This window comes from Leptodactylus fuscus, chromosome 7 (assembly GCF_031893055.1).
Source record: "Leptodactylus fuscus isolate aLepFus1 chromosome 7, aLepFus1.hap2, whole genome shotgun sequence".
NCBI classification, from domain to species: domain Eukaryota; kingdom Metazoa; phylum Chordata; class Amphibia; order Anura; family Leptodactylidae; genus Leptodactylus; species Leptodactylus fuscus.
Genome location: NC_134271.1, coordinates 144771947 through 144832894, shown reverse-complemented (window position 1 = coordinate 144832894; position 60948 = coordinate 144771947). Strand labels below are relative to the sequence as shown.

The 60948-nt window shown below is 43.7% G+C and overlaps 2 protein-coding genes and 1 non-coding gene across 3 annotated transcripts; 1 reads left to right on the top strand and 2 right to left on the bottom strand.

Moving 5' to 3' along the window:
* Positions 1 to 3274: 3274 nt before the first annotated feature.
* On the bottom strand, positions 3275 to 30399 carry NES (nestin). Its single transcript, XM_075283198.1, has 4 exons — positions 29480 to 30399; positions 19234 to 19358; positions 13124 to 13197; positions 3275 to 11151 (listed from the first exon to the last, which is right to left on the bottom strand). The coding sequence occupies exons 1-4, from the start codon at positions 30290 to 30292 to the stop codon at positions 4148 to 4150; spliced, it is 8016 nt and encodes a 2671-aa protein (XP_075139299.1). The 5' UTR covers positions 30293 to 30399; the 3' UTR covers positions 3275 to 4147.
* An 11205-nt stretch (positions 30400 to 41604) lies between these two features.
* TRNAG-UCC (transfer RNA glycine (anticodon UCC)) lies at positions 41605 to 41676 on the bottom strand. Its single transcript has one exon. It is a non-coding gene; the product is annotated as a tRNA-Gly (tRNA).
* Positions 41677 to 48320: 6644 nt separating this feature from the next.
* Positions 48321 to 54865, top strand: LOC142214616 (dnaJ homolog subfamily A member 1-like). Its single transcript, XM_075283554.1, has 8 exons — positions 48321 to 48343; positions 50781 to 50915; positions 52278 to 52458; positions 52581 to 52685; positions 52864 to 53079; positions 53174 to 53404; positions 54097 to 54197; positions 54644 to 54865. The coding sequence occupies exons 2-8, from the start codon at positions 50784 to 50786 to the stop codon at positions 54863 to 54865; spliced, it is 1188 nt and encodes a 395-aa protein (XP_075139655.1). The 5' UTR covers positions 48321 to 48343; positions 50781 to 50783.
* The last annotated feature ends 6083 nt before the right edge of the window (positions 54866 to 60948 follow it).

Genomic DNA, 60948 nt, shown 5'->3' with positions numbered 1-60948 from the left:
TATATAATTATATATGTACAGCTGGTATAACCTGGGTATCTCCTGTATATAATTATATATGTACAGCCGGTATAACCTGGGTATCTCCTGTATATAATTATATCTGTACAGCTGGTATAACCTGGGTATCTCCAATATATAATTATATCTGTACAGCTGGTATAACCTGGGTATATACTGTATATAATTATATATGTACAGCCGGTATAACCTGGGTATCTCCTGTATATAATTATATATGTACAGGTGGTATAACCTGGGTATCTCCTGTATATAATTATATATGTACAGCTGGTATAACCTGGGTATCTCCAATATATAATTATATCTGTACAGCTGGTATAACCTGGGTATCTCCTGTATATAATTATATATGTACAGCTGGTATAACCTGGGTATCTCCTGTATATAATTATATATGTACAGCCGGTATAACCTGGGTATCTCCTGTATATAATTATATATGTATAGCTGGTATAACCTGGGTATATACTGTATATAATTATATACGTACAGCTGGTATAGCCTGGGTATATACTGTACATAATTATATATGTACAGCTGGTATAACCTGGGTATCTCCTGTATATAAGTATATATGTACAGCTGGTATAACCTGGGTATCCCCTGTATATAATTATATATGTACAGCCGGTATAACCTGGGTATCTCCTGTTTATAATTATATATGTATAGCTGGTATAACCTGGGTATATACTGTATATAAGTATATACTTACAGCTGGTATAACCTGGGTATCTCCTGTATATAATTATATATGTACAGCTGGTATAACCTGGGTATCTCCTGTATATAATTATATATGTACAGCCGGTATAACCTGGGTATCTCCTGTATATAATTATATATGTACAGCTGGTATAACCTGGGTATATACTGTATATAATTATATATGTACAGCTGGTATAACCTGGGTATATACTGTATATAATTATATATGTACAGCTGGTATAACCTGGGTATATACTGTATATAATTATATATGTACAGCTGGTATAACCTGGGTATCTTCTGTATATAATTATATATGTAAAGCTGGTATAACCTGGGTATATACTGTATATAATTATATATGTACAGCTGGTATAACCTGGGTATCTCCTGTATATAATTATATATGTACAGCTGGTATAACCTGGGTATCTCCTGTATAAAATTACATATGTACAGTTGGTATAACCTGGCTATCTCCTGTATATAATTACATATGTACAGCCGGTATAACTTGGGTATCTCTGGTATATAATTATATATGTACAGCCGGTATAACCTGGGTATCTCCTGTATATATTTATATATGTAGGGCTGGTATAAGTTATACCTCTTGTATATAGTGATATGGGCCATGCTGGTATAACCTGGGTATATACTGTATATACAGCTGGTATATACAGTTACATAGTCCTCTCGGTGACACAGCTCCATGTATATTACGGTGGAGAACTTATTACATTTCAGTCCCTTTCACGTTTTAGATGTGTCCATGGAACATAACCTTGCACTTATGATTCCAGCTCCGCCGCCCCCTGTTTTTGTGCCAGTGTAATGCCTGCTGTTTATTACACCTCAATGATCTTTATAGAATCTGTGAAATAAAACAAAACTTGGAAACAAAGATAAAATATCTTGTGATTTATTAAATCATCATAATAAAGGCACATAGTCGGCATCTCACGTTCCCTCCAATGGTTGTCTGCAAGGTCCTCTGGTGTTCACTGCTTGGCCGTTACAACACATTCATTCACTTAGTGGGTGTGGTATCCGTGACTCTATTGCAGATACCACTAGGCACATTAGCGGTGTATACTCTTGATCTATAACTTGACGTCATATAAATACATGTGCCGGCTCATACCTTAAAAAAAAAGTTCATAAAAAGCCAATAAACAGTATATAGACCCAATGCTGCAACAAGGTGCACTGCCTTAGCTGGAAGCATCAATTTATAGATATGAATGATAACAAGCATTGGATATTTTCCAGTTTTGCGCTCACCTATATGTGCAAATATAACTCAATTTCCACCAGGGGGGCAAAAAATGACAGCCTCGTGTCACAGGTCATCGTTCCCCCAAGGAATATTGTTTATTGAGACATCAATATTGGTCTATGCATTCACAGTTGTCAACTTTTGGCTGGGGTGTAGCTTGACCCCATGGCGGTCCCTTCCAAGTATATGATGAATTCATGAGAAGAAAGCTGATTCCACAAACTAGAAATTGCCTAAGTAATAGAGTTCACATCCATGTGTGCATTTTATCATATAAGCTTCTGGGTTCTAGGTCCCTCATCGAACAACCTGTGATGTCACATGCATCATATATGCGACATACGTCACATAGAACAGGATTTATATATACTGTAAAAATGAAGCCAATGAGTATATAGTAACATAAAGCCACTGAGCATGGTTACATCATAGTACATATAGCATGATATGCCTTTCCTACCACCTTCTATAGCCATGGTTCTAAAGAGTTACAGTGGCTGAAAATCCCAATAGTTAGGGCCTACATGCAACTGTGACCTCCTCAGATACAAGGGTGGTGGCCTCCTCATTCTTCAAGAATGTCTACATAAATGCATTGCAACATTCAGGAACATAGAGTACTCAACTCAGTGCCCTGTATTTTTGGGACCTGGAGGAACTCGTTCTCATCCATATTGCATATCCAAGTTTGGATTTCTCTCTTAGACAGGGGTAAGGCTGAAGTTGCCTTCTGGCTGATGTTGAACCTCAAGATTGAACCTCTAAAATGTCCTCACTAAACCCTTACAGAGGGTTTCCCCACCACCAACAAATTCAATTCCTCTCATCCTTCAATAGGCCATGCTCCACTGATTCTGGCACAGTTGGAATTGTTTCTCTAGCCCCCACCGTTCCTGAGTTATGGTTTCTGTTCGGTTCACCATAATCATGCTCTCTATTGTCAGGTGGGCGGTGGTCCTGAGCTAGTGTACCAAAGACAAGGACCACCCACCTGAGAACACAGAGCATAATTGTGTTGAAACTAACAGCTGTGATTGCTCAACAATGGTCAAAGCTAGAGAAAAAATCCAACTTCATCAGAGTTAGAGGAGCAGAACCTTTTGAAGGATGCCAAAAATTGGAGTTGGTGGAGGTATTGAAAGACCTTCTTCAAATGGACCTTCACTTCACGAAGCATTAATGAGGGTAGAAGAATTGAGTAAAGGTTCTGAGTAAAGGTGTTCAACCATGTAGACACCTTGAGATTCACTTAATCTTTGTGGAACACTTCAAAAAAAATGGGATTGTCCAAAGCAGAGAACCCCATTAGGTCACCTTAGAACTCCTCTAGGTCAGATTTAGAAACACATCTATGTTATGAACATCGATCATACGTTATGACACAGAGGAGGCAGCTATTTTGAGGGTAAACCCAAAGATATTTGACAATGTTCCAAAAAAATCACTAGTAGCTAGTGGTTATAACCCACCTCCTCTTAATAGCTTGATATGGAATTCAAAATGGCTGACTTTACTTCACAAATGGATGCATAAAGTGTGGCTTTAGGAAATAAAGCATTCATCGTTCCTCTGCAAAGCACCAATAGTGTTGACCTACTTGAGAACGTTACTAATAATTGACCTTACCATGTGGACTATGTAACCATGACATGGTGCCCAATGAAGTGAACTTAAATATATCGAAGCATCAAAAGAAAATGCTAAGCAGATCGTGTGTCTGTATATAAAGGAGACAATGTACCATGCAGAACATAATTAAATAGTCAAAAAATTCATAAAATCATTGGCAGTATTGTCATCGAGAGGGATCTCAAGCAGAAACTTGAGAACCTACATCTGGATCTGTAAGTCATATGGACCTGGAAAAGCCAGGCCCAACCTTGAGTGTCATTTCTTCTTCATTGTATCTAACGAATGTCTCCGAGAATTTTTACCGTGTGGTGTCTCTTCAGTTTTGATCCAGTTTCTACAGTAAGGTGGACCCCTAAAACATTCCAGCTCATCTCTCACAAGGAACTTAGGACACATTCAGAAGTGTTGGACCTTCCATTCTTCATTCTCAAAAAAAGGAGGCAAACGCCCACAGTGATATAAATAAAGTCTCTGGTTTCTTATCATGGGGAATGATTAGTCCAGTTACTCATCTGATGACCATGAATCTTCTCGTTCTTGGGTCGTTTTTAATCCTTGGCTTGTCTTACCGATTTCCTTGTTGGTGTTCATAAAATCTTCATCCACCACTGAAGATGAGATTTCTGATGGGACATCTAAATCCTTCTCGCTAAGATATGGGTTTACTATTTCCTTGGTATAATGACTTTGCTCGGCGGCAGAGTCCACATATTTGACAGCAGCTTGCATGAAATTCTTAATTTCGGAGGCCTCATCTAAACGGCCTTCTTTATGTTCAGATGTTTCCAGTAGTGATTGGAAAAGGCCCTCACTCTTTCCTTCCGATATTGTAAATTCAATAACAGAATCTTCTACTTTATCTTCAGACTGTGAATATACTATATCCTCATCCAACCTTACAATAGTCTTTGCTTCAGAAATGACAATTTCCCTGTTCTCTCCAGTAGAATGTCCATTGAGCATATGGTCTTCAAAATCAAGTGTGGCCTGTACAATTGTGTGCCCAAATATTCCATTGACTGTTTTTCCTTCTTCATTATATTCCCTTATAACTTCAGACATATCTTCTTCATGTTCTTCGTGGGAATCAAATGAAGAATCATTTTTTTCACCTAATATGTCTTTCTCCTCCTCTGATGATGGTGTCTGAGGATCTAGCTTTTCCACAAGACTAGCTTCTGGGACTTGTTCTGGATCACTCTGTTCAAGTTCCTTTGGAGTCTTGGAATCAATGTCCCCGCTAATGTCATCTTTCTCAGAACATTGTGTTTTACCATCTTCCTGCTTAGGGGTGTAACTGATAGTTGACACATTTGGGGAGCTCTCGTCTGAAGTTACTGAGTCATCATTTTCTGAACTTTCTTCTGATGGTTTCACATCAAGGTTGACATCTTCTTGATTTTCAGCCTGTATTATTTTATCTTGTACTTCAGATTCTTCACTTAGGACATTAGGCACATTTGAGCTGATGACGTTATCTCCATTGAATTCATCCACAGATTCGGTTGAAGGCTCTTTTGTACCATCAAGTGGAATATCTAAAGCAATTTCCTTGTCTTCCTTCTTTAAAAAGTCTACGTCATGATCTTCGGCATCCACAGTTTCAGTCTGCTGGAGGTTGAATTCTTGTGTGAGTAAGTCAGAATGTTCCTTGGTTATACATTCTTCATTCTCTGTTGTATCTTCCTGACTAGGAGCAGGAACTAATTCCGTCTCACTATGGTCTGATGAAGGAACAACATCAAGCTCCTTGGTTAATATTTTTACATCTTCATCTAGAGAGATCCTCATTTCTTCATCTTCTTCATTCTGGTCTTTATCTACAGTTTCACTGACCAGCTGTTCCCCAGATAACTCTACTTGGTCATCTGATGGTGATGTTTCACATTGGGTTTCCTCCAACTGGGAATCTTTAGTTGGTTCAAATTCCTTAACTTTGGGTGAAATGGCTACTTCTTCCTGAGACGTTATGGACTCCTCAGACTCAGAGTTTTCATCATCAAACTTAATGTCTACTGGATCTTCAGATGGTTCAATAGCTGGTTCTTCAGTATCCGGTATTGCATAAGAATCTTCTACTGTATGGTCTACAAATTGTTTTGGCTGCTCACTCTCAAATAGGTCTTCAGGACTTTCAGCTTGTTGCTCAGTATGGTGTCTGTCATCTCCTTTGATAAAACTTGACTCTTCACTCACTTCTGGGAGTATTTGTGATGATTGTGACTCCAAACTACTGTCTAAGATCTCCTCAGGTTCATCACCATCTTCAGGACTTTGTAATTTGGTAACATCTGCTGCCAAATTCTCAAATTCACCACCAAGGTTAGGCAAGGAAGTTATATCCTCCTCACAAGTTTCTCTTTTGTGGTCTTCAGTATCCACTCTTTCTGTCTCCACCAGTCTGAAGTCACTATGCTCCTCTGTAATATTTTCTTCATTTATTGTTGTATCTTCATGACTTGAAGCAGGAGCCAACTCTGTCTCACTAAGTCCAGAAGAAGGAACAAATTCAGTAGATTCCATTAATACATTCTCTGTATTTGCAGTCCATCCTTCTTCAGGTTCGTCAGTGTAGCCTTTATCAACACTGTCACTACTAAGCTGTTCTGAAGATAACTGTTCATCTGTTAAGTTCTCTGGTTCAGGAGTAAGATCGGGAAGTGATGTCTCATATTGGATTTCCTCCAACTGGGAATCTTTAGTGTCTTCAAATTCATCGACTTTGGGTAAAAAAGTGACTACTTCTTCCTGAGAAATTGTGGAGTCTTTAAACTCAAATGTTTTATCAACAACCTTGTTGTCTATAAGATCTTCAATCTGCGTATTTGGTTCTTCAGCAAGTTCTTGAGGATCCAGTATTGGTGAGGAATCTTCAGCCTTAGAGTCTACAATATGTTCTGGACGCTCACTCTCAAGAACATCTCTATGGCTCTCAGTTTGTTGCTCTTTATAGTCTGAATCTTTGTCATCATCTGCCAGTACTTGTGAAGACTGTGACTCTAAGCTGCTGTCTAACACTTCCTCAAATTTTCCATCATCTGCAGGACTTTGTAACTCGGTAACTTCTGATGTTGATATTATTTCATCTTCTGCCAAGTTCTCAAATTCATCATCAAGGTTGGGCAATTGGGTTGGCAATTGTTCTGAGAATAACTGTTCTTGGTCTTTTGTGTTCTCCAACTGGGAATCTTTAGTAGTTTCTAATTCATCCACTTTGGTTGGCAAGATGACATCATCCTCAGAAATTGTGAATTCTTTGTACTCAGAACTTTCATCATCGATCTTGTTGTCTTCAGTCTGTGTATTTGGTTCTGCAGAAGGTTCTTCAGTGTCTAGTGTTTCAGAAGAATCTTCTGTCTTCTTAGAATCTACAAATTGTGTTGGAAGCTCCTTCTCAATGAGATCTTTAGAACCTTCAGCTTGTTGTTCAGTATAGTCTAAGTCCTTGCCATCATCTTTCCTTAGATTTGACTGCTCACTTACTTCTGCATGTATTTGGGATGATTGTGACTCCAAACTGCTGTCTAACACCTCCTCCACTTCACCACTATCTGGAGGACTTTGTGATTTAAGCTCAGCTGAATGTTCTGATGCTAATATTATTTCATCTTCTGCCAAATCCTCAAATTCATCGTCAAGGTTGGGCAATGGGGTTGTATCAGGAAGAGTTTGTTCACACTGATAATCCTTACTAATTTCAAATTCTTCACTTCTTGGGGAGTAGATTGAAATATCTTGAGAGTCCAAAGAGTCCTCAGATTTAGAATGTTCATTATCTGGAATACTAGCTGCTTGAGTTTCATCCAACTCTGTTGTGTGCTTTTCAGTGGGTGTCTCAAATTCATATTTTTCCGTTGTATTCTCGGCAAATACCACATGAGATTTGATATTCTCTGAGTGCAGGTTTTCATACTCATGGGCTAATGAAAATGTTGACTGTTGACAGATTATTTCCTTTTCAAAAATTTCTTGTTCCTTTTCTTTTTCTTCCAAAATAATATTTTTAGTTTGTTCAAAACTTTTAAACTCTCCTTCATGAGCTTGAATATTATCCTGGTGTGTTTCTGTTCCTTCTTCAGGAGTATTGCTCCTCTGCTCTTGATGGTCAAGTTGAGTCTTCTCATCATTTTCACTTGAGAATCGAAGGTTGTTTGGGATGATGTTCAATGAGAATCCCATGTATTGCTCCTCAGCAGAATCTTTTAGGATTGATTCATTCTCCTCAGATACAACATGATCTTCTACTTCTTGGTCATGACTCTCATGTCTTTCTACTTCTTGGTGAGAACCTTCTTGTTCTTTTCCTACTTCTTGTTGATAACTCTGTTGACCTTCTTCAGCTTCGTGATGATGACCCTCTTGTCCTACGTCTACCTCTTGTTGGTAACACTCTTGTGGTTTTTCTACTTCTTGTTGATCAGCCTCTTGTCTTTCTTCTTCTTCTTGGTGACCCTTTGTTTTTTCTTCTACTTCTTGGTGATCACCATCTTTTTCTTCTTTTGCTTCTTCATCATAACCCTTCTGTCCTTCTTCTGGTTCCTGTTGAAAACTACTTTTTTCTTCCACCTCATTCCCTCCCTCTTCATCCTGTTTCACATTTATCTCTTTCTCTTGACTTTCCAGTGTAGCATTTGTCTGAGCATCTTCCATAATGTCATCCTTTTGCACAAATTGTTTAGTTTCGTCCTCCTTCAATAAAGAATATTCTTCTGTTGTCTGAACAACCTCAGAGCTTTCTTCATGGTGATTTTCTACATCTGACTGCACTAAATCCTCACTTTCATGTTGCAAATGGGTCTCCCGATCTGTTGGTAGGTCTTCACCAACTTCTGAATCTTGGTGAACATCACCTAATTTAGCATTTTCCTGTTCCATATCTGTGGAAACCTCTGACTGTCCTTCAACAATTGGTTCAGTTTCTTGCTGTAACAAGGATACATCTTCTTTAGCGATAGTAAACTCAATGTCAGACTCCTTCTGGACAAGCTCCTTGTCCTCCACTTTTTCCTTGTATTCATCTTCTGCGGAAAAAACTTGTTCCTTAACTTGTTCTTGTTCTTCTTCTGTCTCATGTTCTAGTGTACAACTATTTTCTTCTTCACTTGCCAGCGTAGGTTCTTCTTTTTCGGTAACACTATCTTCTTCATATGAAACATATTCCTCATGAATAGTTTGAGCAATAACTTGAGCCTTCATGGATTTGGTATATTCTACTACGGTGCAAACCTCATAACTCTCCTCACTCGTGTTTTCTTTATCTTCTGGTACACAACTGTCCTCCTCGTCATCTGCTGGTGTAGATTCTTCTTTTTCCGTAATGTTATCTTCTTCATACGATACATATTCCTTCTGGACGTATTGAGCAATGACTTCAGTCTTAACTGCTTTGGTATATTCTGCTGCTAAGAAGGCCTCATAATTCTCTTCCTCCTTCAGGTCTTCTGTATCTTCTTCCTTATATTCCGATATACAACTGTCTTCTTCACCTGCTGACGTAGTTTCTTCTTTTCCAACAACATTGTCCTCCTCATATGATTTATATTCCTCTTCAATTACATCTTTCTTATCTTCCTCACCATCTTTTGCTTCTGCCATAATCGTTTTTATATCCCTCTCTTCTTCTTCTGTTACATCTTCTCTTGCCTGTTGTTCAAGTTTTGTCTGTAGGCTTTGTGTTTCTACATCACTTTGGACAACCTTTTGGATGTCTTCAACTTCTTCATTAGAAATCACTTCCACACTCTCATGTAATTCTTCCTGATTTAAGTCGGGATGGGAGTCTAGCAATTGGTTGCCTCTTTCTCTTTCCAGGGTTTGGGCAACTTGCTTGTTTTCAATATTGTCTCCACCAACTTCTTGACTTTCTTCTTCTGCGTTACTCAAATCTAAACGTTTGAGATCCTCCAGGCCTGCTTGTGGGCTGCCTAGCATATCTTCAGATAACTGACTGGCTTCTTTCTGCCCATTATCCATTTGATCAATATTGTCTTCGTTCTTCTGGTCTACTGATTCTTCTTGGTGAGAGCTGCTAAGCTGTTGAGCAATTTCTTCTGGAGCTTTTACAATGTCGGTGTTCTGCTGATCTTTAAATATCTGACTATCTTGTTGTGGATCACTTTCTTCAATATTGTTCTTTTCTTCTTGGCTTTGAAGCTCTATATCCTTATGTTCTTCCAAAACGTGGTGGCTGGACTGATAAACTTCTTCGACATTAAGTATTCTGGGCTGTTCAATATCAGTAGATTCATGGAGGACTTGTTCATGTGTGTAATCCTTCTCTTCCTCTTCTTTTTCGCTTTCTGTCTTAAACTCTTCTTTATTTATGCCAGCAAGCTCAATCCCTTCTTGTTGTTCATGATCACATTGTGTGACTTCCTGTTTTTCATCGCTATATTGGTCAGCTTCCAGAAAGTCATCATCTTGTATGGAGGATTGTTGGTCAAGTTTCTTGTCATTATACTCCAGGATATTTGTATCTTGAGGAATTTCTTGCCTTTCTTCATCAACCCCTTGATTTACATCTTGACTTGCCTTGTCGACATCAAAATCAAGCTCTTGGCTGAGGGAATGTTCAATTTCCTGGACAGATACATCACCTGAAGAAAGCACATTTGGTTCACCCAAGTCTTGCTTATTTGGTTTTGAAAAATCTAGAACTTTTCTAAATTCCTCATAATTCTCTCTAACCGGTGTCTCCGTATGTTCATAGTCTAGTGGTTCCATTAGAGCCTCTTTTTGAACGTACACTCTCTGGCAGCTCACAATTTGACTAATAACCTCCTGTTTCTCAATGATGTGTTCTTCGTCAACACTTCCAAAGTTCTCACCAGCATGGTCATCAATGGCCAGTGGAACTTCAATGTCAACCTTTTCTTGGTGGGGCTTCTCAAAGACAAATGTGTCGTTGTCTTTGTTTTGAGTTTCCACAAACTTTTGTTGCTCCTCCGACACCAAATCGGTTTTCGAAGAGGTTTCCAACTTGGCACTTACAACTTCCTTTTCGGTTGACAGTGGAAGTTCAGCCTTGGCATCACCCGTACGATTTGTTTTCTGTAATCCTGCATCAGTTGTGTCGTAAGCGCTTCCATTCACTACAGATTGGATTACAGATTCCTTTCTTACAGTCTCCTTAGCGATGGGTTTGAAAGACTCTCGAGAATAAGATTGGGAAATAGTCTCCACATTACTTTTCTTGAAAACTTCTCCTTTTTGAGGGTGCTTTCCTAAATTGCTTTCTACTGGAGGCAGTGTTGGAGTAGCCTTCGCAGGAGATGCTTTGGTATAGTTAAGGCTTTGAGATTGAAGCACAGAGCTTACTTTCTGGAACTCTTTGGTTACAGGACTTGCCCTGTTCGACAATGAGGTACTTTTCATATTCAGGTAGCGGCTTGTACTTGATGTCTCTACACTCTGATTTTTCTTGGCACTTAACCTGTTGTCTCTGGAAACCAGAGATTTAGTGTTTTCACGTCGACTTTTCTTTAAGGTGCTCTGATCCAGCATTGAATCTGTAAGATAAAAAAAAGATATGCCTTTCAATACAGTCTGTCAACCTTTTCCCACGGACTTTAGATAGTTGTTGGTCAGACAAGTGTTCTATCTTCCCCAATCCCCTCATTGTCATATATACGATCGACTTGTCGACTGGGAAGAGTGGAGAAAGTTACTATCAGTCAACTCTGTTGGTAACTTATCTTCTAAACACAAAAGGATTGGGCATGTTGAAATCCAACTGCTTGATCCTTCTCCACTGCCAACATCTACCATCAGAGAAGAGTGGGCAACCCTTTATACGCATTAAAAGGTAAGTTGGTCCCATAGAAATTGACTGAGACCCATCTAATGCTTATGGACAGTTAAGGACTTACCAGAACCCTATTTGATTTAATTTGAGCTGGTGGTGTAACATCTGTTACTTGCCCATTTCTAGCAAATTAAAGGGGTTTTCCAGCATTTCATACTGAAGACCTATCCATAGATGAGGACCCCACTTGAGGGATTGAAAAATACCTTTAATTCCTCCACAATAAGAGATCAAACACTTCTTATACATGCAAACAGGCTCATATTATAAATTAAAGGAACATGTCTAGAGTAGAAATGGGCAAACCAACTTGTACCGAGCCAGGTTCAAAATTGTTTGTTTTTTTTCAAAACCGAACAAATGGAGATTTGTCACGGAGTGTATACTCAGTGTGAAGGCTCCGCTGTGGTTCCATAGGAATGAATGGAAGCAGCCAGCCACACAACCTTAACCCCCTGTGCGCCGGCTGTGTCCATTCATTCTAATGGGAGACTAGCTAACATCTCTAGTAGCTACTTACCTGCAGAGATGGCTGGTCCGGTGCCCGGTGTTCTCATTCTTCTTTGACTCGCTGCCCCCGCCTCCCAGGTTAGTGTTAAAGAGCTAGGAAGAAGGCGGGGCTTGTTGCTTAGGAGAGTGTGGGCAGGTATAGGGCGGGGAGACATAACGTCTCCCCTCGCAATACCCGCCCACACTCTCCTAACCTGGGAGGCAGGGAACAGCGAGGCAAAGAAAAAAGAAAAATGAGAACACCGGGCACCGGACCAGCCATCTCTGCAGGTAAGTGGACACCAGGAAGGACTAAGTAGCCAGAGGATTAAAAAAAAATCACTACACAGCGTGGATTCTATCAATTAAAGTGTTCAATTGTTAGATTCCATGCTGTATAGTGAATAGGATTGTTTTTAAAATCCGATCTCCAATTAGTAAAAAAAATCCCATTGACTTGCATTGGGATCGGAATTGGGATTGAGATCGGGTTCGAATGAAAAATGATCGGAAATCGTATTTCAAAATCGATCCTGAAAAGTCAAGATCGGCTCAATCCTATGTCACTTCCTGAGAAGAAAAAATAGAAAAGAACACCGCGCGGCACCTTGCGCATTATCCTTGTGATGATTCTCACAAAACAGTGCACTAATTATAGTCACCTTGATTTGCTGTGATATTGATCACAGCACTCAAGCCAAATATTTCAGCAATTGATAGCAAGCAGATCTTAACCGTGTATCCACGTATAAAGCAATGCAATAGTGTAGACCAATCCAAAGAAACCCTTCTATAGAAGTTACCAATGGACAATTAGATCCGCGCTTACCAGCTGTATTCTTGTTGTAAAGGCTATTAATAAACGAATACAACAAGAATACAGCTGGTAAGCGCGGATCTAATTGTCCATTGGTAACTTCTATAGAAGGGTTTCTTTGGATTGGTCTACACTATTGCATTACTTCCTGAGAAGAGGAACTAGAGCTCAGTATCTTAGTTCTGGCCCCTTTAAATCTGCCACAGTCTCGTAACTGTGAAAGCTTTTCTTAAAGACCAGAGAGTTTATTTTGAGAATTTTTGTTATGACGGTGGAGTCAAGACTGTTTATTACAGAGGAGAAAATGAAGATCCAGACAGAATGGGGAGAATATTAACATTGACTGTAATCCTCTGCGTGAGAAACTTACCACTGAAGGATGAAGAGATTTTGTAGTCTGCACTTGGAGTATATAATCTTGTACTTTCAGCTTCTAGAAGGGATCTAGAAGAAAATAGAAGGGGTTGGTAAGAAAATGGAAGGGCTCAACCAATATAAAACATTGATATGTAACAGTATCTACCAAAATAATGTGATTCTATACAAAATTGTGTTACAGGATTCGAGGTAGCGACCATCTAAAATGGTGGCGCCAAAGTCCGCTAAGCATCAGGAGGGGGCACATTGAACATCAGGGAAGGGTAACAAAAAGCTAAAGGACATAGGGGGCTGAATTAGAAAAAATACTGAAAGACTTGGCCAAAAATATGGAACGTCAACAACTAGGGTCCTAGTTAGAAACCACTGGTTTGGAGTTACCAGTATTGGAAAGCAGAGACTAAGGGGCAAAACCGCTGGTAAAACTTTCATCGGTGGAGGGTCTGGAACCCCCAATGATCACAAGAACGAAGGGGCACCTATTACTCTTCTATGTTCATGGACTTAATTCATGGTCCGGATCGAGTCAGAGTCATTACATATTTTTTTAGTTTGCCACCCTCAAACCACTATTATACATTGGGGTCTCTTCAAAGTATAATAAATAGAGATGAGCGAACAGTAAAATGTTCGCGATTCGATATTCGTTTCGAATAGCCGCTCAATATTCGACTATTCAAACAAATATCAAACCCCATTATAGTCTATGGGGAAAAATGCTTCGTTTCAGAGGAAGCCACACTTCCACTCAGGAGGGTCACCAAGTCCACTATGACACCCCAGGAAATGATGCCAACACCTCTGCAATGCAACTGGGACAGCAGGGGAAGCATGTCTGGGGGCATCTAACATGCCCAAGTATCTGTATTACGCCACTATCTCATCAGTATCCCTGTCAGCTTGCGATATGCGGGAGCTGACTTTTTCCCATAGGAATGCATTGACCAGCGTTGATTGGCCGAATGCCATGCAGAGTACAGCATAGAGTAGCTGTAGCTGGTGTAGCAGAACTCAGCGCACACTCAGGTCTGCTACATCTTTGGTGTAGCAGAGATCAGCGCACACTCAGCTCTGCTACATCTCTGGTGTAGCAGAGCTCAGTGCACGGCCAGCTCTGCTACATCTCGGGTGTAGCAGAGCTGTGTGCTCAACTCTGCCACATCTGAGATCGGACTGTGGACCGATCTTAAACTCCGCCTGCTCCGGCATTCAGCTCTGCTACATCTCTGGTGTAGCAGAGCTCAGCGCACACTCAGCTCTGCTACATCTTGGGTGTAGCAGAACTCAGTGCACGGCCAGCTCTGCCAGCGCACGGCCAGCTCTGCTACATCTCAGGTGTAGCAGATCTGTGCGCTCAACACTGCTACATCTGACCACAATGGAGACTGCTGTGGACCGATCTTAGACTCCGCCTCCTCCGGAAGAACCAGCGTTGATTGGCCGAATGCTGTTCTCTGTATGGCAATCGGCCAATCAATGCTGGTCAATGCATTCCTAAGGGAAAAAGTCAGCTCGTGCATATCGCAAGCTGACAGGGATCCTGACAAGATAGAGTCCCAAAGAGCTGGGTGAGTAACATTCCCCCCTAAATAAAGGTTATCCCTAGCTAACCCTACCTGTACATCTATCCCTGTCTCATAGTCACATAGTTCACAGTCTCATATGACCTGGTTCTTAAATCCACTATTCGTATAAATTGGAGGTCACCTGATTTCGGCCGCCAATTACTTTTTCTGATTTTTTTTCGATGCCTCCATTGTCGTAGTTCCTGAATGGTGTCAAATGGTCCAATCACAGGCCTTAGTGGACATGTGGGTTATGATCAAGGTATGATATTTAGATGTCATTCAGGAGGCCGGAAAAGACCTAAAGAAGATGGAGATGGAGACAGACGCCACAGTGGAGCCTGGAAGAGGTGAGTGTGACTGTTTGTTATGTTTCCACTCCACTGTTGAGCCTCCGCTTACTATATTATGGGGTCTGAAGAGTCCTCAGAGTATAATAAAAATAGTCCCAATTCGGCCCAATCAAGTTAGTTCCGAAACGAAACTTGCAAATAGTCACGCAACGAATCTAGTGAGGTTCGCCCATTACTAATATCTCATGAGTTCATAGTGATGCTCTGGTCAGTGGTGATGGTACAATCATTTGGCCCCTCAGGTACCATGGTCCAGGTCCAACTCCTATATCTGCACCCCCTATAGTTATACCCGTTTCATGAAAACTTCTGACAAATTTCTACAAAACCTCAATATTTCAATTTACAAATTTGTCCCATTTTTATAAAACTTCCATGAAAATTTTCAAAAATTCTGACTCCAATTTTTTAAAAAAATTTATTAATAAAATTTTGGGTCAAAATAAGGCTTAATATTTCTGTTATAAGAGTAGAACAATGAAAATGACAGAAGAGCCGGATGTGCAAATTGACTATAACTGGGGTCTTTCAAGTTTTTGTCAGAGAGTTTGGCATTTTATCAGACCAAATTCTCAATTCTGTCCAATGTGTTATGGAAATCTGCGGTGGAGGCTCCAATGCACATTCATGAACTGGTACTTAAGTCTTTGTAAAATTCTCTTATGTAGGAACATCAAAGAAATTTGAGTAAAATCCACCATTTTAATAATTTACAAAAAGTGAGTGGGCCTGCCCGGGATCACACACGCTGGCTCTTGAGAGCCTCCTTATCCCTTTCAGCCTGGATTTATATTGTGTGACACAAGCGGCCCAATGACATAATGGAATGTGTCGGGAGTGAACATTTTTAGCTTCAGTCCCTGTGGTCAGCATTATGATGCTAATGAACGGCCCGCTTTTGTTTAATACCATCTGGAAGGCCGGGAACAAAAAAAAAAAAAAAACTTAAAGTGAGGAGAAAACTTTGAGTAGAAGTTCCTTGTTGAGACCGAATTCCCATGGATGCAATGGGATGTTAAACGAGAGGCAGAGACGTATTCATGGGGGACGGGGGGAGGGATCGTGTAGATATTGTACATAGACGAGCAAACTTTTTGAAAATTTTTGGATATGGCATTGGTTGAATTTGTGACTTTTTCCACAGACGATACTAGAGATTGTTTGTACAAAATCCTATTACGTGAGAAAAGACCGGGCCAACCATCCTATACAATGTCTAGGTTATTTGCCTCCCCCCGACCCCCACCCAAAAAAACCTCCTAAAGATCATTCATGAGGTCAAATTGAACTAAAAAAGGAATGGCTGACTACATTAGTCTGTAAGAGAAGAGTCTGGGGCTGTTAATAAGGTATGCAAAGTGTCTGATCAGTGGGGGTCCCCAATGTTCATGAGAACAGGGCTTTCCTGTAATTTTGTTTGTGGTCACAGGGTCTATGGGACTGCCGAAGAAGAGCTGAGAACAGAGCTCGGCAATTTCCACCGGTGCCATAGAGATGAATGGAACGGCAGCTGGACTGTGCTACAAGAGTCCCCCATTGTTGTGATTGTGGTTAGATCCCCACCAATCACACTCATCCTAAGTGGTACAGCTGACATAAACCCTTATAGGGATCCTATCATTGGATATCCATTTTTTCTGACTAACACTTAGGAATAGGCTTAAGAAAGGCTATTCTTCTCCTACCTTTAGATGTCTTCTCCGCACTGCCGTTCAGTAGAAATCGGGGTTTTCTTCAGTATGCAAATGAGTTTTCTCGCAGCACTGGGGGTGGTCCTCAGCACTCAAACAGCACTGGGGGCGTCCCCAATGCTGTGAGAGAAATCTCCAGCGTCGCCTCCATCTTCTTCTGGAACGCCCTCTCCCTGTCTCTCCTTCCGTCCTGGTTTTCAATCTTCTAGGCCTCGGGCCTTGGGCAGAGATGACTGTGCATGCCCGGGCCAGAAGAAAATGGCCGCTTACACCAGCTTACTGTGTAAGCGGTCATTTTCTTGTGGCCCAGACATGCGCAGTCAGCTTAGACGATTGAAACCCAGGATGGAAGAAGAGACAGGGAGAGGCCGTTCCAGAAGAAGATTGAAGCCGCGCTGGAGATTTCTCTCATAGCATTGGGGACGCCCCCAGTGCTGTTTCAGTGCTGAGGACCACCCCCAGTGCTGCGAGAAAACTCATTTGCATACCGAAGAAAACCCAGATTTCTACCAAATGGCTGCGCGGAGTAGACATCTAAATGTAGGAGAAGAATAGTCTTTCTTAAGGCTATTCCTACGTGTTAGGGAGAAAAAAGGGTATCCAATGATAGGACCCCTTTAAAGGGGTTGTTCCTTTAAGGATATTTATCCCCTGTCCTGTGGGGATCAGGAGAATGGGGGACTGAGTTTTTGTTAAGGAGTTTCCCACTATAATTACCATTTAGGAGCCTCTAGTGAATGACCATCGACAGCTCTGAGCTTCTGGGCGGTGCCTAAATGAATTTAGGATGTTACCTAGCAATAGGCACTGCCACCAGAGGTGACCACCCTGGACCACCATGCACTACTGAAGACCAATGTGGTCACCATGAATGATACTGTCAGGCAGTCTTAGTACATCATGATCATATTATAGATGGCGCCCTTTTAGTGGTAGAGTGGTATAAATGAAGCCTTCGTGACTCCTGAGACTCTTGTTTAAGAAATGTCAGACCCTATAAACAGTGAGGCCGTATCTCCAGACATGTTTGAAGTTCCTTCAGTCACACTGTAATCTATTATAAGCGCTGTGTCTATGACAACATAAACGCCGCTGAGTGTTTCGGTATCTCCGACAGTCATCGGACTTTGGGGGGGATTAAAGGGGTTGTCCAGGAATCTCAGTACTTGGGCAGGAGGCCAGGGAGGGTGAAGCATTGACATAAAAAAAATTAGTCCTTGGCACTCCAGTGTCCACCACTATTATCCAGTGGCCGTACGTGACCGATGAGGTCAATCAGGAAAGGACCCAGTGATGTCACTCACGTACATAACCGATTCCCTTCCTTAGGCCGCTGAGGCCAATCAATAGTCATGTACGGCGGAAACAAGCCTCGGCACACTGGAGCGAACATTTTATGTTTTGCCTTCCCCGGCCTTCTGCCCAAGGACTGAGACTCCTGGACAACCCCTTTAAGGGTAACTTCACACAGAGGAGTTAGGAGATCTCTTGTGTGACTCCATAAATAAACGTCCTGCTCAATTCAACCTGAAAAACCTGGTGGGCCAGAAAGTAGCGATAAAATTAAGGCGGAGGACCACCTCGAATGACTCTTAGCTTCCATGTCAACTTACTCAACTGCCTTGGCAAATTTTTTGCAGGTAGGATAATTGGGAAAAAACTTGCAACTTTTTTTTTTTTTTACGCCATTTTCCTAAAAGGGGGCGTGACAAGAGCCGTGACATGGGCGAGGCTACAAGAACCACAAGAATTAGGATCATTTGTAAACTGATATCTACGACACCTATGAGCTGGTATAGAGCTTACTGTGGGCACACAGACTGGCGAGAGGTGTTGATGGAGGAGGCGGCCATCTTGCCCTAAATGAGGTGCCCCCTCCATCGCTACGGGAAATATAAAGACTGGGGTTAATAAATTCAGTCATTATAAAGGTGCCAGAGGGAATTGTTAAAGGGGTCATCGGATGCCCTATTAGTGGGGTTGAGCCGATCTTGAGATTTCAGGATCGATTTTAAAACCCGATTTCCGATCATTTTCCAGCCGATCCTGATCGTGAAATTTGCTCGATCAATCGGGATCAGATCTTTCCCGATCCCGATCGCTCAACCCTATTCATGATATAGATATGAATAGGGTTGAGCCAATCTTGAGATAACCTCCGACCTCGATCCCGCCGGAAAAGATCGGAATCGGAATTCCGATCGCGATCGTGAAATTTACTCGATCGCCGATCGGCTCGTCTTCCTCGAATAGGTAGAGTCATGGGTTGCTCTTAGTAAAGGAAGAACCCTGGTATCAAACAGTATTGTAGACGCCCATCAATTTTAATGGGTACCATGGCATGGGTACTATGGGGTCTCCCAGTAGTGGGGCCGTCACTGCCCTTCGTCCTGCCTACAATCTTTTCGGTAACATGACCTGAATCATTTCCATTTCAATAGATAGTAGTGTGGTACCATTTTAATCCTGAAGGGGCAGCAAAGAGCTTCTTACCTGTAAGTTGCCACCTCCAAACTGAGAGACATTTTAAGGTGCATCAGCTGTTGCCTGTCTTCCAGCACTTGGGCGATCTGGACCCTCAGGTCTTCTTTCTCCTTTTCCAAAGTTTCAATTTCAAGCTGGAAAACAAAATAAAATTTAAAGAAAAAAATTTCATTCTTTACGTCTTTCGCAAAAAAAATTTCCTTAAAGGGATAAATGTCTAAGGTCAAAATACTCCTTCATAGTAGGGAATATCCATAGATGTGTTGTCTCTGAGTTCTGTGAGACCAAGTTAGGTGACAACCGTAATTGTACATGTCATTATCTCATCTTACCTGTACTTAAAGGGATTCTCCATTTTGTATACACCTGTCCTATATTACTAGTAGGCCTTTAAGAAGTCCATATTGGGACAGAAAGAGGACTAACAATGATCAGAAACCAATGAGCTGTTTGTTATAGGACTTGACAAGCACCCATTAAAATCAATAGATATCTATACTGTCCTATAGGGGGCCCTAGCAGTTGCTAGCTCTTGGAGCAAACCATTAGAGGGTGATTGGGGATGTTAGTTTTTTTTAGCTATACTGTACCTATTAATAGAAAATTCTTGGTGACAACCAACATGGCTGCCAATGGTGGATGCCACCAAGCTTCCTAACATGCAGAGCTCTAAAATTTTAGTTGACCAAGCCTCCACCGATGAGATACTCATGCAAACCAACATGCCTTTAATATGATACATCCCTTTAAGAGCACCCTGATCATCTGATCCTATATCTGAAAGTGTTGGAAGGATGTCCAGATGATAGGGCGGGGGTTGATTTTGGCTTGCAGATGGGCGCTCATTGCTCTTCATTAGGACATTTCTGGTGACAGATACCAGAAGGATCCATCAGATCACAGGAGGACCCTTTATATGGAAGGCTCAGGCTTTCCCCTCCGGCCCTCAGGGATCAGCCCGATCTACCAACATGACCATGTAATAAAGTTAAGTGGCCGAAATTAAGTTAAGAGCCCTAAAAGGACGAGCCATGTGCCAGAGCGATCCATAAGAAGGACAATAAGACATCTGCTTCCTTCTACTCCGGGATGAGATTAGTACATAACAGCCACATGGTAATAAATAGACTGGTGGTATCTATACCGCCACCGGATTGTAAGCTCCTAGGCCCAGGGGATACCCTGCGTCATGACGCATTAAGTCATCTATCATTCTGTTTGTCTATCTATCTATCTATCTATCTCCTATCTATCTATCTATCTATCTATCTATTTATCTCCTATCTATCTATCTATCTATCTATCTATCTATCTCCTATCTATCTATCTATCTATCTATCTATCTATCTATCTCCTACCTATCTATCTATCTATCTATCTATCTATCTCCTATCTATCATCTATCTATCTATCTATCTATCTATCTATCTATCTATCTTTCATCTATCTATCTCCTATCTATCTATCTATCTATCTATCTATCTATCTATCTATCTATCTCCTATCTATCTATCTATCTATCTATCTATCTCCTATCTATCTATCTATCTATCTATCTTTCATCTATATATCTATCTCCTATCTATCTATCTATCTATCTATCTATCTATCTATCTATCTATCTCCTATCTATCTATCTATCTATCTATCTATCTATCTATCTATCTTTCATCTATATATCTATCTCCTATCTATCTATCTATCTATCTATCTATCTATCTATCTATCTATTTATCTCCTATCTATCTATCTATCTATCTATCTATCTATCTATCTCCTATCTATCTATCTATCTATCTATCTATCTATCTATCTCCTATCTATCTATCTATCTATCTATCTATCTATCTATCTATCTATCTATCTTTCATCTATATATATCTATCTCCTATCTATCTATCTATCTATCTATCTATCTATCTATCTATCTCCTATCTATCTATCTATCTATCTATCTATCTATCTATCTATCTCCTATCTATCTATCTATCTATCTATCTATCTATCTTTCATCTATATATCTATCTCCTATCTATCTATCTATCTATCTATCTATCTATCTTCTATCTATCTATCTATCTATCTATCTATCTATCTATCTATCTCCTATCTATCTATCTATCTCCTATCTATCTATCTATCTATCTATCTATCTCCTATCTATCTATCTATCTATCTCCTATCTATCATCTATCTATCTATCTATCTATCTATCTATCTATCTATCTCCTATCTATCATCTATCTATCTATCTATCTCCTATCTATCATCTATCTATCTATCTATCTATCCATCATCTATCTATCTATCTATCTATCTATCTATCTATCCATCTCCTATCTATCTATCTATCTATCTATCTATCTATCTATCTATCTATCTATCTCCTATCTATCATCTATCTATCTATCTATCTATCTATCTCCTATCTATCTATCTATCTATCTATCTCCTATCTATCTATCTATCTATCTATCTATCATCTATCTATCTCCTATCTATCTATCTATCTATCTATCATCTATCATCTATCTATCTATCTATCTATCTATCTCATATCATCTATCTGTCCATCTCTGGCTCACGTTATGTAAGGGGACGTTAACACATAGGAATTTGATGCTGAATTTGAGGCATATTCTGCCTGAGGACTCCTGCTGAAATACACCTTTTCCGTCAGCTCAGAAAAAGCAGAAAAAAAATCTGCTACAAATTCCTGAAGCAAAAATTTTATGTGTTAAGACCCCATAAATAGATGATAGATAGATAGATAGATAGATAGATAGATAGATAGATAGGAGATAGATAGATAGATAGATAGATAGATAGATAGATAGATAGATAGATAGGCGATAGATAGAGGATAGATAGGAGATAGATAGATAGATAGATAGATAGATAGATAGATAGGAGATAGATAGATAGATAGATAGATAGATAGATAGATAGGAGATAGATAGATAGATAGATAGATAGATAGATAGATAGGAGATAGATAGATAGATAGATAGATAGATAGATAGATAGATAGATAGGAGATAGATAGATAGATAGATAGATAGGCGATAGATAGATAGATAGATAGATAGATAGATAGATAGGAGATAGATAGATAGATAGATAGATAGATAGGAGATAGATAGATAGATAGATAGATAGATAGATAGATAGATAGGAGATAGATAGATAGATAGATAGATAGATAGATAGGAGATAGATAGATAGATAGATAGATAGGAGATAGATAGATAGATAGATAGATAGATAGATAGATAGAAGATAGATAGATAGATAGATAGATAGATAGATAGGAGATAGATAGATAGATAGATAGATAGATAGATAGAAGATAGATAGATAGATGATAGATAGATAGATAGATGATAGATAGATAGATAGATAGATAGATAGATAGATAGATAGATAGAAGATAGATAGATAGATAGATAGATAGATAGATAGATAGATAGATAGGAGATAGATAGATAGAGGATAGATAGGAGATAGATAGATAGATAGATAGATAGATAGATAGATAGGAGATAGATAGATAGATAGATAGATAGAAGATAGATAGACTGATAGATAGATAGATAGATAGATAGATAGATAGATAGATAGATAGGAGATAGATAGATAGATAGATAGATAGATAGATAGATAGGAGATAGATAGATAGATGATAGATAGATAGATAGATAGATAGATAGATAGGAGATAGATAGATAGATAGATAGATAGATAGATAGATAGATAGGAGATAGATAGATAGATAGATAGATAGGAGATAGATAGATAGAATATAGATAGACTGATAGATAGATAGATAGATAGATAGATAGATAGATAGATAGGAGATAGATAGATAGATAGATAGATAGAAGATAGATAGACTGATAGATAGATAGATAGATAGATAGATAGATAGATAGGAGATAGATAGATAGATAGAAGATAGATAGACTGATAGATAGATAGATAGATAGATAGATAGATAGATGATAGATAGATAGATGATAGATAGATAGATAGATAGATAGATAGATAGATGATAGATAGATAGATAGATAGATAGATGATAGATAGATAGATAGATAGATAGATAGGAGATAGATAGATAGATAGATAGATAGATAGATAGATAGATAGACAGAAGATAGATAGACTGATAGATAGATAGATAGATAGATAGATAGATAGGAGATAGATAGATAGATAGATAGATAGATAGATAGAAGATAGATAGACTGATAGATAGATAGATAGATGATAGATAGATAGATAGATAGATAGATAGATGATAGATAGATAGATAGATAGATAGATAGATAGGAGATAGATAGATAGATAGATAGATAGATAGATAGATAGAAGATAGATAGACTGATAGATAGATAGATAGATAGATAGATAGATAGATACAGTGGCGTAACTAGGAATGGCAGGGCCCCGTGGCGAACTTTTGACATGGGGCCCCCCCTCCCCAAACCGATGCCGAAGACCTCGACTGACCCCCTCCTCCGCACTCTATTATGGCCATTAGTGGCCTCTGCACACAGTATTATCCCCTATAGTGTCCCCTGCACACACAGTATTAACCCCTATAGTGTCCAATGCACACAGTATTATTAACCCCTATAGTGTCCCCTGCACACAGTATTAACCCCTATAGTGTCCCCTGCACACAGTATTATCCCCTATAGTGTCCCCATATGTCCCACTGTGGACACCTATAAACATTTATTATACTCTGGGGTCTGAAAAGACCCCAGAGTATAATAATCGGAGACCCGGGGGATTAAAACCATTAAAAGAACAGAGACAGTTGCTTACCTGTTCCTACCGGCCGCCGCTCTGGTCCAGCTTTAATGACGTCAGACGTCACATGACCCGGGAAGCTGGCCTGGGTCATGTGACGTCAGACACAAATGATGGAGGCCTGGCAGGATCGCGGAGAGGTAAGTAACACTGTTTTTTATGTTACCTTACCTCTCCGGTCCGCCGATCATTATACTCAGGGGTCTGAAAAGACCCCCGAGTATAATGATAGCCTCTGTGGGGCCCGCAGTGTCACTTGCCGATCCCGGCCCAGCCAGGATCGGCAAGTGAATAGGGCCCGTAACGGACTTAAAAAAAAAAAAAAACGCAGCGGTAGCGGCTGTCACCGGGCCCCCTAATGGTCCGGGCCCTGTGGCAGCTGCTACTGCTGCTACCACGGTAGTTACGCCCCTAGATAGATAGATAGATAGATAGATAGATAGATAGATAGATAGGAGATCGATAGATAGATAGATAGATAGATAGATAGATAGATGACAGATAGATGACAGATAGATAGATAGATAGATAGATAGATAGATAGATAGATAGGAGATAGATAGATAGATAGGAGATAGATAGATAGATAGATAGATAGATAGGAGATAGATAGATAGGAGATAGATAGATAGATAGATAGATAGATAGATAGATAGGAGATAGATAGATAGATAGATAGATAGATAGATAGATAGATGATAGATAGATAGAAGATAGATAGATAGAAGATAGATAGATAGATAGATAGATAGGAGATAGATAGATAGATAGATAGATAGATAGATAGATAGGAGATAGATAGATAGATAGATAGATAGATAGATAGATAGGAGATAGATAGATAGATAGATAGATAGATAGGAGATAGATAGATAGATAGATAGATAGATAGATAGGAGATAGATAGATAGATGGATAGATAGATAGATAGATAGATAGATAGGAGATAGATAGATAGATAGATAGATAGATAGATAGATAGATAGATAGGAGATAGATAGATAGATAGATAGGAGATAGATAGATAGATAGATAGATAGATAGATAGATAGGAGATAGATAGATAGATAGATAGATAGATAGAAGATAGATAGATAGAAGATAGATAGATAGAAGATAGATAGATAGATAGATAGATAGATAGATAGATAGATAGATAGATAGATAGATAGGAGATAGATAGATAGATAGATAGATAGATAGATAGGAGATAGATAGATAGATAGATAGATAGGAGATAGATAGATAGATAGATAGATAGGAGATAGATAGATAGATAGATAGATAGGAGATAGATAGATAGATGGATAGATAGATAGATAGATAGATAGGAGATAGATAGATAGATAGATAGATGACAGATAGATGACAGATAGATAGATAGATAGATAGATAGATAGATAGGAGATAGATAGATAGATAGATAGATAGATAGATAGATAGATAGGAGATAGATAGATAGATAGGAGATAGATAGATAGATAGATAGATAGATAGATAGATAGAAGATAGATAGATAGATAGATAGATAGATAGATAGATAGGAGATAGATAGATAGATAGATAGATAGATAGATAGGAGATAGATAGATAGATAGATAGATAGATAGTAGATAGATAGATAGATAGATAGAAGATAGATAGATAGAAGATAGATAGATAGAAGATAGATAGATAGATAGATAGATAGATAGATAGATAGATAGATAGATAGATAGGAGATAGATAGATAGATAGATAGATAGATAGATAGATAGGAGATAGATAGATAGATAGATAGATAGGAGATAGATAGATAGATAGATAGATAGATAGATAGATAGGAGATAGATAGATAGATAGATAGATAGGAGATAGATAGATAGATAGATAGATAGATAGATAGATAGGAGATAGATAGATAGATAGATAGATAGATAGGAGATAGATAGATAGATAGATAGATAGATAGATAGATAGAAGATAGATAGATAGATAGATAGATAGAAGATAGATAGATAGATAGATAGATAGATAGATAGATAGATAGATAGATAGATCTATGACATAGGATAGATGGCAGCCAGTGAGTCCTATTACATCCATATCCATTAGGCAGGGCCGGCTTCATCCATGCCATTCTCTCATACATGACTCAGCTCCCCGGATAATTCCGGCTTCCTTTCCCAGACACATCTGCTCTTAGTGTAACATAAGTCCTGGAGCCGTCATACTGCAGCATGGAGAGGAGACAACACAGTAGCCGCTCACTGCAGACCATTAACCCCTCACTTGTTATATGTTCATCTAATAAAGCTGGGTGACAACCAATATGGCCAGTTATATCTTCTGCAGGGGTTGTCACCCAGCTTTCCCATTTCTCTTAGACAACATTTTTACCATTCAGGGGTCTTGGCAAGCTGAATGGTAATCCCTGAGGGTCTGCGACATTGTGTCCTCATATCAACGCAGAACTCTGGGGCCCAACCATACCCATCATGGCCGCTTAAAGGGCCAGTCGAGCCAGGACTAAGTGAACGTTTTTCCTCGAAAGCGTGCGCTGGCTACACAGCTGAGCTCGCAGCCGCCATGTGTGCGGTGACTTAGCACTTTTGGATACCACAGCTGGGCTGGATTACAGAACTATGTCTGCACATTAGTCTGAACGCTCCATCTAACCAAAGCCGTCATCATCCAGGATTTACTTGGAAGCTATTATTTCTTAAAGGGGATGTCCAGGTTTAGAAAAACATGGCAGCGTCCTTTCAGAAACATTAAAGCGAATGGAGACGAGCGGTAATACCTCTCTCTTTTAATCAGTTTTCATAAATTGCCCCATTCTATAGTATGAGATGTAACTACACAGTCTTCAATCAACTTTATTTATACAGTTCTGGAGAACACTTAAAGGGATTTTCCATCCAACAGCACTAATTTTTCTATGGTAATATTAATCGTCCTCCTACCTAGCAGGGACGTTCCCACCATGGATACCCCTCTTTAAGGGTCTTAGGGGAACATGCAAGGGTCAGGAAGAAGGTTTGGGGCAGAACACCCCCTGAATGACTTCTATTAGCCCAATATGGCCCCTACCCCCGGTCACACTCATCAACTGCCTGGTCCATAAGGCATACTCATATGACCGAGTGGATTACAACCACAGATTCATCTAGGATCCATTTTTTTTTCACAGACCCATTCACCTCAAATCAAGTCTACATGGCTGAGAAACTCGCTTCACCCTTAAAGGGGTTGTCCATGATTACAAAAACATGGTGGCTTTCCTCCAATATCATTACCTCTCGGGATGTGTGTAAAATTGAGATTCAGGAACTGCAATACCAGACATAACCTATGGACAGGTGTGGCACTATTGTTTGGAAGGAAGAAGCCATGTTGTCCTAGTCGTTGACAAACCCTTTAAGTCCTGGAGGACGGTTGGGATTTCTATTCCTGGACAAGACTTTAACTGGGCGGTGGATGTGGTTCTTGTAGCCAACAAGGCCCCCAGCCCCTATGGGGCCTAGTGGTGGACTCCTATTGTCACAGCCGGGGACCCCAACTAAATCTGATTGGCCGTCACGTCTTCGAGGGTAACATTTGGCACCAGATGTTGAGAACCTTCCACCGGTCTATGGGGAGAAGGCCGAGCTTACGCCGCGCTGTGCGTGAACGCGCGGGGGATGTTTATACATGTATACTCGCCACACAGGAAGTCTTCTAAGATATTATTCTTCATGGGAAGTGGGAACGAAATATTTGACATAGCGCGGACACATAATCTATATATAGATGGTCCTTGAGGCCTAGCGAGAGATTACGGAAGAGGTGTCAGCCAAACCAATGTCAGATACCGTCAGACACCCGGCAACTTCCCTGACCGGCTTCTTATCACACCTAAGGTGGCCATACACAATACACTGACGTCAGCAGGAATGACCGCCATCTAATGTCCAACACGCCCGATCCTTTGTTCTGATGGGAGATAAACCGCCATCAGAAGTGTCTATGTGTCGTGCATGTGTATGAGGAAGTCGGGTGAACTTCGAGGTGATATTGTTTGTGCACTGTATGGTGGTGTTAATTGGACAATGTATGTCGACATTACATGTGGAATTATTTGGACGCTATAGGCACTATATGCGGTATTATTTGGACTTTGTATAATGGTGTTATAGGAGTACTATACAGTAGAATTATGTAGACACTGTATGGGACATTATTTTGACTTTTTATAGTGGCATTATACTATATGGACCGTATTTGGTACGGTTTCGACATTGGTGGCATTATTTGAGCACTGCATGGTGGAATTATTTAGACTTTGGTGTCATTATATAAGCGTAGTACAGTAATACTACTATATGTGGAATTATTTAGACGTAGTATGATGGTATTATATGAGTACTATATGGTGGTCTTACATGTATACTACCTGGTGGTATTATTTAGACTTTAGTGGCACCATATGACTACTGTACAGCAGTATTATATGGACCCTGTATGTGGTATGGCTTCATCTTTATATAGTGGCAGTATATAGGCTTGGATGGCATTATATGGGAGCTATATATTGGTAATAAATGAACACTGTTGTTGGTGGCATTATATCAGCACTGTATATTGGTATTATATAGCCACTATATGGGGTATTAGTTAGACTTTAAATGGCAGCATTATGTGAGCACTGTACAGTATCATTATATGGACACTATATGTAGTATTATTTAGACTTTGGTGGCATTATATGAGCACTGTACGGTGGTATTATATGGACACTGTATGCTGTATTATTCATGGTATTATACAGCCAATGTGGCGATATTATTTTGTCATTATATTTCGCCCAGGGACTTATGATATATTTAGATTTCTCCATAGATGACCCAATTTACTTCCGAAATCTGGCAAGGGACAGGCCACTGAATAGCGATGGACAGAGTCCACCACCTAGGGTGGGAGGGGGACGGATGCCTCACTTATATCAGCCATGGGAGACGCCTGCTTCCCATATCCGCCATCACTACAAGACCACGTGCTTGATCAATCTGCCCAATAAGAGCTTCATCGTCTTGCCCCAGATTGTCCCATTCATTGGCGATGGCCAACCCAACTGGACCATCAACATCACCAAATTCTAAGCAATGACATTAGAATGGCTTCACATACAGGAGGTCATTGAACCTACGGTCTACCTTATATCTTACTTTATGGCTATGTGTCATCTATTGCTCTCTGGTATCACCCATTTCTGAATGGGAGGAGGCTGTATTGTCCTCAATGAGATGACTGACAGGAAGTCCAAGAAGATCCCTGCCCCCAGGACTACAACTTGGTGTCACATATCCCCAAGAACATCCAAAAACATTTCATACATAGCTATGACTGACATCTGTATTGTGTCTATAAGGTGTCCACCTTAGGTTTAGTGACCCTTTAAGAAGGATGGGGTACCCACCTGTAGTCTGTTTTCTTCATCTTGTTGATCCAACCACTGCTTGGCCAGAAGTTCCTCCAGCATCTCCTTCCTGCCCTTAAGACTCTGCAAGTCTCTGTCTAGGGTCTGTAGTTGGAGTTGACTCTGTTTGTTCTCATCCAGCACCTTCTTCAGGTTCTCTTTGGCCTGGGACAAGTTTGTCTCCAGAGCTGACACTTCAATCTTGTACTCCTCTACAGCTCCCTGCCATATCTGTGACATCTTACTTGCATAGTCTTCCACGTTGACTGGCTTAAAGTTTACAGGAGCGAGTTTGAAGTTCTCCAGTTTTTGGGAGTAACTGGAGATCTCCTCTTCCATCAGAGCCTTGTCTTCTTCATGAGTCTTGAGGATGTCCTCCATCTCTTCTTCCAGGTGAATAAGTCTTTCCTTCAACCACGCCTGGGCTCTTTTTTCTTCTTCCAGTAATTTTTTGCTCTCAGACAGTTCTTTCTTCACATCTTCTTGGGCTTGTTTCTCCTGGAGACACAGTTCTTTGACATATTCTATCTCCTGGTAGATGCAGTCTCGGTCAGTTTCCGCCTGGACCATCTCCCGATGTTCTTCATCTAAAGCGTCCCTCAACTTCATAATCTCATCATGGTACTTTCGTATCACAGACTTGTCAGACCTGGTGCTCTTGAGGTGGTGGATCTCTGCCCTGAGGAGCTCATTCTCTTCTTCTAGGGCTTTGACCCGGGAGAGGTAAGCTTCAAGGCGTTTATTGAGGTTCCACATTTGCGCAGACTCTTCGCCAAGGGATATGGAAGTCGTATAGGTCTCCATTCTGCTCATCGATATGCTTCAGTTCTTCTTCAAGGATATTTCTCCACCAGCCTGTGGGAGTGAGATGCTGGATACTCAGCGAGTGAGAGAATGGCTCAGGAGGAGTAGACCCAAAGCTATTCATACATTGCATCTGGCCGGGGAGGGGAGGGTCCCATTTATAAGGATGTGATTAACCCTTCAGAGGAAGTTCTGCTCCATCCCCTGACACTGTCAAATTCATAAACACTTCCGTCACAATGTGTACACCAAGCATATACATTCTCCCACGTTTCCTCGAAAGTCATTTCCTTTCGAGCTTGTAATTCCTATGGTAGAAATTTTTTGCCTTGCTCTAAAATTAAAAAAGTTTCCCAAATATTTAGCTAAATCAGTTTCTGGTTATTATATAGATCTGCAGCCGGGACAACTGGAGGACAACTAATAGGGTCACCATTCTAGCTGAACATCAGTGGACCATGAGGAAGGGTGACAACTTCTATGGGGTGTCCAACAATATTAGCTTATCACCTGTTATCCAAAAATTTCTCAGTTTTTAAAAAAAGGAGGCAAAAATTTGGAATCTTTTAAAAATTGGATGAAATTGCTTTCAAGGTGCCCCATGGTGGAGGATCGTAACCATCTCCCCATCACATTTTTTTATATGGAAAATTAAATTTCTTTGTCGATTATTCCAAAATTTCACACATTGTACGGGAAGAAATTTTAATTAGTGCTGTCTCTTCTCTAGGACTCAAGTCGTCTAGCTAAAATCGTCTAAATGGGTGCATCCCATGTGCCACCTGGTGGTCTTCTGACCATACTACTAGTGATTTCTCCAACTTAATGTAGAAAATATTCCAGAGTTATTATTTCGTTATCATGATAGATTACAGTTGAGATTAGTTGAAGGTCTGCTGTAGGGGTAAAAAAATAAAATGGTATGATCCATGGGTTGGGAGATGTTGGAGAACCTTCAGGCCACAGAATAGGTCTTATGTTCTTGTTATGTGTAGAAGTTAGCAGGGTTATGAGACGTTCTCTTGGAGGGGTATGTTACTTGATGATGAAGCCTTCTTCTTCATGACACTAGCCATATGTGTGGTAGAGAAGGTTGGATGAAGACACAGGTCCATCAAGTTCAAAGCCAAGCGTCCATAGTTTTGGATCTGTACTGTATATGTGTAGTAGATAAGGTTGGATGAAGACACAGGTCCATCAAGTTCAAAGCAAAGCGGCCATAGGTTTGGATCTGTACTGTATATGTGTAGTAGATAAGGTTGGATGAAGACGCAGGTCCATCAAGTTCAAAGTCAAGCGTCCATAGTTCTGGATCTGTACTGTATATGTGTAGTAGATAAGGTTGGATGAAGACGCAGGTCCATCAATTCCAAAGCCAAGCGTCCATAGTTTTGGATCTGTACTGTATATGTGTAGTAGATAAGGTTGGATGAAGACACAGGTCCATCAAGTCCAAAGCCAAGCGTCCATATTTTTGGATCTGTACTGTATATGTGTAGTAGATAAGGTTGGATGAAGACACAGGTCCATCAAGTTCAAAGCCAAGCGTCCATAGTTTTGGACCTGTACTGTATATGTGTAGTAGATAAGGTTGGATGAAGACGCAGGTCCATCAATTCCAAAGCCAAGCGTCCATAGTTTTGGACATGTACTGTATATGTGTAGTAGATAAGGTTGGATGAAGACACAGGTCCATCAAGTCCAAAGCCAAGCGTCCATAGTTTTGGATCTGTATTGTATATGTGTAGTAGATAAGGTTGGATGAAGACACAGGTCCATCAAGTCCAAAGCCAAGCGTCCATAGTTTTGGATCTGTATTGTATATGTGTAGTAGATAAGGTTGGATGAAGACACAGGTCCATCAAGTCCAAAGCCAAGCGTCCATAGTTTTGGATCTGTACTGTATATGTGTAGTAGATAAGGTTGGATGAAGACACAGGTCCATCAAGTTCAAAGCCAAGCGTCCATAGTTTTGGATCTGTACTGTATATGTGTAGTAGATAAGGTTGGATGAAGATGCAGGTCCATCAAGTTCAAAGCCAAGCGTCCATAGTTTTGGATCTGTACTGTATATGTGTAGTAGATAAGGTTGGATGAAGACACAGGTCCATCAAGTCCAAAGCCAAGCGTCCATAGTTTCGGACATGTAGAGTGTAAGAATGTCAATGTTACTTACTCCACCTGGTTCTAACATTGTGTCCTAGCGAGCACTCCGGGCTCCGACTGATGTCTGTAACCCATTACTAGACTAATGGAGACTTGCTCCACTGGTTCCAATCTCCAGGTTTCTCTGGACCCAGCCAAAGTTCTCCTCGTCCATTGCTTTGCCAGGTGCCTGTTCATGGCATCAGACCTGGCAGCTTATACAATGGAGAGTCAACAGTCCTCTGTACTGTCACACCCTGACCACCCTCCTGGTGATACCACACTACTGCCATGGCAGCCATTGATCTATGACCATACTGAAGACCTGGAGGTCTTTGTTCGGCAAGGTCCATGCTTACTTCCGGGGTATATGGCTGTAAGGTTAGGTTCACACTACCATTATTAACGTCCATTGGTCCATTGGACATTGCCCTCTACGTTGGGTGTCAGTCCGCATTCATGTCAATGCCTGAGGGATTTAAAGGGGTTGTCCAGGACCTGAAGGTAATTGATACCAATGATCTATCCACAGGGTAGGTCTTCAGCATCAGGTAGGTTGGAGTCTGACAGCCAACCCCATCCCGATCAGGTGTTTCGGATGGGGTCAAGGTGTTGGACCCCGACCATTATGATACTGTTGACCTATACCGTGAATAACTCATCAATATCAATTACTGTCAAGTCCTTGACAACCCCTGCAGTAAAGGTGTTTTCAAGATCAGGTATGTATGCACCCAATTTTTGACTCCCGAATTGGCCTTAAAAAGAGTCTGTCAGGTCCAAAGTGCCCTCCAAACCAATAATAGTGAGACTTAAGGACCTTTAATAGGAACAGAAACATACCTATGAGGCCACAAACAGATAAATCAACACACAGATAGACATCTTTTTATGGATGTGCAGATCAGCCATTAAGTGCACTGGGGGCGGAGCCTGATTTGTAGGATTTGCCCACAGACAGCTGAGACGCAGACATAGGCCGAGAATGTCTATCACAGTTTATGTAGAGAAACTGGACACCGATTCCAGAGGAGAGCCGGAGCTCTTGTGACTGGTGGCAAACCGAGCAAATCAGGCTCCGCCCCCACTGCACTTGCAGGGTAATTTACACATCCATTAAATGATGATCATCTCTATATTGCTTTATCGGTTTACAACCCCGAAGGTGTTTCTGCTCCTATTAATCACACCCCTATTGGTTTGGGACCTGATAGTCTCCCTTTAAGTGTGTAATTTCCTTGCAGTGCCACCACTGGGGAAGTGAATAGAGATGAGCGAACACTAAAATGTTCGAGGTTCGAAATTCGATTCGAACAGCCGCTCAATGTTCGTGTGTTCGAACGGGTTTCGAACCCATTATAGTCTATGGGGAACAGATACTCGTTAAGGGGGAAACCCAAATCCGTGTCTGGAGGGTCACCAAGTCCACTATGACACTCCAGGAAATGATGCCAACACCTCTGGAATGACACTGGGACAGCAGGGGAAGCATGTCTGGGGGCATCTAACACACCAAAGACCCTCTATTACCCCAACATCACTGCCTAACAACTACACACTTTCCACATTCAAAAAAACCTCTATCAAAGTGGGAAAATACCTGGAAACCTTCTTTACTCCCCAAATGGATGGACACAAACCCCAATTTAAGCTCAACAAACAGTAACAACCACCCCTTTAAATCACGTTCCCCATGACAACCACAAATGGAATAGGCAATGGGAATTCCAAAAGCCCTCACCCTTAACTGTCATTTTGAGTGTGTGTGTGTGTGTGTGTGATGTGGTAAGACCTTCCAAAATTCACTTTTCTAGCCCTTAACATGAGCCCTTCCAAACAAAGTTACAGGACCTTAAGCTGAGCTACCAGCAGAGATTGAGGCCCTTGGCATGAGTAGAGCCTTGCACCAGCAGTGTTTTTAGCACTTAGGGTGAGTTGAGCCTTGTACCAGCGTGTGTCCCTTAACATCAGGCGGGCCCTAAGTTCTGCGCTTTGCACAAAAGTTCCACATTAACTAGGCTGAATGGTACAAAGATTAGTAGGCCCGAGAACCAGGAACAGGTCTTGCAATGGCTGTCGGATAACGCTTAAAGCACATTGTCCACCAGCCAGTCAGCCTCTACCTCCTCTTACCCAACAGTCTTGTCCTCCTTCCACCCAAAATTCCCAATCTTCCCAGAACAATAACCCCAACTGTCCCTGCTCCCCAGAGCTGTTCTCCCTTCCTTTGACTGTACCGCAACCTGCCCCTCCATTTCGCGATTCCACGGACCTAACAGACGAGTATCTGTGTCCAGATGCTCAAACACTAGAGTCTCCTCCATCTCCGGTCGATTTGGTGGCGGATGACCAGCAACCCACCCTCATTGACGACGATGAGATGCAGTTGCTGTCAGGGCAGCCAGTTGACATGCGCATTGTGCAGGAGGAGGAGGCGAGACAGGAGTTGGAAGAGGAGGTGGTGGACGACGAGGACACCGACCCAACCTGGACAAGGCGGATGTCAAGCTGGGAAAGTAGTGTGGATGTTGAGGCAGGTGCAGCACCAAAAAGGGTAGCTAGAGGCAGAGGTCAACAGCTTCGCCGAAGCCAGGCCAGACCCGGAATGTCCGAAGATGTTCCCTTTTGTACCCAGCCCAGAAAAACTCCCCCATCGAGGGCACGTTTCTCGAAGGTGTAGAGTTTTTTCAAGGAATGTGCCGAGGACAGATATAGTGTCGTCTACACAATTTGCCTCTCGAAATCGAGTAGGGGCCCTGAGAAGAGCAACCTGTCCACCACTTCAATGCACCGTCATTTGGAATCCAAACAATGGAATCAGTGGCAGGCAGCAACGGCAGGACAAACGTCGCCCGCCGTTCATGCCACTGCCTCTGCTCACAGTGCTGGCGATGCACTCCAGAGGACGAGCCAGGACATCACTTCATCTGCCTCCGCCACTTTGTTGACTTCTCCCTCATCCTCCCCTGTTTCTGTCTTATCTCCTTCTCCTGCACCATCAAAGGCACCATCAGGCGCTTCTTTACAACAACCCACCATCTCTCAGACATTGGAGCGCCGGCAGAAATACACCGCTAACCACCCACCCACGCAAGCCTAGAACGCCAACATCGCTAAACTGCTGGCCCAGGAGAGGTTGGCGTTCCGGCTTGTTGAAACTCCCGCCTTCCCGGACCTGATGGCAACTGTGGCACCTCACTATGCCGTCCCTAGCCGTCTCAACTTCTCCCGGTGTGGCGTCCCCGCCTTGCACCAGCATGTGTCACTCAACATCAGGTGGGCCCTTAGTTCCGCGCTTTGCTGCAAGGTCCACTTGACCACCGACACTTGGACAAGCGCCTGTGGTCAGGGATGCTGCTTATCTTTAAGGACAGGCAGGGTGAATGTGGTGGAGTCTGGTCCCGGGGTGCAAACTGAGGTACCCTATCTCCTCTCCCAGGCCAAAATTCATGGCAGGAGTAGACTGAAACCCTACGACGCTGCAACCTCCACCACAGCTACTAGCGGCAAACGCTAAAACACTGGTGTGGGGAGACGTCAGCAGGCGGTGCTGAAGCTCATCAGCTTGGGGGACAGACAGCACAGTGCCTCCGAGGTCAGGGATGCCATCCTGGCTGAGATGGCATTTTTTTTTCCCTGCTACACCTGGGGCCTGGCATTTTTACGCCTGTGATAATGGCTGGAACCTGGTAGCGGCTCTGGAGCTTACCAGCCTCCAACACGTTCCATGTTTGGCCCACGTCTAACCTAGTGGTGCAAAGTTTTTTGAAAACATACCCAAATGTACCGAAGCTACTGTTGAAAATGCGGCGCTTGTGCGCCCACTTTTGCAAGTGCACAGGAGTCGCTGCTAGCCTAAAAACACTCTAGCAAGGCCTACATCTGTCCAAACACAGGCTGTTGTCCGTCATTCACGGCCGTGCTGAAACTGATCAGCTTGGGGGACAGACAGCACAGTGCCTCCGAGGTCAGGGATGCCATCCTGGCTGAGATGGCATTTTTTTTTTCCCTGCTACACCTGGGGCCTGGCATTTTTGCGCCTGTGATAATGGCTGGAACCTGGTAGCAGATCTGGAGCTTGCCAGACTCAAACACGGTCCACGCATGGCCCACGTTTTTCAACTTGTTGGTGCCATGTTTCTTTGAAACCTACACCATTGTGCCTGATATACAGGTCAAAGTGGGGCCATTTTCGTAAGTGAGAACTAGCCTCTGCTAGGCAGAAAACATTCAGAGCACACTCCTCTCATCTTCGCACCGTTGGCTGGCGGAGGAAGACGAGGGGGTTGGAGTGGCATCTGATGTCCCTGTCCCACACGAGGCTAGAGGGTGCACTTCAGTGCATCCCATTGCTTCACCACAAATGGTGTGAAGGGGAGTGGAAAATGGAGGAAATGGAGAGTGACCCTTACAGTTGGGGCCAGCAAAGGCATGCCAAGTAACACACTGGCACACATGGCTGACTTCATCTTGGGTTGCTTTTCAACACATATTTCACATCATGAAGAACAAATAATACTGGATTTTAACAAGCCTCGAACCCCGGTCTAGGTCTAATGTCTGTTCCTTTCTTATATTAGGGGAGAGGGAAAAAAAATTACTTCAGTGATACGTTTAGCGTACATAGACTGACTATTAATGTGTATCCCACTTAGTGTTGTTAGGGTTACACACCGTCACAACCTGGCTAAAGCTTCTATAGCTGTTAATAAAGTCAACATAACTTTACGGTATCCAAAAAGACAGCTGGTACTGACAGAGAGCAAGACAAATGTCAACCAAAGCTGTGAGCTCTGAACACCCACAGTGACTTTGGCGTCATCATCATTATAAGGGAGCGGGTGGTAATAAATAACTTGGCAGTGCCTAAAACCCAAAAAGCTTATACAACTATATTTACATTAAGATACACAAATGACACTTTTCAGTAGCATGTCATGAGACAAGCTGATAAGCTCTTCCTTTGTGCAGTGCTATTTGAAAGTTAAACGCTGCCTTTATTTTAATTCTGGAGAAGGTGCAGACATTAGATTTAGAACATGTTGTCTTCATTGTCCAAATCCTCTATATAGGTAACGTGTTTTTCGGGCCGAGCTGTCTGGGAACGAGCTGGTGCAGCACTGACAACCTGGGTGAATATGGCAAGAGCCTGAGATGTAGGGTGAATGAATCCCCAAATTATTTGTGGAATTCCCAGTGAGACAATGGCACTGTATACCAGTAGCAAAAATTGTGGGTGCACGTAACCCCAATATATTCTTTGAATTCCCAGTCAGACAATGGAACTGTATAGCAGTAGCAAAAATTGTGGGTGCACGTAACCCCAATATATTCTTTGAATTCCCAGTGAGACAATGGCACTGTATAGCAGTAGCAAAAATTGTGGGTGCACGTAACCCCCATATATTCTTTGAATTCCCAGTCAGACAATGGCACTATATACCAGTAGCAAAAATTGTGGGTGCACGTAACCCCAATATATTCTTTGAATTCGCAGTCAGACAATGGCACTGTATAGCAGTAGCAAAAATTGTGGGTGCACGTAACCCCCATATATTCTTTGAATTCCCAGTCAGACAATGGCACTATATACCAGTAGCAAAAATTGTGGGTGCACGTAACCCCCATATATTCTTTGAATTCCCAGTCAGACAATGGCACTATATACCAGTAGCAAAAATTGTGGGTGCACGTAACCCCCATATATTCTTTGAATTCCCAGTCAGACAATGGCACTATATACCAGTGGCAAAAATAGTGGGTGTATATAGCCCCAATTCTATTGCTAGGGGACTTGCAGGGTATTTCTGAGGTGAAGGTGGGGGGGCACACCGTTGGAACGGGGATTTGGGGTGTATATATGGGGTATACGGGAATACACTGTCAGTGTGTTCCATTCAGGATCCTGGGAAAGCTGGGTTGCGGCGATTGAGCCCGTCAGTGCCACGTTACACTGACAAGCTTCTCCCTGGAATTGAAGTTATATGTAAGCCCAATATATTCTTTGAATTCCCAGTGAGACAATGGCACTGTATAGCAGTAGCAAAAATTGTGGGTGCACGTAACCCCAATATATTCTTTGAATTCCCAGTGAGACAATGGCACTATATACCAGTAGCAAAAATTGTGGGTGCACGTAACCCCCATATATTCTTTGAATTCCCAGTGAGACAATGGCACTGTATACCAGTAGCAAAAATTGTGGGTGCACATAACCCCAATATATTCTTTGAATTCCCAGTGAGACAATGGCACTGTATACCAGTAGCAAAAATTGTGGGTGCACGTAACCCCAATATATTCTTTGAATTCCCAGTCAGACAATGGCACTATATACCAGTAGCAAAAACAGTGGGTGTATATAGCCCCAATTCTATTGCTAGGGGACTTGCAGGGTATTTCTGAGGTGAAGGTGGGGGGGCACACTGTTGGAACGGGGATTTGGGGTGTATATATCGGGTATACGGGAATACACTGTCAGTGTGTTCCATTCAGGATCCTGGGAAAGCTGGGTTGCGGCGATTGAGCCCGTCAGTGCCACGTTACACTGACAAGCTTCTTCCTGGAATTTAGCTCTTACAAGAGCTGTTGGTTGTCTTCTCCTTCCTATCCTAGCCTGTCCCTGCCTACCCAGAATCTAAGCCCTAGCTAACTGGACGGAAACCTCCGTCCCCGGTGAATTGCAAGCTCAGAATGACGCGAAGCTGGGCGGCGCTGTTCTTTTAAATTAGAGGTCACATGTTTTCGGCAGCCAATGGGTTTTGCCTACTTTTTTCAACGTCACCGGTGTCGTAGTTCCTGTCCCACCTACCCTGCGCTGTTATTGGAGCAAAAAAGGCGCCAGGGAAGGTGGGAGGGGAATCGAGTAATGGCGCACTTTACCACGCGGTGTTCGATTCGATTCGAACATGCCGAACAGCCTAATATCCGATCGAACATGAGTTCGATAGAACACTGTTCGCTCATCTCTAGAAGTGAAGTATTACACAGTGTCCATTCACATCAATTGGCTGTCTATGTACTGCGGGACATGAAAATTCATCCGGAGTGAGCCTTTTTACAGGCAGTTGTCTCTCACCAGAGAAATGGACGCCCTTCACAGGGCCGTTTTAACATATTGGTGGGCCCTGTGCAAGTGTTTCATAATGGGATCCCCATCACCACCGCCTAGAAATACCTGACCTGCAAATTCTAATGCCCCATCGATGCCCCCACATAGTATAACGTCCCTTAGGGGCTAATGCTTGCCTAGTGGCCCCATAACGCTCCTCATAATGTTCCAGGTTACCCCCACTTTTTAATGTCCCCTTCACAGATTCCTATCCCTCACCCCCCGGTTGCCCCCACATTGTCATATACCCGCTCCCTCAAAGTTGCCCTCACACTGTCGGGTTGCCCCACAGTGTCATGTCTCCCACTAGGTTGCCCCCATTGTATTATGTCCTCACAGGTTTCTCCCACAGTATGCCCCCCCACACACACACTGTTATGTCCTCCTCCAGGTTGCCCCCACAGTATTATGTCCCCTTCAGGTTGCCCCCACAGTAAGTCCCGTACCCCTAAGGTTGCCCTTACAGTATTATGTCCCCCCCCCCCACAGTATGGTCCCCACAGTATGTCCCCCACTCTCCCAGATTGCACTATATATAATCAAAGAAAAAAAACAAACCTTAATACTCACCTTCCCCATTCCCCTGTTCATTCCTCTCTCTGGTCCCGGAGTTTTTAAGGAGTAACCGGTGCGATGTAAGTGATGTCACTACAGGACACAAGGAACAAAGACAGTGGCTGGGTGGTGAATCATGGAGTAGACGGCTCCCTACTTCATCACTGTCTTCAACTCCGGACGCCGATAAGTTGGTGCCAACCGGAACTGCTACTCTGGAGAAGGGGACAGAAAATGCAGGTCTGTCCCCGCTGACCAAAGAGGGCCCCCCGCTACCATGGGGCCCGGTGCAAGTGCACTGTTGGCCCTATGGTTAAAGTGGCCCTTAGAAGAATGTGGATGGAGTTTGTATTCTGGACATCACATTTAACCTCCTGCAGGGTACGGTTTTGGACAGTTTCCCATTACATAGGGCTACATCAAAATCACGATGAATTGGCCATTTTACCTCAATCGCCATAAAAGGCGATAATTACACCACGCCCCTTAAACACGCCCCGTTTTCAAGTATGAGTATCTGTGGGGTGAAGTTCGCTTGGTGGTTTCTTTTGGACCAAACACATCCAAACCGATACTTCTATTATTATGTTCTGGGGTTTCCCAGGAGGGTGATCAAACATAAAAAAACAGTGTTACTCACCTCCCCTGGGCTCCAGCACTGCTCCTGATCCTCTTCAGGCCTGCTAAAAATGTCAGGAACCGTTGAGGCCCTATCACAGACCTGAAGAGGACCAGGAGCAGCACCAGAGCCCATGGGAGGTGAGTAACAATGTTGTGACCGTCGTCGTCACGCTTTTGTCTCGGCGTCATGACTCTTGAATAACGTCAGGGACTGTTGAGGCCTGTGATTGGGCCTCAGTGGTCACATGGTGTTGTGACGCCAAGACTCAAGTGTGACCGACGCCTCAATGGTCCCTGACGTTATTTAGGAGACCAGAAGACAACAACGACCAGCAGTGGAGCCCAGGGGAGGTGAGTAACACTTATTTTTATATATACTCACCTCCCCTGGGCCTCTGATGATCGTATCCTGGGGTCACAAATAATGTAATAACCAAACCAAATTAACTAAGGTTCAGGTTATTTTTCGATTCATTGCCCAACCCTACCATGACCCCTTTCACCACATGGGATGGAGAGCCGAAACGTCCCATCTCTAACTGGCAACCTGTACTCGTACTGGTTCAGCTGGACCCTAAGCCCTGACGGGCTCCATTGCGGTGGCACCTGATTGGCTCTACCATACCTATAGGGGTACCGAGGTTGTAGTCCTACCTGGGTCATGTTACCTGAGGGGGCCCAATGCCCCTTTGCCATCTCAGCAGACACCAGTATTAGTTGGAGGCTTGGTATATACCTAGCATCAGGGTAGAGTTTCCGAGCTATATCCCTGGGCATCCGCGATAACCATATGAAGATTACATCCTCTATATGTCTATATTTAACCCTTTGAATGATCATCCAACATTATTTACTAAATATCAAAAAATAAACATTAAAAAAAATTTGTTGCGATGGCCGGGAATCGAACCCGGGTCAACTGCTTGGAAGGCAGCTATGCTCACCACTATACCACCATCGCTCACATAGGTTCTGTGTTCTCAGCATACGACTCAGAGAATCCCACCTATATCTCCTCATTTCCCCCTCCCTCCCAACCTACGTGGAACCTGAGCTGGAGACTGTACAAGGTGGACATAACCGAAATATTAAAGCCCCCCCCCCCCTTCTTCCAGGACCCTGGAGGGGGACACATTCCTGTGTCAGCTGTGTCTATAGCCCATGTGTGCAGCTACAAGAGACGGCAGCCCCCTCCATCCTCCCTTCTTCTTCCATCCATCACTTCTCTTCATACATCACCTCCAAAAATCATCTTGTTAACCCCTTAAAGCCAATTCCAAAAGCCTGAGAATCGCGGTGCGAGTGCCGGCCGTATTCCCTGGCCTGACTGTAGCATATGAGGGTCCGAATTGGCCCTTAAAGGGGACATTTCATCATTTCCACCAACTCCAACTCTTTGCATCCCTTAATAGGCGCCGCTTCACCGATTCTGGCACAGTTGGAATTTTTTCTCTAGCCCCCACCATTCCTGAGCAATCATTATTGTAAGTTTCAGGACTCAGTGTGCTAATTTGGCTCCCTACTGTCAGGTGGGCAGTTCTAGGTTGGATTAGATAGTCTGAGACCGCCCACTTGACAGTAGAGAGCCCAATTAGCATATTGGGTGCTGAAACTTACAGCACTGATTGCTCAGGAATGGTGGGGGCTAGAGAAAAAATTCCAACTGTGCCGAAATCGGTGGAGCGGCACCTATTATATAATAGAAAGAGTTGAAATGGTTGGAGGGGGCAAAAGGTTCTCTTTAACCCTTTCCCAACAACCACCTTACTATTACAGTGGATGTCGGTTATTTAAATATGGTGGCCGGGTCTCTATTGTACTATACAGCAGAGACCCCACATGACCATGTGATCAGACTCTTGTGTGGGCGGAGCTATTCTGTATACTACAGGGCAGTGTGGTTGGCAGGGGCGTAACTACTGTAGAGGCAGCAGAGGCGGCTGCCACAGGGCCCGGGCCATTAGGGGGCCCGGTGACAGCCGCTACCGCTGCATTTTTATTTATTTTTTTAATAGGCCGTTACGGGCCCTAATCACTTGCCGATCCTGTCTGGGCCGGGATCGGTAAGTGACACCGCAGGCCCCACAAATACTATCATTATACTTGGGGGTGTTTGCAGACCCCTGAGTATAATGATCGGAGGCCCGGGAGAGGTAAGAAACATAACAAACACTGTTACTTACCTATCCACGATCCTGCCAGGCCTCCTTCCTGACGTCCTTTCTGATGTCTGTGACGTCACATGAACCCGGCCTGCGTCCGGGTCATGTGACGTCTGACGTCATTTCAGAAGGACGGCAGCGGAGAAGACAGCGTAGGAGCCGGGGGACAGGTAAGTAACAGTAGTTTTTTATGTTTTTATTCGCCCGGGTCTCCGATCATTATACTCTGGAATCTGAAATATACTGTGTGCAGGGGCCACTATGGGGTATAATACTGTGTGCAGGGGCCACTATGGGGTATAATACTGTGTGCAGGGGCCACTATGGGGTATAATACTGTGTGCAGGGGCCACTATGGGGTATAATACTGTGTGCAGGAGCCACTATGGGGTATAATACTGTGTGCAGGGGCCACTATGGGGCATAATACTGTGTGCAGGGGCCACTATGGGGGATAATACTGTGTGCAGGGGCCACTATGGGGCATAATACTGTGTGCAGGGGCCACTATGGGGCATAATACTGTGTGCAGGGGCCACTATGGGGTATAATACTGTGTGCAGGGGCCACTATGGGGCATAATACTGTGTGCAGGGGCCACTATGGGGGATAATACTGTGCGCAGGGGCCACTATGGGGGATAATACTGTGTGCAGGGGCCACTATGGGACATAATACTGTGTGCAGGGGCCACTATGGGACATAATACTGTGTGCAGGGGCAGCTATGGGACATAATACTGTGTGCAGGGGCCACTATGGGGGATAATACTGTGTGCAGGGGCCACTATGGGAGATAATACTGTGTGCAGGGGCCACTATGGGACATAATACTGTGTGCAGGAGCCGCTATGGGACATAATACTGTGTGCAGGGGCCACTATGGGACATAATACTGTGTGCAGGAGCCGCTATGGGACATAATACTGTGTGCAGGGGCCACTATGGGACATAATACTGTGTGCAGGGGCCACTATGGGGCATAATACTGTGTGCAGGGGCCACTATGGGGCATAATACTGTGTGCAGGGGCCACTATGGGGTATAATACTGTGTGCAGGGGCCACTATGGGGTATAATACTGTGTGCAGGGGCCACTATGGGGTATAATACTGTGTGCAGGGGCCACTATGGGGTATAATACTGTGTGCAGGGGCCACTATGGGGTATAATACTGTGTGCAGGGGCCACTATGGGGTATAATACTGTGTGCAGGGGCCACTATGGGGTATAATACTGTGTGCAGGGGCCACTATGGGGTATAATACTGTGTGCAGGGGCCACTTTGGGACATAATACTGTGTGCAGGGGCCACTATGGGGCATAATACTGTGTGCAGGGGCCACTATGGGGGATAATACTGTGTGCAGGGGCCACTATGGGGCATAATACTGTGTGCAGGGGCCACTATGGGGGATAATACTGTGTGCAGGGGCCACTATGGGGTATAATACTGTGTGCAGAGGCCACTATGGGGTATAATACTGTGTGCAGGGGCCACTATGGGGGATAATACTGTGTGCAGGGTCCACTATGGGGTATAATACTGTGTGCAGGGGTCACTATGGGACATAATACTGTGTGCAGGGGCCACTATGGGACAAAATACTGTGTGCAGGGGCCACTATTGGGGATGATACTGTGTGCAGGGGCCACTATGGGGGATAATACTGTGTGCAGGGGCCACTATGGGGGATAATACTGTGTGCAGGAGCCACTATGGGGCATAATACTGTGTGCAGAGGCCACTATGGGGTATAATACTGTGTGCAGGGGCCACTATGGGGTATAATACTGTGTGCAGGGGCCACTATGGGGGATAATACTGTGTGCAGGGGCCACTATGGGGGATAATACTGTGTGCAGGAGCCACTATGGGGCATAATACTGTGTGCAGAGGCCACTATGGGGTATAATACTGTGTGCAGGGGCCACTATGGGGTATAATACTGTGTGCAGGGGCCACTATGGGGGATAATACTGTGTGCAGGGGCCACTATGGGGGATAATACTGTGTGCAGGGGCCACTATGGGGGATAATACTGTGTACAGGGGCCACTATGGGGCATAATACTGTGTGCAGGGACCACTATGGTACATAATACTGTATACAGGGGCCACTATGGGGCATAATACTGTGTGCAGGGGCCACTATGGAGCATAATACTGTGTGCAGGGGCCACTATGGGGCATAATACTGTGTGCAGGGGCCACTATGGGCCATAATACTGTGTGCAGGGGCCACTATGGAGCATAATACTGTGTGCAGGGGTCACTATGGGGGATAATACTGTGTGCAGGGGCCACTATGGGACATAATACTGTGTGCAGGGGCCACTATGGGACATAATACTGTGTGCAGGGGCCACTATGGGGGATAATACTGTGTGCAGGGGCCACTATGGGGGATAATACTGTGTGCAGGGGCCACTATGGGGGATAATACTGTGTGCAGGGGCCACTATGGGGGATAATACTGTGTGCAGGGGCCACTATGGGGGATAATACTGTGTGCAGGGGCCACTATGGGGGATAATACTGTGTGCAGGGGCCACTATGGGGGATAATACTGTGTGCAGGGGCCACTATGGGACATAATACTGTGAGCAGGGGCCACTATGGGACATAATACTGTGTGCAGGGGCCACTATTGGGGATGATACTGTGTGTGAAGGGGCCACTATGGGGGATAATACTGTGTGCAGGGGCCACTATGGGGATGATACTGTGTGTGAAGGGGCCACTATGGGGGATAATACTGTGTGCAGGGGCCACTATGGGGCATAATACTGTGTGCAGGGGCAACTATTGGGGATGATACTGTGTGTGCAGGGGCCAATATGGGGGATAATACTGTGTGCAGGGGCCACTATGGGGCATAATACTGTGTGCAGGGGCCACTATGGGGTATAATACTGTGTGCAGGGGCCACTATGGGGCATAATACTGTGTGCAGGGGCCACTATGGGGCATAATACTGTGTGCAGGGGCCACTATGGGGGATAATACTGTGTGCAGGGGCCACTATGGGACATAATACTGTGTGCAGGGGCCACTATGGGGTATAATACTGTGTGCAGGGGCCACTATGGGGGATAATACTGTGTGCAGGGGCCACTATGGGGCATAATACTGTGTGCAGGGGCAGCTATGGGACATAATACTGTGTGCAGGGGCCACTATGGGGTATAATACTGTGTGCAGGGGCCACTATGGGGGGTAATACTGTGTGCAGGGGCCACTATGGGGCATAATACTGTGTGCAGGGGCCACTATGGGGTATAATACTGTGTGCAGGGGCCACTATGGAGGATAATACTGTGTGCAGGGGCCACTATGGGGCATAATACTGTGTGCAGGGGCCGCTATGGGGCATAATACTGTGCGCAGGGGCCACTATGGGGGATAATACTGTGTGCAGGGGCCACTATGGGACATAATACTGTGTGCAGGGGCCACTATGGGACATAATACTGTGTGCAGGGGCCACTATGGGGGATAATACTGTGTGCAGGGGCCACTATGGGGGATAATACTGTGTGCAGGGGCCACTATGGGACATAATACTGTGTGCAGGAGCCGCTATGGGGACATAATACTGTGTGCAGGGGCCACTATGGGACATAATACTGTGTGCAGGGGCCACTATGGGGTATAATACTGTGTGCAGGGGCCACTATGGAACATAATACTGTGTGCAGGGGCCACTATGGGGTATAATACTGTGTGCAGGGGCCACTATGGGACATAATACTGTGTGCAGGGGCCACTATGGGGTATAATACTGTGTGCAGGGGCCACTATGGGACATAATACTGTGTGCAGGGGCCACTATGGGACATAATACTGTGTGCAGGGGCCACTATGGGGCATAATACTGTGTGCAGGGGCCACTATGGGGTATAATACTGTGTGCAGGGGCCACTATGGGGTATAATACTGTGTGCAGGGGACACTATGGGGTATAATACTGTGTGCAGGGGCCACTATGGGGGATAATACTGTGTGCAGGGGCCACTATGGGGGATAATACTGTGTGCAGGGGCCACTATGGAACATAATACTGTGTGCAGGGGCCACTATGGGGTATAATACTGTGTGCAGGGGCCACTATGGGACATAATACTGTGTGCAGGGGCCACTATGGGGTATAATACTGTGTGCAGGGGCCACTATGGGACATAATAATGTATGCAGGGGCCACTATGGGACATAATACTGTGTGCAGGGGCCACTATGGGGTATAATACTGTGTGCAGGGGTCACTATGGGGTATAATACTGTGTGCAGGGGCCACTATGGGGGATAATACTGTGTGCAGGGGACACTATGGGGTATAATACTGTGTGCAGGGGCCACTATGGGGGATAATACTGTGTGGAGAGGGCAATTAAACTGGGGCAGATGAAGTGGGGCATTAAACTCGGAGCGGAAGGGGGACATCAAACTGGGGATAGATCGAGGAGTGGACATTAAATTGGGGGGAGATGGACGATGACATTAAACTGGGGCAATTGAAGGGGGACATGTATGCCTCTAGTTTCCACCAGTTTAAACTGGGGCAAGAGGAGAGGCACTTAATACTGTGGGGTAATTGGAGGGGGACATTATTAATGTGGGGGCATATAATGTACAGGTGACTGTAGGAGGATTATACTGTGTGGGAGCACATGAATAAATGGATGAGAATGGGAGGAGTCAATGTAGAAGTGGGTGGGACTAAATGTGCTGCACATCTGCAGGGTTAATCCGTCTTCCTGTCCTTAGAAAGTTGGGTGGTGTGCTAATATACAGGCAGTAATAGATTAGGGCTCCAATAACTCCGCATCCTAGTCCCGGATTATCAGATTAGGGAGCTATGACGTCATAGAGGGGGTGTCCACTAGGCGCCCTCACTCGTCCTGCCCATTAATCCCCCCCCCCCGGGCAAATTCCGGGTCACAGGCTGACCGACGGCTCATCCGCCCCACTGCCCTACAATCACTTCCCACGGAGCCTCCGCTGACGTCACTCACAGTAGGCGTGGCCGAGACTATCGCTCACCGCCTAGAAGACACGGGCTTTACCAGTGAGTGGGCGTGGTTACAGTCACAGGCGGAGTCTGCTTCCAGATGGTTCGAAAGGAATGGCGGGAGATTAGAACACGACGATACTTCAATAACACAGCAGGACGTGGGCGTGGTGTCGGCTAGGTCTGCTTACCATTGGTCTGTTAGAGGAAGAAGGCGTGGTCTCAAGCCTAGGGGCGGGGAAGGGCTTCCAGAGCTTTCTGAGCGGCTGGGAAAACAATCAGAGATGGGGCGGGGTTAAGGAAGAAGGCGGGGCTACTGTGTGCCGGGATCAAAGCCTGCTGGGCGTGGCTTGCCGTGGAGAGGCGTGTTTCAGTCCATAATAGGATTGGGGGCGGGGAGTAGTAATAGCCGGTGGGCGTGGTCTTGCTTCCAGAGAGTTCGGAGCGGAATTAAAGGTACAGTGCGGGCTGTTTGGCTGTGACGTTGCAGGTGGTGGAGGGGACGCGGCAGGACGAGGGGGCAGGATCAGAGGTGAGAGCTCCCCCAAATACCTTATGTAACATGGCGTGTCCGGGGGGTGCGGGGAAACTTCCTGAAACATCCTCATTGTATGGGCGCTGGAGCCTTCTAGACTGGTCCCAAGAGCTAGCACTCTGGTGTCACGTGACCTGCACCGAGCATTGTATGGCTGCAGCGCGGCTCTAGTAGACCTGTATGTTCTATCCCTAGACTGCATATTACACTCCTGTGCTGTATATTACACTCCTGTGCTGTATATTACACCCTTATGCTGTATATTACACCCTTATGCTGTATATTACACCCTTATGCTGTATATTACACCCTTATGCTGTATATTACACCCTTATGCTGTATATTACACCCTTATGCTGTATATTACACCCTTATGCTGTATATTACACCCTTATGCTGTATATTACACCCTTATGCTGTATATTACACCCTTATGCTGTATATTACACCCTTATGCTGTATATTACACCCTTATGCTGTATATTACACCCTTATGCTGTATATTACACCCTTATGCTGTATATTACACCCTTATGCTGTATATTACACCCTTATGCTGTATATTACACCCTTATGCTGTATATTACACCCTTATGCTGTATATTACACCCTTATGCTGTATATTACACCCTTATGCTGTATATTACACCCTTATGCTGTATATTACACCCTTATGCTGTATATTACACCCTTATGCTGTATATTACACCCTTATGCTGTATATTACACCCTTATGCTGTATATTACACCCTTATGCTGTATATTACACCCTTATGCTGTATATTACACCCTTATGCTGTATATTACACCCTTATGCTGTATATTACACCCTTATGCTGTATATTACACCCTTATGCTGTATATTACACCCTTATGCTGTATATTACACCCTTATGCTGTATATTACACCCTTATGCTGTATATTACACCCTTATGCTGTATATTACACCCTTATGCTGTATATTACACCCTTATGCTGTATATTACACCCTTATGCTGTATATTACACCCTTATGCTGTATATTACACCCTTATGCTGTATATTACACCCTTATGCTGTATATTATATATTAGCCCTGTATATTAGCTCCCCGCGCTGTATATTAGCTCCCCGCGCTGTATATTAGCTCCCCGCGCTGTATATTAGCTCCCCGCGCTGTATATTAGCTCCCCGCACTGTATATTAGACCCGTATATTATATATTAGCCCTGTATATTACATCCCTGCACTGTGTATTAGCTCCCTATACTGCATATTACACCCCTGTACTATATATTAGCGCTGTATATATATTAGCTCCCCGCGCCATGTATTAGCTCCCTATGCTGGAGTATATCCATATAGTATAACCCTATAGTGTATTATTATTATACCTATGTATGATATACCTGTGCTGGATGATGAGCGCTATATACAGCCTGTATACCTCCCTATATACCCCCAGCAGGTCACGCCCTCCTACTAAAAGATGTGGCTGCAATTGGAGGATGAGCCCGTCCTGCGCTGTGGCTGTACATACACACTATATATATATATATATATACACACAAATACAGGTATATAGTCCTCCTGCTCATGGCCACTCTACAATCTGCTGATATTCACTTCCATATACTGAAGGAAGGAGAAAATCCCCGGAAAAGGTTTTTTTTTGTGTGTTTTTTTTGTTAGTCCCCCTCCCCCACACTGTGTAGGTGGCTGGAGGGGGAAGGGTGGACACTCAGAGAATTCTCTAGAAGGTTAAAGGTGACCTGACCCTTCCCTGAGCGCTGTGCTATTATTTCTATACGGTGCACTGCCCCTTTAAATGAGGAGTTCTGCTGTGCAAGGAATTTCCTCAGGGCATGTTCACACTGGGCGGACGAAAATTTGGTTTACTGCAATGTTGGTGTGAAAACTGGCCAAAAAAACGCAATTTGATGGCCCTTAAAGTCTGCAGAACAAGCTACAAGTCCTGAGCCATCCCTTAAAGGGGCAGTACACCTCCGATCAGTCGTCTTCACACACGACCACCAGGGGGAGCTAGGTAGCATGCATCGTGTCATGTGATCACCCCTAATTATAGTGCATGGCCCCTTTAAATCCCTCGTAGCCTGAGCCGCCGCGCTCCTGCCATGAAGGTGACATTGTGCGGGGGTTAATAACCGCAACGTGTACCATTGGGTTAATGTTTAACCCCGCGTCTGTCACGTATATAAATGACGCTGGATCATAACAGGTGGTCGGCCATTTTGAAAATCGTATGCGCCCCCTCTCCCATGAGTATTCTCCATCCGTCTCCCACAATGCAACGCGTCGCCACGCTACGTCTCTCACTTAGCGCCGCTGCCATAACTCTTTGTGATATGTTTCCGTAGGCAATGGTGAAGGAAACGGCGTACTACGACCTCCTGGGGGTCACCCCGACCGCGACCAGCGATGAGATAAAGCGGGGGTTCAGGCGCATGGCGCTGAAATATCACCCGGACAAAAACCCCAATACGGCTGAAAAGGTAAGAGGCGCCACGTTTGTGTCCTCCGTCTCTGTGGGTCGCTTTTACTAGGTGGGCCTTGTTTATCAAAATGGCCGCCTGATAGGGCTCTGTGTTGCCCATAGAGGAACTGGGGCTTCACTAGTCAAGTGAATGGGACTGAGCTCCACTATACTGTGTATGGTGCCTGGTATGCAGTGAAGGGTGCGCTGATCGGCAGGGGTGCTCGGGTTTGGACTCTCACTGATCAGACATCAATGGCCTTCCCATGGCGGACATGAAAGCTCTCGCTGCTGTGGCCAATACAGGTTGCACTAGAGAAGCGGCAGTATTTTAAAGGGGGTGTCTCAGAATCAGTCTCTGATCTGACAGGGGACCCACCCATCCCAAAAACGGGGGTCTCTTGTCGAAACGGAGTCCTGTTTGTGTGTCCTTGCTGCCGCTCCATTCACAGTCTATGGGACATGCCTAGAGCTCCTATTTTCAGGATCGTAATCCCAAATTGTCAAGTTAGTGCTACATTTCCAGGAGGAATAACTGAGTAACGGCATATCTCCCTATAAGAAAAGACGTCCCAGAATTGGAAGGCAAGTATTTACTGAAACAGGGTGGTTGGCCAAGGTGTACGTAAAGGATAACGCCAAATGAGAGCCAACCTTGGCCATCCGTTTCCAGGAGGATTAGCAGAGGGACATCATAACCGTTATAAGAAAGTAGTAATGTAATAGGATAATGCAAATGTTTAGGAAAACCAATCTGTCAAGGTGCAGCTTTGGATGTGGTAGAAGACAAAAAGTAAGGGATGTATTTCCAGGAGGGATAACTGAGGCACATCACAATACAGTTCTAAGAAAACATGTTTTTATATGGAATACACCTATTTAGTTTTAAAAAAGGATTGACTGTCACTAAAAGGCAAAGGATTCTTGATTATAAATTTCCAGGAGGGGTGACAGAGGAACATCCCAAGACAGTAGTAAGAAAATATCCTCCAGACTTGTTTTTGTAGATATTTGCATTCTCAATAAACAATCACTCTGGGGCCAGTTTTCTTAGAACTGTGTAGTGATGTTCCTCTGTTATTCCTCCTGGAAATTGATGATCCCTTGCTTTTTTTTTGTCACATTCAAAGCTGGCAGATATGTTTCAGTATATGCTTACCTACCTGTCAGGAAAGGTGCAGCTTTAGACGTGACTAGAGGGAACCTGTCCTAAATTTCCCGGAGGGGTAATAGAGGAACATCACAGCCGTTATTGGAAAATGTGCTGCGGAGTTGCTGTTTTTATAGGGAATACAAGTATTTATTATGCTGCAGCTTTGGGTGTGACTAGAGGATGACGCAATAAGGAGGATTATCCGTCTCACTCAGACTCTCTTCATAGTTTAAACAGATTTCCAAAGCCTACAAGGTGCTGTCCGATTCCCGAAGGAGGGAGCAGTACGACCTCGAGGGGGAGGAGGGGCTGAGCGACTGCCGCCCTGACAGGAGGGGACCTCGCAACTATACCACCGACCTATTCGACATCCTCAACAGAAATCGAGCCCGGCAAAAAGAACCACGTGGTAAGGAGGGGGCGGGGCAGGACAGCTGGTCTGATGATGTCATCAGAATGCCATTCACTGACTGCTATCAGAGATCTTGGGGGTTTCACTCTGACGTCGCTACTGCTCTGCTCTGTCCTCAGGGAAGTCGGTCATCCACCACCTCAAGGTCTCCTTGCAGGATCTGTACAAGGGGGCCACACGAAAACTCTCCCTCCAGAGGAACGTCGTTTGCCGCATCTGCGAAGGTGAGTGAGCGGCGCCCAGTCTGAGCTACTACAGTTCCCAGCCTCCTGTTGTGGAGACCCGCAGTGAGTTGCAGAGCTGATCTGCTAACTTTTTGCGACGACAACTCCCAGCATGCCCTAATCTGATGGAATTGTACAATTTCTGTATTAACCCTTTAAATGGCAATTTTCCCTACAGGCTCCGGCGCCCGTCCAGGGGGTGTGCGTCAGTGCTCTAAATGTCTCGGGACTGGCGTGGCGATGCACTACCTGGAGCACTTGCGTTCTGTTCGGACCATGTGTTATGACTGCTACGGGAAGGGCACGATCATCGAGACGGAAGATCAATGCCGCAACTGCAAAGGCAGGATGATGGTCAAGGAGAAGAAGATTTTGACCGTACACATAGACAAAGGTAAGTGCCCGCCCCTGAGGAACATGCTGCAGGTTGTAGTCTGCTCGCTGTCAGTGGATGGAGTCATCGGACCGTTGTTTTCTTGACTCTTCAGGTATGAAGGACAGACATAAGCTGGTCTTTCGTGGGGAGGGCGACCAGTATCCGAACCACCCATCCGGGGACGTCATCATCATCCTGAATCAGGAGCAGCACCCAGTTTATAAGAGGAGCGGCAATGATCTAATCATGGACATGGAGATTGGGTTGGCAGATGCTCTCTGTTTCTGCAGGCAGGCGCTCCAGACGCTTGACGACAGGACAATCCTCATTACATCCCGGCCAGGTATGAAAGGGTCAACTGTTGTCACGACTGTCCTGTTTTTACTGACCCTAAAATCCATGAAAAACAGACATGTCGATTTGGTTTTTGGCCTGTAAAACGACCATGTGATGTATGTTACTGAGTTTATTTATTTTATTTTTTTGGGTGTACTCATGTCTGTTTTTGTATCCAAAAAAAATAGACAGTGAGAGAGAGCATGTGAATTTTTTAATTTTTTTTATGAGTTAATATCCTACACTTCTTAAAGGGGTCGTTTCACCAACTCCAACGCTCTCCATCCTTCACTCGGTCCCGCTCTGCTGATACTAACGCATTTGGAATTTTCTTTCTAGACCGCACCGTTCCTGAGTAATCACTTCCGTAAGTTTCAGCACCCGACCAGGCTCCCTACTGTGGGGGGCGGTCCTTGGCTACAGCAAATAGTCTAGCCCCGCCCACCTGCAGTAGACGTTGGTGTGCAGAGTTCTGAAACTTGCAGAAGTGATTGCTCGGGAACGGTGGGGGCTAGAGAGAAAATTCCAACTGCGCCAGAATCGGTGCAATGGCGCTTAAAGGATTGCGAAGAGGTGGTGATGGGTCCCCTTTAAGATGGGCTGCTAATTTTATTCTGCACTGGATGTAGCCATAACCTTCATCCAGGTGACAATAGATAGGCAAGGTTTTTATGACACCCTTGTTCTTTTTTTCGGCAGGTGAAGTGATCAAGCCGGGGAATATTATGTCTATACAGAGAGAAGGCATGCCACTGTATGAAGACCCGCTCCGTAAGGGGAATCTAATCATTTACTTCAAGGTAGGTTTCCCAGGAGATAAACAGCAAACGTATCACTATGGGAATGCTACACCCTAAATTTGTGATGGCGCCGATCCGGTTGTTTAACCTCTTAAATGCTGCGGCAACTACAATATCTTGTGATGGGGAAAAAAAAATTTCAACGTTGGATGGTGCCAATGAAAACTAGAGCTCCTCTCTCCAAAAAAAAAAAAACAAGTCCTCACACAATTCCTTCAACAGAGAAATTTTTTTCAAAGTTACATAAGAAGTGTCCATTGTGTTGGGGCTTAGGAGTTGATTTTTGAGGTAAAATGTGCCTCGAAATCAACTCCTAACTTCCTCCATGTGACCCTCCCCCCACCGCCAGGTCTCCTGAACCTGGAGGAGACCAGAAGAAACCTTGCACAATACATTTCGTGAGGTTTTGCTGTCTAAAGTTCTCATCCTCTTTCCTGTGTGTCCAGGTCAAGTTCCCGGACTCTGGGTGGCTTCCTATGGAGCGCATAGATCAACTGAAATCTCTATTCCCCGCCCGACCACTGCCCACCGTACCGCAAAGCGCACAGCTGGTCGACATGTCCGATGTTGACTCCCAGGAATTTAAGAGACCTCAAGTCCGAAGACAAGGCTATGACTTAGACCCAAACGATTTGTCTAACCAACCGTTGCAATGCCAAGCCTTCTAGTCTTCTGCCGGACATCACCTTGGTGGATCTGGCCGAGCATCTGTGACCAGAAGATGGTTGCGTCTGCTCCACCATCTTCTCCTGGAGACCAAAAGCATCAGCCGGGCCTGCTCTCCTCACCAGTCAACTCTACTTAGAGTCCAACATTCAGATGGTGCTACGTCCTCAAGGTCCATATTTCGAAGCGGTGATGAGATGTCTCGGCATAGTCTTACGATCCGTGAATTTTTTCTTTTTGTTTTTTTTCCCCTTTTGTATATTGAGCTACTAACCCTACGTGGCACCTTAGTACGAGTGAGTGGCTTTGAAGACCAGAACTTCCAGATCCGTTACGGAGCCCGCTCTTTTCTACTGTGCGTGGTCATCTGCCGCTTCTAACCAACTAACCCAACCTTGTTTTTTTTATTTATTTGTGTCTGGATGAAACATTCCACTGTATGAAGTCTCCTGAGCCAATGGACCTTGAGGAGAACAGAAGAAACCTCAGACTGGTGGTCTACAGCCAGGAGGACCACCGGGAGGAGATCCCTACCTTAGATTTTCACAGGTGCATAGGACACTGTATATGGACCACAAGGCGCCTCGGTTTACTCTCTTCTGTTCAAAAGTGCAATACTGCTGACCCTACAGCAACCAATGAAGGTCCTGGCATGGAGGCGTCTACTGACCTGATGCAATCTTGTTTTTTTTTTCTGAGGAACTGCTTCTATAATGTGAATAAATTTTGGGTTTCTTAAGTCATCTGTTGGTTTCTTAAAGTGGTGGTCATCCATGAGCACTCAAGTGGGGTTGTCACGGCTCAGGCATTAGGTCCTAGGTCAGAAGACACTTTAGGACCATTCACATGTTGGAAAGTGAGGAGGAACTTAAGATGTCCTTCAGCCTCAAATTCCTCCTCACTTTGTGGCCCTCCAGGATCCACGTAAAGATTGGCTCCAAATTCCTCAGTGTGGCCTTACCCTTAGGGATGTGACTTTGATGCCAGGTGGTCTGAAATGCGTGTAGTCAACGACTAGTCGCAGGAGGATCTAAACTAGGCTAAAGCTTTGACCCTGAAATGAGTAGTCTTAAGGGTGCGGAGGTGGAGGGGCCTAAAGTGCGTGTGTGTCTAGGACTGGAGGTGGGAAATATTAGACTTTAACTACACACCAGATTTATGGCTAGAGATTTGGAGGCTGTGAAATGCGTGAGCAGGGTTTAGTTTTTGTATGCCTAGCTGCGGTTATCACATATGTAGTGTTAGTTATGTGTCCTATCTAGATCTGATCCACCCACTATGGCTACTGCTGCTACGCAATATGGGTAGTGGGGTACTGCCGGTCAGATAAGGACACTCACATAATCTACACATCTGGCTATATTAGACAACTGCTTGTAATGTACAGAGTGACCACTAGAGGTCAGACTTGGCTTAAAAAATGGTTGTTGGTCCTGAAGAGTGAGCGCAGCTCTGCAGTATAATACAGGATAAGTAATGTAATGTATGTACACAGTGACTGTACCAGCAGTATAGTGAGCGCAGCTCTGGAGTATAATACAGGATAAGTAATGTAATGTATGTACACAGTGACTGTACCAGCAGAATAGTGAGCGCAGCTCTGCAGTATAATACAGGATAAGTAATGTAATGTATGTACACAGTGACTGTACCAGCAGAATAGTGAGCGCAGCTCTGGAGTATAATACAGGATAAGTAATGTAACGTATGTACACAGTGACTGTACCAGCAGAATAGTGAGCGCAGCTCTGGAGTATAATACAGGATAAGTAATGTAACGTATGTACACAGTGACTGCACCAGCATAATAGTGAGTGCAGCTCTGGAGTGTAATACAGGATAAGTAATGTAATGTATGTACACAGTGACTGCACCAGCAGAATAGTGAGCGCAGCTCTGGAGTATAATACAGGATAAGTAATGTAATGTATGTACACAGTGACTGTACCAGCAGAATAGTGAGCGCAGCTCTGGAGTATAATACAGGCTAAGTAATGTAATGTATGTACACAGTGACTGCACCAGCAGAATAGTGAGCGCAGCTCTGGAGTATAATACAGGCTAAGTAATGTAATGTATGTACACAGTGACTGTACCAGCAGAATAGTGAGCGCAGCTCTGGAGTATAATACAGGCTAAGTAATGTAATGTATGTACACAGTGACTGTACCAGCAGAATAGTGAGCGCAGCTCTAGAGTATAATACAGGATAAGTAATGTATGTACACAGTGACTGCACCAGCATAATAGTGAGTGCAGCTCTGGAGTATAATACAGGATAAGAAATGTAATGTATGTACACAGTGACTGTACCAGCAGAATAGTGAGCGCAGCTCTGGAGTATAATACAGGATAAGTAATGTAATGTATGTACACAGTGACTGCACCAGCAGAATAGTGAGCGCAGCTCTGGAGTATAATACAGGATAAGTAATGTATGTGCACAGTGACTGTACCAGCAGAATAGTGAGCGCAGCTCTGGAGTATAATACAGGATAAGTAATGTAATGTATGTACACAGTGACTGTACCAGCAGAATGAGTGCAGCTCTGGAGTATAATACAGGATAAGTAATATAATGTATGTACACAGTGACTGCACCAGCAGAATAGTGAGCGCAGCTCTGGAGTATAATACAGGATAAGTAATGTAATGTATGTACACAGTGACTGCACCAGCAGAATAGTGAGCGCAGCTCTGGAGTATAATACAGGATAAGTAATGTAATGTATGTACACAGTGACTGTACCAGCAGAATAGTGAGCGCAGCTCTGGAGTATAATACAGGATAAGTAATGTAATGTATGTACACAGTGACTGTACCAGCAGAATAGTGAGCGCAGCTCTGGAGTATAATACAGGCTAAGTAATGTAATGTATGTACACAGTGACTGTACCAGCAGAATAGTGAGCGCAGCTCTGGAGTATAATACAGGATAAGTAATGTATGTACACAGTGACTGCACCAGCAGAATAGTGAGCGCAGCTCTAGAGTATAATACAGGCTAAGTAATGTAATGTATGTACACAGTGACTGTACCAGCAGAATAGTGAGCGCAGCTCTGGAGTATAATACAGGCTAAGTAATGTAATGTATGTACACAGTGACTGTACCAGCAGAATAGTGAGCGCAGCTCTGGAGTATAATACAGGATAAGTAATGTATGTACACAGTGACTGCACCAGCAGAATAGTGAGCGCAGCTCTGGAGTATAATACAGGCTAAGTAATGTAATGTATGTACACAGTGACTGTACCAGCAGAATAGTGAGCGCAGCTCTGGAGTATAATACAGGATAAGTAATGTATGTACACAGTGACTGCACCAGCAGAATAGTGAGCGCAGCTCTGGAGTATAATACAGGATAAGTAATGTAATGTATGTACACAGTGACTGTACCAGCAGAATAGTGAGCGCAGCTCTGGAGTATAATACAGGATAAGTAATGTATGTACACAGTGACTGCACCAGCATAATAGTGAGTGCAGCTCTGGAGTGTAATACAGGATAAGTAATGTAATGTATGTACACAGTGACTGTACCAGCAGAATAGTGAGCGCAGCTCTGGAGTATAATACAGGATAAGTAATGTAATGTATGTACACAGTGACTACACCAGCAGAATAGTGAGCGCAGCTCTGGAGTATAATACAGGATAAGTAATGTAATGTATGTACACAGTGACTGTACCAGCAGAATAGTGAGCGCAGCTCTGGAGTATAATACAGGATAAGTAATGTATGTACACAGTGACTGCACCAGCAGAATAGTGAGCGCAGCTCTGGAGTATAATACAGGCTAAGTAATGTAATGTATGTACACAGTGACTGTACCAGCAGAATAGTGAGCGCAGCTCTGGAGTATAATACAGGCTAAGTAATGTAATGTATGTACACAGTGACTGTACCAGCAGAATAGTGAGCGCAGCTCTGGAGTATAATACAGGATAAGTAATGTATGTACACAGTGACTGCACCAGCAGAATAGTGAGCGCAGCTCTGGAGTATAATACAGGCTAAGTAATGTAATGTATGTACACAGTGACTGTACCAGCAGAATAGTGAGCGCAGCTCTGGAGTATAATACAGGATAAGTAATGTATGTACACAGTGACTGCACCAGCAGAATAGTGAGCGCAGCTCTGGAGTATAATACAGGCTAAGTAATGTAATGTATGTACACAGTGACTGTACCAGCAGAATAGTGAGCGCAGCTCTGGAGTATAATACAGGATAAGTAATGTATGTACACAGTGACTGCACCAGCATAATAGTGAGTGCAGCTCTGGAGTGTAATACAGGATAAGTAATGTAATGTATGTACACAGTGACTGTACCAGCAGAATAGTGAGCGCAGCTCTGGAGTATAATACAGGATAAGTAATGTAATGTATGTACACAGTGACTACACCAGCAGAATAGTGAGCGCAGCTCTGGAGTATAATACAGGATAAGTAATGTAATGTATGTACACAGTGACTGCACCAGCTGAATAGTTAGCGCAGCTCTGTAGTATAATACAGGATAAGTAATGTAATGTATGTACACAGTGACTGTACCAGCAGAATAGTGAGCGCAGCTCTGGAGTATAATACAGGATAAGTAATGTATGTACACAGTGACTGCACCAGCAGAATAGTGAGCGCAGCTCTGGAGTATAATACAGGATAAGAAATGTAATGTATGTACACAGTGACTGCACCAGCAGAGTTGTGAGCGCAGCTCTGGAGTATAATACAGGCTAAGTAATGTAATGTATGTACACAGTGACTGTACCAGCAGAATAGTGAGCGCAGCTCTGGAGTATAATACAGGCTAAGTAATGTATGTACACAGTGACTGTACCAGCAGAATAGTGAGCGCAGCTCTGGAGTATAATACAGGCTAAGTAATGTAATGTATGTACACAGTGACTGTACCAGCAGAATAGTGAGCGCAGCTCTGGAGTATAATACAGGATAAGTAATGTATGTACACAGTGACTGCACCAGCAGAATAGTGAGCGCAGCTCTGGAGTATAATACAGGATAAGAAATGTAATGTATGTACACAGTGACTGCACCAGCAGAATTGTGAGCGCAGCTCTGGAGTATAATACAGGATAAGTAATGTAATGTATGTACACAGTGACTGCACCAGCAGAATTGTGAGCGCAGCTCTGGAGTATAATACAGGATAAGTAATGTATGTACACAGTGACTGCACCAGCAGAATAGTGAGCGCAGCTCTGGAGTATAATACAGGATAAGTAATGTAATGTATGTACACAGTGACTGTACCAGCAGAATAGTGAGCGCAGCTCTGGAGTATAATACAGGATAAGTAATGTAATGTATGTACACAGTGACTGTACCAGCAGAATAGTGAGCGCAGCTCTGGAGTATAATACAGGATAAGTAATGTAATGTATGTACACAGTGACTGTACCAGCAGAATAGTGAGCGCAGCTCTGGAGTATAATACAGGATAAGTAATGTAATGTATGTACACAGTGACTGTACCAGCAGAATAGTGAGCGCAGCTCTGGAGTATAATACAGGATAAGTAATGTATGTACACAGTGACTGCACCAGCAGAATAGTGAGCGCAGCTCTGGAGTATAATGTAACACATAGTTGCTCTGTGTACAATGCACTTTTTAAGCTCAAGAGCAGTTCTGAAGGTGGTCACTAGGTGGCAGTCTATAAAGCTTATAGCGCTGATAACATCCTGGCTTCTCTTTGCCCTTACACTGATAGCTCCGGCATGCTGGGACTTGTAGTGTGTAGGATTTCGCTGCATAATCTTATATAATTCCACAACAGTGTTGATTTTCCTAAAGTGCAAATTTTCTTTCTAATGTGTTTACGAGTCTTGGAAAGTTGGGTGACCTTCACTAAAGGGGATGTCTGCATGACACATCGAGATGAAGACCTACACATCCACAGCAATGGAGGCCTTATTAGTCGTCACCCAGCTTTTCCAAACTCCATGCTGCAGTGTGTGGATTATCATGGTGGGCATCTCTTATAATCTGGGTGCTGTGCCTGGTCAGTGGAGCAGATCCGTCACTCTGTCATCTCTGCCTGTCACCAGGGAATTCCAG

What these genes read in the sequence shown, in the direction of transcription:
- NES (XM_075283198.1), bottom strand. Translation starts at nt 30,292, where the DNA reads ATGAGCAGAATGGAGACCTATACGACTTCCATATCCCTTGGCGAAGAG. An exon ending in ATGAAGAAAACAGACTACAG is followed by an intron (nt 19,359 to 29,479) that starts GTGGGTACCCCA and finishes TTTGTTTTCCAG; the next exon opens with CTTGAAATTGAAACTTTGGA. An exon ending in AATCTCTTCATCCTTCAGTG is followed by an intron (nt 11,152 to 13,123) that starts GTAAGTTTCTCA and finishes TTTATCTTACAG; the next exon opens with ATTCAATGCTGGATCAGAGC.
- LOC142214616 (XM_075283554.1), top strand. Translation starts at nt 50,784, where the DNA reads ATGGTGAAGGAAACGGCGTACTACGACCTCCTGGGGGTCACCCCGACC. An exon ending in GACCGTACACATAGACAAAG is followed by an intron (nt 53,080 to 53,173) that starts GTAAGTGCCCGC and finishes TTGACTCTTCAG; the next exon opens with GTATGAAGGACAGACATAAG. An exon ending in ATCTAATCATTTACTTCAAG is followed by an intron (nt 54,198 to 54,643) that starts GTAGGTTTCCCA and finishes CTGTGTGTCCAG; the next exon opens with GTCAAGTTCCCGGACTCTGG.